Source organism: Vulpes lagopus, chromosome 2 (assembly GCF_018345385.1).
Source record: "Vulpes lagopus strain Blue_001 chromosome 2, ASM1834538v1, whole genome shotgun sequence".
Taxonomy (NCBI): domain Eukaryota; kingdom Metazoa; phylum Chordata; class Mammalia; order Carnivora; family Canidae; genus Vulpes; species Vulpes lagopus.
This window is the reverse complement of record NC_054825.1, coordinates 119,754,577-119,814,416: the sequence shown is the minus strand read 5'-3', so window position 1 is coordinate 119,814,416 and position 59,840 is coordinate 119,754,577. Positions and strand designations below refer to the sequence as shown.

At 34.5% G+C, this 59,840-nt stretch overlaps 1 long non-coding RNA gene across 1 annotated transcript; it reads left to right on the top strand.

Annotated features, from left to right (window-relative positions):
- The first annotated feature begins 243 nt into the window (after nucleotides 1-243).
- On the top strand, nucleotides 244-24,692 carry LOC121484761. Its single transcript, XR_005986105.1, has 4 exons — nucleotides 244-270; nucleotides 2,350-2,376; nucleotides 10,632-10,679; nucleotides 20,096-24,692. It is a non-coding gene; the product is annotated as an uncharacterized LOC121484761 (long non-coding RNA).
- Nucleotides 24,693-59,840: the final 35,148 nt, after the last annotated feature.

Here is a 59,840-nt window from a genome sequence, read left to right as displayed (position 1 = left end):
TGTTTCTCTGTGTTAAAGCAATTGAATTGTGACATATAAAATTGGAATAATAATAATAATAATAATAATAATAATAATAATACTATGTTTCAGAACAGGAAAAGAAAGAAAAGTACCTGGAACCAGGTAACTGTTTTTAAATTCCTCTATCTTACTTTCATTTTACTAATTTGCAATTGAATACTGAATTGTGATAGAATGGCTTAGAATGTTGAGTTTTTCCTTTTCTTTTGTTTGATGCAGCAAAGTCGTCAAAGAAGGAACATTCAGGTGAGTTAGATTCATGTTCCTGGATTCTTCCTACCTGATGTCCCATGTTTATTAATATTGCAGCCTCAGACAGGTGGTAAGGACCATGCCAAGAAAAGACAGAAAATCCTTCATCCCATGGTCTTTACTTAAAATTCATGACAAAGAGTTAATATCGATGTAGTTTCAGAAAACAGAAGCCAAATAATATGTTAGACTCTTGCTGTCCAGTGAGTGTTCTGTGAACCAGCAGCATCAGGTTGTTAGAAATACAGGGTCTTTGGCTTCATCAGGGACTGACTGAATCAGAATCCCTAACTTCCTAACACCTCCCGTGAATTTGTCAGAGCAGTGTGCTAGAAGCACACTTGAGTGTAAAATAACAAAAACAAAACAAAACAAGAAAAACACCCCCACTTTCTGTAAATGTATCCAATATTGCTTTACTTGTAAAATATGGAATATTCAATTCCAGCCAATATTCTCGCCCTATTCAAAACATTACTTAATGACATTCCTTGAGTACTCAAGGGAGCTGCAGCGAAAGTAGAGGCAGATTTTGCCCTCAATATATTTATATTCTAATGGAAGAAAATTGAATTGAGAATCAGACCATCAGTAAAACACACATACAAACAAATATATCTAAGAATGCTGTTGGTGTGGATTCCAAATGGCTTTCTTAAAGGTTTCTAGCATTTAGCTTGCCCTATCAGCTATTTCAAATGAAAATAAATGCAACTTTCTAAACCTATTTTACTGACTTCATTTTAAAATACTACGTGTCGATTTTGCCTTCAAATTTTACTCAACAAACAACGTCACCAAGTTATCGTTTGTGGGTATGTATGTCATAGATCAGTTTAATGTCCATTGGTTGTCTTCCCATTTTATTGTATTTAAATGGAAATTGCATTTACCCAGTGTTATGTAAATAACCAACCACACAAATTTAACTCAACTATTTCCTACCCACCCCCACGCCTGCCACAGACTACAGCAAACCACAGGTTCAAAGCTCCATTTCTTATTCTTCTAAGTTTCTGAAACTTCCCCAGACAGACAACGCAAATCCATTTAGTTTTTTTCTCCAACTAGTTCCCATAGCATCATCCTTTTTTCTTTATAATAGGCACTTACAATACTGTTATAATCACATTACCTTTTCTTGTTTCCATTTTAAAGAGTCAGAAATTAGAGTGCCTAGTATAATGCCAGGCATACATACTGTAGGCACTTGGTAATGGTTTATTAAATGAAAGGAAAAATACCAAATAGAAAAACCACATTAAAAAAAATAAAAGGGAATGACTTTTAAATATTTTCCAAGATGAAATAAATAATCACATTTCATCATTTCACATTAACATTGATATTATTTATCCTTTGGGAAGGAATGCTCTTGTCTACCTTACAGAGAACAGAGATTTGTTCATTTGTGAGTAACATTCTCACAGGTGGGCCAAACACATATTCTCATTTATGCACATATGCAGAAAACTAAAATTGAGTATATATCATAGAAACACATAAACATGGAGAAACATTCAGAATGACTATGGGTATAATCAGTTTCAAGAATATTAATAAATAGCTAACTATTATTGTCTAATATTAAACATGACAAAATACAATAACTTAAATTGCTTGAAATCATTATCTGTTTATTTCAGGGTATGATTACAGGGTAGCAGTGTGGCAGTAATTAGCTCCATTTTAACAATTGAAACCATCGGATAATTTATCAATTCATGTCGTTCTTTTCCTATGACTTTAAGGAAAATGCACTGGCTTGTATATAAAAACAATCAAATCCTTAGCTAATTGAAAAGACAAAACAAAATGAATAAGTTGTGAATGAGCATTCTGTGTTGGGAGAAGATATATAAGTATAAAAAATCTGTGGTTCATGGCATGTATTTATAGTATATCAAAGAAAATGTCACAGTGTTGTATTTTCTCCTTCTGAGACCAGTGTTTTTCCTTAGTTTCCAAGGTTATAATACAATCTTTAAAAAAAAAAATAACCTTAAAACTATTTGAGAAAGAGACTGTGGACTTGTAAATAATTTAGATCTTCTTGTTTCTTGTCTTTAACAGCTCCAAGTGAAAAACAAGTAAAAGCAAGTATGTTGAATAAAATTAAAAAAAAAAAAAAAGAGCATATTTCAGCAGCTTACTAATTTAAGTTTTTTGCTATAGACAAGGCTAATGCTATTTTTCGAGGCTGGCTTACCAAATGTTTCTTGCTATTAATATTTGTTGAACTAATATACATAATTATTCAACCTTTTTTTTAATCAATTTATTCTTCTTAAAATTTATTTTCATTTGGAAATGTTAATTTGTCCATATCATAACTCCTTTCTGAGTAGTTTGTATTTTTATTTTTTATTTTGATGAATAAATGATCTCTTCAGTTTCTTAAGCACATCAGACTTAATTTTCCTAATGATTAATCACTTGACCACACCAGTAGGCAACACAATTTGAATACCAGTGAAATCCATTGTGTCTTGAATGAAATGAAATCCCTAATAATTTTAACTACTGTTCATGTAATGTCATAATTTCCTTCTAAGGTTTATATCTTCAGATTATGAATACTGATGGAGAATTGATACCATGGCATTTGCATCCATATTAAGTTTGACAATATGCTCAGGAAAAAATGCTGGTTTCTTTGATGGTTTTTCTGAATTAGGTGAAGTACCTAACAGATTGTCACTAATGAAAATTATTTTAGGTGTAATGACTTCTAAGCTTTTCTAAGATTATGGTCAAATCTCAGTTTTATGCATGATGTAAGTACAATAATATTTTTCATTTGGTTTGGAGCTGCATAGGTATTAATGATGGTACTAATACATAAAACAAATGTGTGTTTTATTTAGTGCCAGGATTTGAGATAGAGGATATCATTGGTGGATATATCAGATAAAAATTAGAAAATATAATTTTGAGTAACTGGGTAGGTACTTTTAAAAAATTAGAGTTGGAGGTATTTACATAGACATTCTAGACTTTGAGAGGTGTAACATGAATCTAAAATTTCATTTGTATTTTCATGAAAAATTTTAGTTGAATGTAAAGCTGATTGGAACTTTATATTATGGAATCCTCAGTATGCTAATACTTTGTAGAAATGCATCATCAAGAAAATATATAAAACAAAACTGATAATTTTGCAGCACTGGTAGAGAACTTAAGATTGAAGATTATGCTAAAAATGAACACTTTCTTCCTAGAAAAATATGACTTACAGATAAAAATGTTGATTTGCAGTAAAACAACCCTGTAAGTTCTGCTGTCTATGAAACACACCATCCAATCAAGTTTTGAAGAGATCAGCATCTTTTGCAGAAAATTAGCAAATTTAGTTGCTAAATCATCTTAGGCCCATTATAAAAGTTTCAAAAGAATTAATACTCAACTCTTCACAGGGTTGAGAGATTTAGACTTAACAGAAGCATTATCCCTCAATAAAAAAATTTAGAGATAATACATAAATTGTTTAAATTCTCTATTAACAACATGAACATCTATTTCTTCAAGTAAAAGTTGCCTTTTAGTCTTGAAACTATAGAACAGAAGAATTTTTTCACATCTGCTATGTACAGTGGGCCTTTTGTAAAGTTATTGCCAATGTAAAGGTTGCATATCATTAAAAATACTCTTGAAAATTCCTAAAATCACCATATATGAGCACATAGTTTTGTGTATATAACCTAAACATTTGGGATATGATTTTACAGTATCTTAAACTACGAGAACAAATGAGAGTGAGATGTATAGCTAAATTAAGGTAAATTAAGTATTTATATGATGCAATTGCAAGGTAATTTGGCATTAGCACTTCATTCAAGGAAATAACTAGAATGTCAATTAGGTTGGAACCATTTCTTCTGGGTTCTGAGGAAATCAAAATTACTGTAGGAAAAATACTGGAGGACACAGACAAACCCAGGAGCTGTATCAGTTCAGGGTGTCAGTTGTCATGGTACCATGAGCTTCAGGGAAAGGGAAATCTTTCAGGTTCAATGATGTAGTGCTGTGGAGCAGCACTTAATACCTCCACATACAGAGTTATGTGTTAGTAATTCTGTGAATGGACGAGACTGGCTGGGACCAAGCAGACATGCCAAACCTAGATTTACAATTTCTGCAAGTTAACACAAATCCATCTATCATAGGACATACAAAAATGTCTCAACACACCCAATTCCCTTCTCTGCAGCCCACTGTCCCTGCTCTCCCACACACTGGATAGCAACACAGAAGCTGACACTATGACATTTCCATTTCCAAGCAGGAAGAGGATGAAACAAGCAGATTTTGTAAGCCCTAGGTCATTTCAGATCTTTATCATTCTCCTTGGTGAATCTTCAGGAAGGAATGCAGTAGTCAAGGATTAGCAAATGTGTTTGACTACATCGTATCCTTTTTCCCCCAAGGACAATTCAGTGACCAGTGTGCCTCAAGACCTTGAGAAACACTGCTATTCATTACTTCCTTCTTTATATCAAGGACCACAGGGCTCTGATCATGTATTCCATGTGCATATTCTCTCAGTCTCTGGTCAGTTTGAATTTTGAGCAAAAAAGTTTCCAAAGACCAGATCAGGACCAAAGGTTAGCCATTTTAAATTGTGGGTTTAAATTTACATGAAATGGCAATAATCAAGCATTTTTCTTCCCTTGGATATTAGTACCGCATTAGATATACTCGGCCACCAAGCCTATGTCTATCATTTAACTACATTTCAGTACCTAAACATGTGAGTCTATTAGTTAATCTACTAATGCATGTCAAGATTCTTCAGGAGAAGCAGTATAGAGAATTTTAAAATAAAGTCCCTTTGGGGCACCTGGCTGGTTCAGTCAGTGGAGCATGTGACTCTTGATCTTGGGTTGGTGAGTTTGAACCCCATATTGGATGCAGAGATTACTTTTTATAAAAAGGGGATAAAAAGTCCTTTGAATTTCATTAGTTATATGATATTAGAAGAGTACTTGGGGACAATTTATATTAGTCAAAAAGGTGCCATGGCTTTTGGGATTCAGTTACATATTCTGTCATGGAAGTTCCTGGGGGAAATATCTATGGGCCTAAACAATAAGTCTGATGTTAATAAAGTGTGTCTAGAACACAGATTTTAGGAGCACTTGAGTGGTTCAGTGGTTGAGCTTCTGCCTTTGGCTCAGGTCATGATCTTGGGGTCCTGGGATTGAGTCCTACATCAGGCTCCCCACGGGCAGCTTGCTTATCCCTCTTATGTGTCTCTGCCTCTCTCTGTGTTTCTCTTGCATAAATAGATAAAATCCTTAAAAAAATAGAACACAGATTGCATCACATGTATGACCATGAATCTCAGTTGGTTAAAACAATCTTCATATTCATATTCATATCATTTCAGAATAATTATTACTAGCACTTCCTTTCACTTGTTCAGTTTGGGTAGTAAATTATAAGATCACGCCCCAAATCACAGATAATTTGACTAAATGAATTCAAAATATTATTGATATAATTCTAATAAAAGACAAACTACACACTTGGAAAAGATATCTGTAGCACATATAAGTAGCAAGAGATGAGTAGCAAAAAATAAATAAAAATGAAAGACAAGATGACTTGATAGACAGTGGGTAGAAAAAGTGGATAAAAAGATTTAAGTAAGCATTAAAAACAACTCCACAAATCATTTATAAACATATCAAAAATATTTGGTCTCTTAGTATATTGGAATTTTAATTAAAGCTCTACAATAAGATACTGTTGTACACATGCCAGATTGACCAAAAAAGAGGAAAATGATTATTCTGGTAATGGTAATGACATGAAGCAATAGAAACTCTCACATATACTGTTGGTATGAATGTAAAATTTGGGGAACATTCTGGCATTTATCTGGAAAAATTAAACATGAGCAAATGCTATGACCCAGTAATTTCACTTGTAAGAAAATTCTTGCACATGTGTACCAGGAGACATGCGTGGAAATGTTCATAGCAGGATTATGTATAACGGCACAAAATCAGATGTAACCTAATGTTTATTGGCAGGAGAATAGATGTGTAGGCATTAGAATACACACACACACACACACACACACACACACACACATAGTGGAATACTATACAACAGTTAAAAATGATAACTACAGCTCCTCATGTCAACATGGCTTCTGTAAAAGGTTAAACTGAATTTATTTAAGCAAACGATGATTTGAATCAAGCAGTGCCAAAAACGAAAAATAGTTAGGGGTACTCTGTAGTCAAGGGCTAGGGCAGAGGTTTAAGAAGATACAGAAGCAAAGCAAAGCAATTATTTAATTGACTAGAATTTAAATGTTCATTTGATTGAGAAAACTTATTTGGCCGTCTTGATAGTTGTTCTTAAGTTTTAGTTTTCTCAGAAAAATCTAGATAATTCTGACTTCAGTTTATTTACATAAGCTAGCAAAGTCACTAGACTACCCCGGCCTAAGAGCCTCTTTCACTATTTTAACACTGCATCTCAACATGATATTTTGAAAAAAGCAAATCACAATAGTTAAATAATATAAATCAATTTTATAGCTATCTCACTAAAGAATATAATATGGTCTATATAAAAATTATCTTCATTTAAAAATAAGTATATATAATAAAAAACTGTACTGAAAAATAAGGAAATGATTCATACAAAATTTAGGACAATGATGATTCTGAGATGAAAGGAAAGGCATGAGGTAGTGGAATGAGTTAAGAGATTTCAACAGTTTTGACAATATTTTATTTCTTAAGCATTTTTTTCCTTACCATTTGTTAAAATGTGTGCATATGCTATGTGTCTTTCTGCCTCTCATTTCTATAATATTTATCATAATTAATTAGGCTTTAAAAACCCAGAGAATGAGAAGATAGAAGTGGTGACATTGTGTTGCAGCTCCCTCTGGCCATGATGGACCACAGAGAGATAAGCAGCTGGGGTAGGGGGCAGATATAAGTGAAGGATGTGGTTGTCTGTGGTTAGAGTGACATATTATGTGTCTGCAAGTATCACTGAAGTGGAAAACTGATGAGGTAGCAGACAACAGTAATATTTGCAAGAAATAAATGCCTTGACTTGGCAGAAGGAGATGGGATGCAGGCTGGACTGGTATTAAATAGAGGCAGGGACTGAGCATCCTGTGGGATGCGCAGGAAAACAAATGGCACAGGCGTGTGCTGGTGAGGTAGGGAAAATATGAGGTAGTGTAGTCTGCTTTTACTTTGTCTATGAATTTGTCCTAGCAGCTTGCCTCTGCACTGCAGGATACTGGTAGCTTGAGGAGGGGAGGAGATGCACGGGCTTGTTGTCTAGAATGAGAAAACAAACTCCCTACATCTGTGCTAGTATTGCTGGTCAGGGCTGAACACTCTCTTAAATATTGAACTGAGACCTTTCAAGTGAGATCTGCAGCAGGGTGAGTTTGGATGGCTGTTTGGGTGGCAGGCATAAGGTGTTTTTGGTGTTTGGGGCGCATAATGGGTTGAGTTGTGTCTGCCCCCACCAAAGGATATGTTAAGAGTCTTAAGTCAGTACCATTGAAATGTGACCTTATTTCAAAATCAAGTTAGGAAGAGGTCATACTGGATTAGAATGGGCCCTGAATCCAGTGACAGGTACCTTTATAAGGAGAGGGAGATTTGGAGACACGCAGAGACACACAAATGAAAGATAACTATGAGAACATAAAAGGAGGGACTGGGGTGATGCAGCTATAAACCAGTAAATGTCAAGGTCACCAGGAACCACCAGGAGCTAGGAAGAGACAAGGAAAAATTCTTTCCAGGAGAATTCAGAAATGACTTCAGAGGATGGCCCAACAATACCTTCATTTTGGACTTCTTGCCTCTCGAATGGTGAAAGAATAAATTTCTGATGTCTTTAGCCACCCAACAGTTGAAAAGCAGCCTGGGATACCACTGCAGCTAATGATTAAAAAAGCAAATACTAAGTGAGTGATGTCACCATGGCTCATTTAAATATAAGCTTGGTAAGTGAGAAAAAATATATACAAATATAAGCTTGGTAAGAATTAAAGTGAGGATATGAAGAAGATCTGGAGAGTGAGAAAGGGGTAAGATCAAAAGAATGAAAGTATTGATGGAGTCAGATTCTATTTGGAAAAGGTTCTTGAGTCAGTGAAATATGAGGGAAGAATGGTGCAGTGGTGCCAGAGAATAGGATTTGGGGGATCAAAGTTTTGGCAGCAAAAGAAAAGTCCAAGAGTATGTTGGTTGGTGGGTGGTAGCAATCAGATAATTGGAGTCCAGTTTTTAGAAGTGAGGAGGCTAAGGAAATGAGAGATCAAGAGGGCATATGAACTTTGTGTGTAAGTGACTCCCAATCCTGGTTAAATGTCTTGGGAAACTTCCAGTATATGTATAGTCCAGCCTTATCCCAGACATAGAATCTCAAAGCTTTCCAAGCTCTATAGCCCATCTTAGGCCTACTACATCTGAAAGTCATGGACTCGTAATAGCCCCCTCGCTTATTCTAATGGGAAACTGTGATGGAGAGTTGTTTTGAATCAAGTCTCACAGCAGTAATGGAGAAGATGACAACTATGCACAAAAATACTCAATGAGAAATGGGGCAAGGGTATAAGGCTGGTTAAAGACAATGAAAAAGAGGGATAGGTCCAGGTGCAACCTAATAGTGTATATTTCAAAGGAACTGGAATTTAGAGGAAGCAAGGTGATCACAACCTTTGAGAAGTAATGAGACAAAGAGGATATATACATCACTTCTGGAAGCTTTGGTCCATAGGGGATGGGAAAACCAACATTCTCCATTTTAGAAAACTGCTGCAGGGACGCAGTGTCCTTAGGGGGCAAGGGTGTGGTTAAAAGAAGAAAACAATGCACATGTTCTGAATAGAGGCTGAGGGTACAGGCGTGTGTACTGTGGTGGAGTTGACTTGGAAAGGACTTTGGAAAGAGTCTGTTTTTAAAAGAAATGTAAACTCTGTTTTCCCCCGGAAGCCTAGACTCATGGTAGTAACTGAGGTAAAGGGAGGGAGATCCCTGAAGAATTAGTCTTGACTGTGTCTTAGAAGGACGTTTAGTTATCAGTGTCAAACTATGGTCCAGACCAGCAGCATAAGCATCACCTGGGAATTGATTAGAAATGTGAATTCTCAGGACATGCCCCAAACTCACTGACTTAAACCCTCTGGGATCAGCATCTGTGTTTTAACAGCCCATGGGTGACTCTGATGCATGCTGAGAACCACTGGTGTGAAGTCTTTACCTGGAAGGTATATAACAGCCAGGAGTCTGGATAGTCCTGAACTCAGGGTCTTAAGGCAGCCTGGATACTCATATGACTTCTTGCCTAGACTCAACTTGGAAAGCTTGTGGCATCTAACACTCTGGAATTAAAACCTGAACATAATGTGAAGGCCTTCTTTGACATCTGATCCTTTTCACGATTCAAGGTCTATGGCATAGGGAGGGCAAGAGGGCATGAAGAGTCCTATTGTTTGGTTGTTCCCAGAGGCTGCACTGCTGAATGTATATGAGTGAGGGGGATATATTCAGATACTAATAAGAATAAAAATAAACTTAGGTGACTAAGGAGAATAACATAAAATAACATTAAAAAGTCAAAAAGTTATTAAAATAAGTAAATCAAGATTTATAAATATTTAAAAAAAGATTTATAAATATTGAAAAGTTCATTAGTATTTTTCTTTATTTTCTTCTGAACTAGAGAAAACTTTAATTAACACTGATTTGAGGTCCAAAATTTTGTACTAGGACCAGCATTTCAAATTATGTCTTGAAAGCAGCTCTCTTATATTCCACACTAGATATTCAGAGAAACTGCAAGAAGACACTTGGGCCTTTTGTTTTCCACCACCTCCCTCTCTCTGTCTCTCTAAGAAATATTAAAATGGAATTTTATATAATATTAGGGTGAATCTTTTATAATATAAAGCTAATTGATTGAGGTCAAATACTGCTTGCCATCCCCATAATTAAGGCTAAATGAAGAAGTCTTTTGAAGTCCTCTTCCCTACAACTCATGCATCATTTTAGATTTAAGCATAAGCCAATTAGTATTCCAGTGTATTTTGTGAAATAAGCCACCTTGTTTTATGGCCACTACTTACATAAGCACTAAGATTTAATGCCATGGAGTTGTATCTTGGAGAGATAAGAGAGTTCATTACCTAAAAAAATATGTAAGTACTTGATAGAGTGGTTTTTCTCTGCTGCTTGCTTTGCTCTCAGGTGCCGTGTTTTATCTTTTGGGCACTTTTAGTCTCGTCTGATTTACAATATCATAATATATTGACCTGGCATTTCTGATATCCATTTCTCATTCCTTAATATCTGAATTTGCAGAAACTGAACGAGCCAAAGAAGAGACTAGTGCTGCCTCAACTAAAAAAGGTAAATGCAGAGTAAAGAAAAAGATGCTATGGCTATAGCTTATTTCTGCTAAGGTTTCTAACTTAATGTCTTGTTCAATACTTATAGAAGAGCTCTATTTATTGATTATACTATTTCATTGATACAGAAACAGACCCACTTTGCACAAGATTTATGGTATCCGTGCTAACAAGGTTTTGTCTTCAGTGTTCTAGTTCCAAAGGTTTCATTCTTTTAGGGTGATAAACTAAAACCAGTAATTATAGTACAGTTGCAAGTTAGTTTTTTAAAAATGGAAAAATGCTGCTATTTAAGCTTAACAGGATCCCAATCATCTGAAGAGCATTCAAATTCAATATACTCCCTTAGGAAGACAGGGCTTGAACAAATGAAACTTGGAGTAGGAGATCTTGCATGAACAATGCTCACTTTGTGCTTGCATAATATTAGATTAGAAAACGTGCTTCTTGAAATGCTCACTTGGGGACATTTTGCTTTAAGAAATATTAGAAAGTTTGGAATTTAATTTTTCAGTTATTTCTCTTAACCATGTTGAATGAGAGGCAACTGCTTACATGAATATTGACTCCCTTTAGGAGACATTAAAAATAATATTTTTGAGAAGATTACTATACATTAAAATTAATCATCATGATTAGAAGTTTTACATATTCCCAATTCAAAATACACTGTATTGGGACTCCTGGGTGGTTCAGTGATTGAGCGTTGGCCTTTGGCTCAGGGTGTGAATCTGAAGTTCCAGGATCAAGTCCTACATCAGGCTCCCTCCCTGCATGGAGCCTGCCTCTCCCTCTGCCTATGTCTCTGCCTCTCTCTGTGTCTCTCATGAATAAAGAAATCAATTCTTTAAAAAATAAAAAAAAAAATGAAAAATTAAATAAAATATGTGATTCTGTTTTGCAGATAGAAATGAAATCAGTAATATATCCAATGTTGTTAGAAGCATCTCAAGAGACCATTTAACAATCTCACATACATGCACACACACATACCTACACAGATACCTTTTCACACATACCCCACTAAAACAGCATACCATTTTTCTCCTAAAACACTCTCTTATTGCATGTACTTTATAGGGAGAATACATATCAGAACTCTAGGGAGATATAAATTGTACATAGCATACATCCACATTCTCAATGCCAAGCAATTTATATACATATATGAATATGAATGTATACATGGATATAAATTAGCACAATATAGATTTATGTATTAGTTGATAAATTATAATATAAACTAAGATATTCCATTAACACATAAATTAATGCATAAGGTAGTATACATATATATACCTAAGATAAGACAAAAATTAAATTAGATAAAGAATATTTAAAGAAAAAAATATAAATTTTTTGTAAGGTAATTATTAGAAGCTAGAGTTATTAAAATTAAATCCTAACTATATCTTTTCTAATAACCTAATATTTGTGGTGCCATTTTTCATAAGTGATTACAGTACATGTTGTATTGATATCTTCTGCTAGATATCAATGTGTCCTAAGTGGTAGAGTCATAAATTCATCAAAGTCCACATTAATGTACACATTCTTTCATGGTGTCTTATTTTCAAATCAATTTTCCTTGTTGGTGTTAAGTGGAATGTGAGCTAATGCCTTCATACCATGAAATGGCTAAAGGTGTAAATATAAATTCAGAGAAAGTCATTTAACTAGGCTCAGTTAAGTGAATATGAGGCCAGGAAATTGATATGTGTTAAAAGCAAGAACAAAAGTGAGGCAAAGTTGTGTTTTGAAATTAGTAGCCATTCATCAGGCCAGTGGGGTGTCCAAATAGCAGTTATTTGGGTTTCATATGGAATTAGATTTCAGATACTGAAACTTAGGGAATTCTTGATTATGAAAGACAATCTGGAGACAGAGTTAAGTAAGAAGGAAAGATTTAAATACTAGTAACTGAGCCCTGCACAGACTCTGAATCACTTGGAGCCTGGATATTTAGGGTAGAAATACAAGCACACATAGTTTGGAGTCCAATCAGATCAAATGGAAGTGAGCAAAGATGCTGAATTGAGATTGAACTATCACTTAGTGAACTCATTGGGATCTTCAGCCAAGAATGGCCCCTGAGTTTAGAGTAAAGCCAACATTTTGGTTGGGGTTAAGTAGACCTGACTGGTAGATTTACAGTAGAATGAAAGAGAACTAAACTTTTAATGAAAATAAACTGCTGGCTCCAACTACTCTGCTTCTAGTTAGTCTTAGATATCACACTTCAATTCTTAACTTAAATATGATTCTGCAGGGATGCCTGGGTGACTCAGCAGTTGAGCATCTGCCTTTGGCTCAGGGCGTGATCCTGGGGTCCTGGGATCCCCGCAGGGAGCCTGATTCTCCCTCTGCCTATGTCTCTGCCTCTTTCTGTGTCTCTCATGAGTAAATAAAGAAAATCTTATAAATAAATAAATAATAACTGATTGACTGACTGCACATTAAATCTGCCTGCAACTACAGTATGAACAGAAACAAGTGTTCTTTCCAAAGCTGTCATAAATATTTTGAAATTCAGGTACCGCTTTACCACTTTAACATGTTACAAGCAAAAAAAAAAAAAAAAGAAAGACTTCTCTCATTTGTCAAGTAGTTTTCCTGTCCTCTACCCTCTCACTGACAACCGATCATACATGAAAATACATGTGATTTCACATTGCATTTAGTAGCCAGACTCTAATCTCCACAATACTTAGCATATTTTGCAAGATTCAACTTCTAGTCTTTCAAAACTAAGTAGAATAAGAAAGTTATTTAAGAATTATTTTTGGTTTCAAAACATTGTAAATTGTTCTTCTACATTGAGGTTTGAACTAGGAATTATATAGCAACGTTAAGTGGAAATTACTGATTTTGTGCTTGCTTTAAAATTTTCACAGTTAAAAGAACTTAATATTTTAAATTAATTTCAGTGTGCTAACTTATATATCTAGTATGAATTGTTTGATCTTAAGCCTACTATTAAGTCATATTTTCAGGGGATATATAGTATTTAATTTTCAATATATCATCCTACTAATTTAAATTTGTTTTTGCAGCATTCAAATCATGTCCACTTTCATTTAACATCTATTTATGGTTCACATACTAGAAACATAATTAAGGGAAAATGTAAATGTTAATATTGTTTTTGAGCAATTAAAAATACCAAAAAATAGGAATCTAAGTTGTTTGGGCCTCAATTTTTGGTATCACCTAAAAGTTTTCTATGTAATTATAGTACATGGTTCAAAGCCAAGAGGGTGAAGAGATAAATACAGATAAATTTCCATAGGAGTTTAAAATTTTTTCTTACCTGGGGAAAAGTAAAGTCACATTACTATATAAGGTGACTTTGGAGCTAAGTCTTAAATAACAGAATTTTGTTATGTAATCATTAGTTGGAAGGGTATCTTGAGAACAAGGCAAAGTGGTGGGAAATGGTAGGATGTATATGAGGAACAGCAAGGGTCTCAGGAACATGGTATGAATTAATACAACCAGGGCTAATAATGTTGTAAAATGCCCTGATTTAAGAATTGGACACTACTCCATGGGCATTAGGGAATTAATGAAAAATTTAAGTATAGGAATAACACTCATTTACTTTAGGAAGAGACAGTGTAGTTATGATGTAATAATGTAGATGACATGTAGTAGGACCTGGCATTAATTATGAGGTTGCAAAAGAGGGATATTAATAGAATTTGACAACTTACCAGCTTTGGGAGGGGAAAAAAAGAAATGACTTAATGACAATAGTAAGTTTTCAGACTGGGTGCTACAATAACATTGTTGATATTATTATAAAAATTAAGAAGGAAGATGAGAAGTAGTTTAGGGAGGGAAGAAAATATTTATTTTAGATATATTTAAATTAAAGTGCTAGTAGCATATGCAAGTGACATCACATAGGTGGCTCTAAATGTAAAACTAGAGCTCCAGACAATGGCAAGACTGCAGATATATAGGTGGGTTAATGGTGGAAATAGAAAACGTCTGTGAGCTTGTCATGAAGAGATGGCCTAAAGAACAGAGCTGGAGTGGAATGCTAGGGAACATGTACATTTGGAGGAAAGAGGGCAAGGAAAGTCAAAGAAAAAAAAAAAGGAAAAAGTGAATAGAAAGATTAAAAGAAAAATAGATGTAATTATTTATAATGTGATAGTAACCATAGAAAAGAAACCATTCCAGTGACAAGGTAGAGGTCATCACGTCATTTGGCAAGTGGATAATTATTCATGATTTTTAAAAGAGAATTCTCAGGGTGGCTCAGGTCATGATCCTAGGATCCTGGGATCAAGTCCCACATTAGGCTCCCTGCTCAATGGGGAGCCTACTTCTCCCTCTCTGCTGCTCCCCTTGCTTGTTCTCTCTCTCTCTCTTCTCTCTCTGTCAAAGAAATCAATAAAAAAATATTTTTAAAAAATCAAAAAATAAAAGAATTTTCAGGGAATAGCACACTTGAAAGCCTTTATGCCAAATTGATTGAAGGAAGAGGAAGTGAAAGATAACAGGCAATTAAGATGAAGAAAATGGCTCGAAATAAAAGGAGTAAAAGGTTAGTAGCTCGATTTTGTTGTTTAATCTAAAGCCATCTCCCTTTTGATCTCACAGGTAAAGTGTTTATCCTTCTTTTCAAGACCAACTTCTCCAGTTGTATCCTTCTTAACCAAGCATCCATGCTTTTTTGTAGTATCATCCTCTTTCTTGTTATCGATTTTGTTCCTCATTTTGGAAATATTCTCAACTTCAAAACTCCTTTTTCTTGATTATTATTTCTCTCTCTACCATTTTCTCCCCACATTTTATCAGTTTTCTGGATACTGACGCACTAGTACTGCTTCTCATCTCCCCCAAGGATGAGCCTTCTGTCTCTACTGTGCTATTGACGCTCTGGATAATGCTGATGATGTTATCAGTGCTAAACCAAAGGAACCATTTCAGTACTCATATTAATAGGTTTCTCAGTTGTTTTTTTACCACTTTGTTTCTTCTCTAAGCTTCTCTTTTGTTGGCCTATCATGATGACATAGTCTCCTGGTTCTGCCCAATATCATTTGACCTTTTATTTCTGGCTTGTGTTTGTGTTTTTTTTTTTTTCTTTACTGACTCTTAAATTATTGATGTTCCCAGATTCCATTATTAATACTCTAAACTTTTCATTTTATATTGTCTCTTTGTGAAATACATCAACTTGAAAGCAGGAGGATGGTCTTATGAATACATTGATTACTTAGCATCATCTAAGAATTGGTGAGAGGCCTCTCTTTCCTGTCTCTCTACCATAATACATATCCAAGGACCCTTATATCCAAGATGTAAGACTGTTTCTTCTACGATTAATGATTTATCCCGTTGTTTTAGTCATTGACATCCCCAGGCTGTACCTTTAAAATCTGAGTAACCCTTGGGCAGATATCATTACATTCTTATTTTCTTGGAAATAATAGTGTATCATACTAAGGCTGTAGGTCTACATCCCAGAAATAATGTATAAATATCATGTGGGGGACATTTCAAACTGTAAATACTTTCCTAACACTCTTCATTTCTTTACCAGGATTCTAACATACCCCCATCTCCAAGTAAGCCTCATGGCTTAAGTAAAAGCCTACTGCTAATGGGAACACATCAGGGCCTTCAAGAGTGATGAGGGTCAAGAAAAGAGATTACATTGTATTGGAGAATTAAGTCCCTAAAGAAAATTGAGGAGAAGAATAATGAAATAAAAGCCTGAAACTACAGAAATCAACTTCTCTTTCACAGTTTAGCTCAAGACTATCTCTAATCCAAGCATTACTTTCAAAGAGTGTTAGTTACTTTGTTTCCTTTATATTAGTCGGAATCTCTGAAGAAGTGCAATATAAATTTACTTTCCCTTTCTAAAGTAAACCCTTCCAAATGTAGAGAAAAGAGAATTTCTCTTAGCACCAAAGGAGATTTCAAGTACTCTGTAGCATAGAAAGAGAAATTGACTGAGGTCTTCTTTTGTCCAGGTAGTTAGAAAATCCACTTAATTACATGAGCTATTTATTTCTAAACTTTACTCCCTATAGAATTAGGCTTGATGAATTTTACATCAGAAGTAGAAATGAAAGGATCTATCATTTCATGCAAAATGTGTTCTTTTCTGTAATAATCAGTATTTTCAGTGACCTTTTCTGAGTAACAGCAACAAAAAACAGTGCTTTAGGGGATTATCCTTCTCTATTTAATATGAATGCAGAACCCATTGTTGAAAAGAAAACTTGGTCTTTGTGTGTAAGTCACATTCAAATTATTTATTGTGAGGTATTTACCTTTCAGAAGATCAAGATAAAATAAACTGAAAAGTACATATTTGCTATACCATATGTATAATGAGTCTTCTGGTTGAAATAATTATGAATAAGACTTTATACCCATGAGTTTTATTATAATTACAAATTATCAGTGTTTTCATTTCCATTAATGTACCACACATCTTACTTGCTCCTTTATGTAAAGTATGTGTAGTAAAGTTTGACTCTAGTTTGGAATTCAAGTCCTTCTGTAATTGGCCTCATTCTATTTTAAATTATTCCATCTCCTCTATGAGAATACTCTCCTTCAGCTAAACTTATTCACTTTTCTCTAGGCATACTTAAGGCTTTCTTGTTCCTTTGTCTTTCTTCACATCTTATTGACTACACCTAAAATTAATCCATTTCTGGAAAAATCACTAACACCAAAGCTTACTCATTTTCCTTCTTAACTAATATTGACACATATTATTTGTCAACTAATACACTTAATTACTAAGCAAAAATATATTAATCATATACTATGTTAGAAACAATGTCAGATACTGAGATACTGTAATAAATGTAAGCAATACATGTTTAAATATCCCATGTAGCAAAGAAAAAAAATGACAGTAAAATTTGGAAATATGTTGATCTATATATGATGAAAACATTACATTGAATCTTGGGGTGCAACTAAACAATGCTTGCATAAAGTTTATGCTCTTTAAAATTATTCATTAGAGGGGATCCCTGAGTGGCCCAGTGGTTTAGCGCCTCCTTCGGCCCAGGGCGTGATCCTGGGGTCCCGGGATCGGGTCCCACGTCGGGCTCCCTACATGGAACCTGCTTCTCCCTCTGCCTGTGTCTCTGCCTCTCTCTCTCTCCCCTCTCCCCATGTCTATCATGAATAAATAAATAAAATCTTTAAAAAAATAAAATTATTCATTAGAGAAGAAGAAAGGCTGAAAATTGAATATCTATAAAGCCAATATTTTTTAACACAGATAATTAAACCCAAAGAAAGTAGAAGGAAGAGAAATAAAAATGTAATAATATAAGCTAATGAAGTAATAAATTAAATTGTACAATAGGGAAAGAAAAGAAGTCAAAATTAGATTCTCCAGAAAACCTAATAAAATTGATAGGCTCTTATGAAAACTTATTAAGAAAAAAGAGAGAAGTCACAAAACATCAGTATCAGAAAATTAAAGGGAGGCATCATTACAGATCCTACAGACAATTAAAAATAGAAACATTTTCCAATAAATCTGAAAATTTTAATGAAATTCATATTTTGAATCTATAACTATAATAGAAAATTCTAGCCATATGGCTTTACTGGTGAATTCTTTCAAACACTTCAGGAAAAATTAGTACTAATCTTTCCCTCAACCTTCCAGAAATAGAAAAAGAGGAAGCATTCACTTATTTTACGGAGCTAGAATAACCTTGCTGGAAAACCTAATAGAACTAAACAAGAAAGGAAACATACAAGCTAACTTCTTTTGTGAAGATAGAGGCATAGACCAAACATAATATTAGCAGATCATGTCTGGTAATATGCATGAAAGATAAAATGTAATAAGGTTGGTTTTATTTGAGGAATGTAATTTGACAAAAAGACATTGTAATCAACCAGAATAATAGAATAAAGGGAAATTACATTCATCATAGTAGATCCGTTTGATATAATTCATCACTAGAGTAGAAAGAAATTTCCTTAATCTGGTAAGATATATAAAAACCATTAGCAAATATCATACTCAACAGAGAAAAATGGGGAGATTTCCATCTGAGAATTAGAATGACACAAGAATGTCTGTTATTACCACTTCTGTTATGCATTGTACTAGAAATTTTAGCCAGTGCAATAAGGTGAGAGAAAGAAATAATATGTATAAAAATAGAAAAGAAATAAAGCATTAGTTACAGATGAAATTATTAATTACTTGAAACATTCCAAAGGATTTACAGATGAACTATTATAACTAATGAGTAAATTTAGCAAGTTTTCTGTAAAAAAGTTGTGCTACCCTCTCCTCCTTTCTCTGGTTCATGAAATTGTTTTGTTTTGTTTTTTAATAGATCATGGCCGATTACAATGTAGATAAATTTGATTGCTTTGATGATTTCTTCAGAATATTATTCAATATGTTTTATATCTTGTTTTTGATTAAACTGAAAGCTGAATCTTTGGCTCAACTGGATTCCAGTTGGATGCTTTGACAAGAATACTTCAGAAGGCAATTTTATATATATATATATATATATATATATATAAATTATATATTATATATTATATATTATATATATAAATATATAAACACACATATAGTCTGAATGAATGGTTCTAGGTTTCATCTGTGATTAAATTGGTAACAATCACATTGCTCCATTTCAAAGTTGCATTTTTCCCCTTGCAACTCTGTGGGAAGATACTTGGGTGTGATGGCAATATTCAGTTCCCCATCCATCCTGCTAGTGTCCTCTGAAGATCCTTGCTTGAGTCGGTTATTTCAGTGGGGTATATTGATTTTGTATGAATAATTTTTAGTTTTGATGTATAAAACTAACAGTGAATGCTCCACTGAGAGCAATAAATCTTAGAGAAAGCATAGTTCATATTAAACAGCACCTAAATGGTAATCTTATTCTTTTTTTTTTTTTTTTTTTGGTTACTTGTTATGTGGGATGACTTTAATATTTAGATAAATCTCAAGCATGACCACACTGTTCTTTCAGTTGATTAAGCTAAGTTAAGCATGAATTTAAAAGAATATGTAGTTGACGTTTTCAAGACACTGAATGTAACTCCAGCAATAACCGGAATTGCAAGTCAATTAATCATAATCTACTGTCAAGTAGAATTCTTAGTAGAGCTTGTTTATCAAAGCAGAATATAAAAGAAGGTAGAAAAGAGTATGGAAAACTAGTCAGAAGAAGGCAAGGAAATATTTATTTTTTCTCTAATTCTCTAACATTAGATTTAAAATATGTTTCAGTTGGTTTATAGAGAAATGAGAAATGTTGAAAAGCTTAAAAATAGCTTGTTTAGAAGAAAGAGCTGGCAATGAATGAGTTACAAAATGCTTTTTTGAGCAGAAGCAGCATTTCCACCTGGAACTTTTATTTAAACCTTATCTCTGCTTTGCAGCTGCACCTGGAAAGAAGGAAGAGAAAACAACCAAGACAGTGGAGCAAGGTAAAAAAAAATGAAGGAGGTTGACATTATCTTCTTTAGAAAGACAACAACATGAGGAGGAAAGCACTGGATTCAGACAGGAGGAAGACAATAACTGTTAAATCTATTGCTCTCTATCACTGTCCTTGCATGTTTTTCTGTGCCAGGGAGAATGTGAGGCAGCAATCTTGGTTTTTATTCTTTTGTATAACTAAGCTTTGAGTATAAGTTCAGAACAGGAAAACTCCACAGACTTCTTAATTAAATCAGGGAAAATGCTGAAGATTATTGGGAATGAGGAAATGATCTGAGGCAAATGGTAGACATTTTTGTTTGATTTGTGGTTTTTATCACCACTTGACTGATCAAAATTTAAATAGAGGTGACATAAATCTACTTATGCAAAACCAACTTCTAATGCTTAAAAAATAATATGTAAAACTTAAAGGAGAAAAACACCAAAAGTAAATTGAGATTAAGTTATGACTTCAGCAACTGATTCTCCCAAGAGGTCTGGAATCTCAGTATTAAAAATCAGAATGTTAAAAAAATAAATAAATAAATAAAAAATAAAAATAAATAAAAATAAAAATCAGAATAAGTAATGCATTTTATTTTATTTTATACAGCTATATCATAAATACATCACTCTAGAGTATGCTTGAGAAAAATGCAAGAATACAATAAAATTAAAACATTTAAAGTGATGTTGGACTTCCTGTTAGAGCTCAGAGTGCTAATAATTGTAATTATGGTTCCCCCACTCTTTGGCTATTCATCTATTATAATGCTTTTTACTTATTGTAATAAAATCAGAACTAGTAATAAATTTGTCAAGAATGAAGTCAAAATAGTTTTTCCTTTTAAATTTGGAAGCAATTAAACTCCTAATATCAAAAATCAAGAAAATCCTTTAATTTATCACATTTCAGATAAGTAAATTAAGATTAAGGATTCAATTAAGTTAAATGATTGGTTAAAGATTATTTCTTTGGGCTTTTCAAAATAAAATCAGATTGCAATTACAGTGAAAAACTTTTCAAATTAATTTTGGCTTCTGAGGGCTATGTGAGGTTTTATGATTCAATAGAATGTTTCTATCAACTTTAGATGTGGATATTTCCATCTCGGAAATATAAAGTAGAGGAATAGGAGTACTACATCCCAATTTTAACTTGTTCACTTAGGCAAGGCTCTGAGCCTAAGTTTCTTCAGAAAAAAAAATAATAAAAAGGTGTTAATTTTATCTGACCTGCCTATTCAACAAGATGTAGAGCTCAAATCAGAAAACATGGGAAAGGATATGAAAAATGATAAATTTCTAGATAATTGCATAGTCCTTACTTAAGCATATTTCCTTATCAAATCAACTTTATTATAGGTGAGATAAACTATCAAATCACTTTGATTTCACTAAGCTTCACAGTTTTTCCCTTCTATATAAAGGTGTGGATGGCTCATCTTTGGCATTTGTAGATTTGCTTTTATAGCCACAACATATTAAGAGAAGATTGACTAGAATGCAAAAAGCCAAATAAGAGATAAGTAAGAGAGAAGTAATTTAAACAGAGCTTGTTTATTTCTTCTTACCTGCATGTTGGCGTCATTTTCATTAATTCTAGAACGTTTACTCAAGTGGGTGGGAGACTAGAAATGGTTCTTAGAGATATGAACTTACTTCTTCAGATAATTTTATAATTCATATTTTTTTAAATATCTTTTATCATATACAAGCTTAAGCTCTTAGCTTATGTTTAATGAGGTTCTTTGAATGGGTCTTTTTATATTGACTTAGTAAATAATTTCACTTTTAAATATTGTAAAGCAAAGTATTTTTTCAACTATAAATATCATAAGAAATAGAGTATTTGGATAAATTGCATATTTTGAGATGATATATGTATGATTAATAATTGATATGAAAAATATATTTTGTGATAAAAAATCAGACGTTAGTGTGAAAATAATGACATTTTACATATTTCATCAGAGTATTCTAAAATTTATTCATAAGATGAGGTTTTAAATCTATTATGTACCTCTCTTCTTCACGCAGTTTAATTATCTTCAGAAGTATAAATAATCTAAAGCTAGTTTATGATGCATCAAAGTACAATTAAATAGTTTTTAAGGAGTCATTTTCATTCATTTAAATTTGCACTCATGAACTTGTACTAGGGACAGAATATGATTTTCAAAATTCCTACTAGATTTTAAAATGTGCTTGATGACCTATATAAAATAGTGTATATTGAACCTCTGGACTTAATCTGAATTATAATTGTACTTAGGAAACATTGATTAAACTATACACTGTAGGAAATTCATATAGTGAAAGGTGGAATGGATTATATGTTAATGTAATTTAGTAAACTAGGCCTCATATCATGTAGGAAGTAGAAATTTAGTTAATCTAACTTCTGCAAAAGTCCAAAAATGTAACCCTATTTTATCTCTAACTCATGATGAGTCATGTGTTTTTCAGTTATTCTTTTTGTGAAGGTCTTAAATCGGCTGGACTAGAATTTTGAGTATTAAATACTTTATAAATAATTTCTCCACTTTAGAGGTGCACACAAGAGTGTGTACACACACACACACACGCACACCATTAACTATCCCTCCTTGTTTAGAAAGCAAGCAAGAGATACAAATGCTTAACACAATAGGTTTTGCTATCCTATTGCTGAGGTAAGCCAAAGATAAAACATGACAACACTTACTAGGTGCTGTGTTCTTCCACCGGAGGAGTCATCTTTAGATGTTTGTATATGACATCTAGAAAGAGTGCATGATGTTTCATCAAGCTTAATTTATTCATTTATTGATATTTAATTTCTCATAGGTAGTGTACATTTTCCTCCTTGTTACTCACTTTTGAAATTGACCTGCCTCCTAAACCCCATGTACTTCTCTGTTTTTCAATATCACTTTCTTTCAGAAGAAAACATTTGGTAATATTTCATTGTTAGCCAGATGAGCGAAAGAGTCACTCTAAAGAAGCAACCAGTGGCTTGCTATTTACTTGGGCAGGGAAGGACACCAGTCAAGACAATTAACTTTAAAAGGTCTGAATTGTATATTGGAGCCCCAGCATCTCCCTGTTTTTAATTTTCTTCCTTCAAAGTGACTTAAAATCCAACAGTGAAAAGGTAAAGAAAATAGTTACAAATTAAATCACTTGCAAATTATCTTTTCCTTTTCTTTCAGTTATACCTATGCATGAGTTTGCTTAAGATCTTAACAGTCTGGTCTAGAAACTTATAACAGGGCTGGCATACAGTATGTGTTCAACAACTATCTGTGGGTTGAATGAAAACAGAGGAGTTAGTGAAGAAAGGACTATTAGATGACCCAGATTTCAATGAACTTTGTCTCTAAATACTGTGCAATTAAGAGAATATTTTAGTTAATCAAAATATGATTTCCAGTAGTAAAGATTGCCATATTTCAGAAACCAAGATATATGTGATTAAATTCTTCAGTTTTAAAGTGGAACTAGTAGAGAAAAAAATAATTAAAATATGCATTATTCGTTAATGGTACCATATTGTTAGGATCTTTGAAGATGGTGTTCTTACATAAACAAAATTGCGTGTGGTGAACAGTCATCACATGGATAAACATATTGAAAAATTAAATTTCAGTCGTTGCAATTCTAGTGAATTTTTTAAAAAACTTAAAATGGAAGAGAAAGTTAAACAATTACCCAGTTAAGCCAATATATGAGTCTAAATATAGAAACATTAGGTCCATCCTTGCTTTTCTTATTTTTACAGCTGTGAAGCAGAATTAGATGATCTCTTACTCCTTCCAAAGGCAAAAATTGTGTATTTCACAAAGTTTTTAAGCAGTGTGTTCCTTCCATCAGGATATAGAGGCTCTTCTTAAATCAGATGTACTAGAATACATCTGAGCACAGTTAGTAATCATTTTATTCAGGATAAAACGAGCATGTGGATCATAAATGTCTCAAATATAGTTCATTTCCTGTAATAAAAAAATTCTATCTTGCTTTAAATTATGAAATGTTTCTAAATTCAGAAGCATGCTAATTTGTGTTCTCCCTGAAGAGTTTTCTGTCTCTCTTTGCCTTTGATTCTATTTTGTAAACAACAGTACCCTACCTGATTGTATTAGTGTTTTAAGTTGTCCTGCCAGCAGGGAAACCCAAATGCTATTTATTACAAGCTTTGTATTTGTCATTGTCCTCCCTCACCTTTTCAGATTCTTCTATTCTTTGTACATGCACGGGCCTATTCAGAATATGTAATGTGTACGTATTATAGATTGATCTCATACTTTCAAGTGAATGTTAATACCTAAGAGTAATGATTTCCCTGAGAGAAACTTATTTATTTAAATAATTAATGTTTATATTTCGTGGTATGTCAACATTATTTGAAAAAGAAACAATTTTACATCTCAGATCACTGGAGTAAAATTGGAAGTTTAGTTAAAACAAATTGTGTTTAACTATTTGCTTAATATGTGATTATAAAATAACCTATTTGCACATGTGGACTAAGTCATGCTGTTGACCCTCAATAAATGTTAAATGATAACAATACTATTGATTCCTGTGAATTCCAAACTTTCTGACAACGGTTTGTGCTTTGATTGTTTAATATTTATTGAGCGCCCACAACAGGCTAGGCGCTGGGGAGTGGGTGTGAGGAGCATGAAGTGGGCTTCAGAGAGAAGATGGTTTACATGCGGAGCTTATACAAAATGTGAAAATGAGTGTACTCTGCATATTCATGTATTTTATAGATTTTTCAAGAGAACTTTTAGCAATTCACTGTCTCACTTGCTCCCATAGCACATCTCACTTCTTACTTTTACTTAATACTTTTAGAATGTTCTCACAATGATTTTATCTTATGTATAGGAAATTCCTTTCTAGTTTCCTTCTCACTATGTTCTTCGCCACACCCCTCATCTTTTAATAACCAGACAGATCTAAATCCCACCTACACAGCAGAGCAAAACTTAGAAGAAATTTGTATTGTTACATTGATCTGCAGGGTGCCACAATCTGCCATGCAACATTTGGTTCATGTAATTCACATTTATTGATAGGGACGCCATTCAATGCTAATGAGAGTTTTAGCCCAATAAAAGAGCTGTATGTGCCAATGCTGTCAACGAGATCTGGAGGTGATGTCATGAGACCCATTCATGCAGTACCTTGCTCTCGAAAGTTAAAGGTTCTTTGTTATTAAGGACCCATTTTCTCTAATAAGCTAATGTGTGAGTTGATCACTCTTATTTTATGCAGGATATACTAGAATCAAGTACAGGTCACACAGTACATAATTGTGTTGCCCCAAATTTTGCTTCCATGCAAATATTCTGCTTTCTGTTATCATGAAAATGAATAATTCCTCTGCGTATCTGGCCTCTGTGACCAATATTCCCCCTTCCTTTTCTTAGACATCTGGGGCATTTTATGGAGAAGCACACTAAAACTACAAGATTGCCCCAGGAATCTCCCCTTATACTTCATACTGGATCACTACTTTTTTTTTTTTTTTGGATCACCACTCTTAACACCAAGCAACCTTATTAACCATAGATCAGAGAAACTGATAGGTAGATGGGTTGAATTACCTGAAAAGACACCATACCCAGGAGCTATGTGTCACTCCTCTGCCTGCATTCTGACCCCTTCATGATCTATCAAAGTTGTTTTTTAATGGGAACGTTATGTCTTTTAGGTTCTTAAAAGTAACACACTGTTCACATCAAGTATGTGCTCTTGCTTCACTTATACTTTATTTCTCAAACTTTATCTTGATTCAGAGTCCAAAAATCTCCATGTCAAAATAATACAATGTAGTTATGAACAATTTCTTAAAGCCCAGTCAAATCTAATTGTAAATATAAAGAAAGTTGTCATACCATCTCTGAATTTAAGGGCAATGGACTTCACATTTCTTTTGCCAATACTTAATATAAATTCATAATTTTAATGAAAGTACATATTCTTGATATCATCTATGTCTTAACCTTAGGTTGATAGTTTTTTTTTAAATATCCTTAAATATGAGGGCAGCTATGCAGCTCAGTTGGTCAAGACTCTAACTCTTGATCTCCTCAGCTCCGGTCTTGATCTCAGGGTAATGAGCTCAAGTCCCATGGTGGGCTCCACTTGAAAAAAAAAAAAAAAAAAATCACATCCCTAAATCTGGAACAGACTGTTGCCATTCTCTTCATAGTGAAATTCTCTTACAAATCCTATTTTTTCTCATATAGAATTTCAATCACCATCATCAGGACTTGGCATCTAGAAAGAACTTTTAATTATTTGACAGAAATTCTTGAAGATTACAATTTTGCTCACCACTGAGAAAAATCAACTTTGTTTGTTCCTTTGACATTCTAACCTTGATTATATAATGGATTGTGGAAATGCATCATTGTGTTTAGCATACAACACACCAAAGAAACGCCTCTTTATGAGCTTAAGAACATTAATTTGCTAATTATGTCTCTCTTTTTTTCTATCAATATTTTCTTCTGCTTCTGCTATTATCCTGAAACCACATATGGATTGGATCTTTTTTCCCTTAGAGATCATTTATAGAAAATTATAAGCTGCTATGTTACAAAACAGGGTTGTTTCCTGAGATTTTTTTTTTCCTTTTATTGACTTTTTCCTTTCATTTATAAATCATTTCTTTCATTTACAAGACTCGTTTCAGAAAAAAAAAATTGGCATACACTACCTGGAATAAAATTGTATGAAAACAAATTGTTATGCTATATCTTATCACAAATTGATGGAGGTTAGCTCATTCTCTAAAAATCAAATGGCAAAAAATCATATGATATCATTAACCCCACATAAAAATGCATTGTTACTTTCTTCTTGTACATAAAATTATACATTTTAGGTCAAATAATTTCAGGAATGAACATGAAAATCTTATCAACAGTCTACATAAAATATACCTGTATCTTATTGACTATTACTGCCCCAATTTTTCATAGAATGGTGATGTAATAGAAACCGATTGAAAAAAAAAAAAAGAAACCGATTGAAAAAGCATTTCTTTAAAAAAATTAAAATTCAGATCTTCTTTGGAATTGTAAAATGGCATAATTAAGAAATTTTTTCATTATTATAACTTGCAAAGTTTGGGTTTTATTTCACTTCATTCATATAATAGAATAAAGATACTAGTCAGCTAAGCCATACAAAGCATCCATATTGTCCTTAAAAACCTTGGGAATAAAAATCATTGTGAACAATTCTTAACTTGGAGTTGTTGGTCTTTGAAAAAAAAAAACTGATGAAAGCCAATAGTAATTAAAATATTAACCTACTTGAACAGTAGAGAACTCTCTCTAAATAACACAAAAAGCTTAGTCCACCTTCCCCATAATTTATTCTGTGACATTACACTAGCTACCTGCCTTAACTAGCCTCTTTTACAAGCCAAAATTATTTCACTAAGCAATCTCTAGAGGATCTTCCAATCATAATATTGCCTAATTCTCATTTGTAAAATTACCTCCAATACCTGAAGGCATTTCCACTTTGTCCCAAATTTTGAAGATATACTTATTTTTCTGATTGTAAGTACAATTCATACAAAAGTATATACAGGAAAATCGGATTCAGATTCTAAAATTAAAATGTTTAAAAATGTTGTTATATAAAACTATTAAATAGAATTGTATTATTTGAAGTATTTAATTTGTTTACATTTCAAAATAACTGACACTTAAGAATCAAAAAGTTCATCTCTAGAGCAAAGCATACTATTGAATACTTAATTAAATGACATGAATTTCCATAAATATGATTTAATCATAAGTATCAGTAACAATGGCACACAAGATGTAGAAATTATACCCTTGACACATATGCGCAAAAGAAACTATAAAAGATGAAACAGATTTTGTCTTTGGAGACAGGAGAATGTGGATAAACTCTGGGTAGTTTCAGTTTGAGACTATATCCAAACAAAATGACAGCAACTTTCTATGTATTGTTAGTCAGTTAGTATGTATAATATTCTTTTATGAACAAAAACTTTTTAATAACATTGACGTAGTACCAGAAAGATTATTTAGATTTAGCATATTCAAAGACTCATCATTCCTGGAAGGATATAAATTTAGATTCTGTAGTAGATCTCTATATGTCCCTTTACCACCAATTCTCAGAATGACTTTCAAGTTTTTGCTTCCTACTTCTTCCCTACTTTGTATATCCAGCAATCCAGCCACATGAACTTCACATTCCATGGTTTGCTTATATTGTTCCTTACATTGGAGATGGCTTCTGAATTCTTTTTTGATGGCAAGCCTTTTAACCAGTTTCTGAATCCACACTACAAATGCCAGTGCTTCTGTGAAATCTTTTCTCATTCCATCAGCTAGAGTTTGTCAGTCCATATGCTACGGACTTGGATCCCTGTGTATGTGTCTCTATCATACATGTAGATGCTTTCTGGCATTAACTGAACTCAATACAACCATTTGTGTTTTTCCAGCTCCCAGCACAAAGGAGAAAGTGAATAAAGGTTTACTGAATAGATTAGGTTTATCTTTTAAAATACAAAAATGAATACTCCTTTTAAAATATTGTTTCCAATGGAAGGAACATAAATAGATGAGGGTCCTTGTTTTGTTGTGGGATCACTTTGTCACACCAATAAGCACCATAGGAAGTAGAGTTTCTAGTTTTTTGAAATTACATTAGTTCTTGTTTTACCTCAACCAAATCTTTTTTGAGAGTCTTGGACTTCAATGTTCTTTTACATGTACATACATATCACAAAGTTTAAAGTACTGTTAGACTAGAACTTTCTAAAAAAAAATGGAAATCTAAAATATAATCAAATCAAATCAAACAATAAAATAACAAAATTACATCATGAATAAGTGGGATTTATTCCAGTATGCAAAGCTAGTTCAACATTTGAAAAATCAACTAATATAATCCATCACATTGACAAGATAAAGAAAAAACACATTATTCTATGAATAGGTACAGAAAACCATTTGAGAAAATCTAGCATTCATTCACAATTTAAACTCTTAACAAACTAGAAATAGAGAAGAACTTCCTTAACTTGATAAGGAATATCTACAGAAAACCTACAGCTAACATCAGACTTAATGACAGAAGTGTCCCTTCCCCAAGATAAGAAAAATGGCAAGGATATCCCATCTCACCTCATTCTATTCAACATTGCACTAGAAGTACTTGTTAATGCAATAAGACAAGAAAAAGAAATAAAACATTTACCAACTAGGAAGGAGGAAATAAAACTTTGTTCACATATGATATGTGTCTGTGTAGAAAATTCCAAAGAATAAAGAAAAACTTCCTGGAACTAGTAAGTAATTATAGCAAGACTTCAGGATACAAGGTTAGTAACAAAAATAAATAAAAATAGCAACAAAAAAGTAAATTGTTCTTTTATGTGTCAATAATAAATATTGGAATGAACAAAATTAAAATGTAATACCATTTACATTAGCAATTACAAAACAAACATTTAGGTATGAATATAAGAATATACTTGTGAAATTTCCATGAGGAGAACTTCAAAACTCAAATGAAAAAAATTTAGAAAACCAAATAATTGAGAACTATTCCATGTTCATGAGTAGGCAGACTCAAAATTGTTAAGATGTCAGTTTTTCATCTATAGATTCAATATAATCATAATAAAAATCACAGTGGATATTGACAAACTGCTATTGTGGCTACCAACAAACTGATTACACAATTTATACAGAAACAGAAAAGACCCAAAGTAGCTAAGACAATACAAGAACAAAGTTGGGGAACTGACACTACTACTTCAACTGTATATAAGGCTATGACAACACAACATGGTGTTGCTGAAATAACAAATAGATCAATGGAACAGAATAGAGAGCCCACCAATGGACCCACAAAATATAGTCAACTGATCTTTGACAAAAAAAAGCAAAAACAGTTCAATAGATAGTATTCTCAACAAGTTCTTAAGCAGTAGTGCTGGAACAATTGGACATCCACAAGAAAAAAAAAATATATATATATATATAGAGAGAGAGAGAGAAAGGAGGAAGGAAGGAAGGAAGGAAGGAAGGAAGGAAGGAAGGAAGGAAGGAAGGAAGGAAGGAAGAAGGAAAGAAAGAAGAAAGAAAGAAAGAAAGAAAGAAAGAAAGAAAGAAAGAAGAAAGAAAGAAAGAAAGAAAGAAAGAAAGAAAGAAAGAAAGAAAGAAAGAAAGAAAGAAAGAAAGAAAGAAAGAAAGAAAGAAAGAAGAAGAAAGAAGCAGCTAGATACAGACTCTATACCCTTCTCAAAAAGTAAACTCAAAGTGGATCATAGCTCTAAATGTAAAACCATAAAACCCCTAGAGGATAACATAAGAAAATCCAGGTGGCCTTGGCTTTTGGCAATGGCCTTTTAGGTACAACACCAAAGACACAATCCATGCATAAAAAAATCATAAGTTGGATTTCATCAAAATTAAACACTTTAGTTCTTCAGAAGATGCTGTCATGAAAATTTGAAAATGACACAGAATGAGAGAAAATGTTTGTAAAGTACATATCTGATAAAGGACTATTATCCAAAAAACACAAAAAAATTCTTAAAACTCAATAATAGGAAGAGGAACAACTCCCTTAAAAAATTGACGCAACATCTGAACAAATACTTTACCAAAGAAGATATCCAGATGACAAAGTATATGAAAAGATGTTCAACATCATCCATCACTAGTAAATTGCAATTAAAACAATGAAATGTCACTATATACTTATTAAAAGGGCTAAAATCCAAAACACTAATAACATCAAATGTTGGGGAATATGTGAAACAACAGGAACTCTCAATCGTTGTTGGAGGGAATACAAAATACATAGTCACCTTGGAAAACAGTTTGGTGTTTTTTTTTTTTATAAAACTAAATATACTTCTACCATACAATCCAGCAATCTTAATATATACTCAAATGACTAAAAAACATACGTCCACACAAAACCTGCAAACACTTATACCTGCTTTATTCGTAGCTGCTGAAATTTGGAACCAAATACACTCTTCTATCTCAAGCTATCAAGTCACAGAAAGACATAGAGGAAACTTAAGTTCTATTTCTAGTGTAAAAAGCCCATCTTGAAAGTCTTCTTATTGTAGAACCCCAACTACATGATATTCTAGAAAAAGAGATGGTAGAAAGTTCAGTGGTTGTCAGGTGTTTTGGAAGAGGAAGGACTGACACTGTGGAGGACAGAGGATTTTTAGGTCACTGAAACTATTCTGTATCACACTATAATAGTAGATGTACATCATTTAATTTGTCAAAATCAATAGAATGACCAAAATGAACAGTGAATCTTAATGTAAACTGTGGACTTTGGTAGGTAATGATGTATCAATATTGGTTTATTGATTGTAACAAATGTATCTTGCTAGTGAGAGATGATGATGGGGTAGGCCAGGTATGGGAACCCTGTGGGATTTCCATTCAATTTTGCTACAAACCTTAATCTGCTCTAGAACTCATTGAAGTTCATTAATTTTAAAAAAGTGTATAAATCTTAAAGAATTAGTCCACTAGGTAAATTTCAAAGTACTATATATTTTGAGATTCTCTACCATGAATAATAGGAGGATTCATAAAAGACCCTATTTACTTTTTATTTTATTAACTTTTAAGCTAACATTTTTCTTACATTCAATTCTATTTCTTCAAAATTTCTTTGTATCATTTTACAACATAAGTTTCATGTTGGAATGCTTAAACTATAATGAGACTAATTCCCAAGATCTCACATAAATGTGTTTGTAGAAAAAGAGTTCAGATTATGAAAAGTTCAACAGACAATATAGACTATGGATAATGAATATTATTGTAGTTAAACTATATTATACTTAAAATGAATAGATGATTAGAGATTATTACAAACATTGAAATAAGTATATACATACAGGTGTGTGAGGTTATTCATTATTGGAAATTCACTATCCAAAATTTCTTAGAAAACAAAAAGTGAAATGCTAGATTTAAACTTCCAGAAAAAGGGAACCCTGGGTGGTGCAGCGGTTTAGCGCCTGCCTTTGGCCCAGGGCGCGATCCTGGGGACCCGGGATTGAATCCCACGTCGGGCTCCCGGTGCATGGAGCCTGCTTCTCCCTCTGCCTATGTCTCTGCCTCTCTCTCTCTCTGTGTGTGTGTGTGACTATCATAAATAAATAAAAATTTAAAAAATAAAAATAAAAAATAAACTTCCAGAAAAAGAAAATGCTAGGTAAATATTAGCTTGAAATAGATGCTTTATTTTGACCACTAAAACTGTTAAATAACAGCAATTTCATTTTATTTTGACAACTCAGCTACTAGGTTAGGATTGCAAAGTTGGGCATAAGTAACTACAAAAGGTGATTATAATGATTAGTAGGCTTTTATGTAGGTATTAAAGAGCAATTTTCCTAATAAAATGTGGTAGGCACCAAACTGGAAAATTTATTACTTTATTCAACAAATAGTTATTGAATTCTTGGTATGTATCAGATGACACGGTCTGACTTCAGAAGTGTTTGGAAGGCTGTGACAGACTGGTAGTTCTGGAGGGCAATTGATGGGATATGGTGATGCAAACATGCTCACTATTCATTCTGAAGGGGCGTCTGAGATGCTATGTGGTTTATAATCCACTGTTCTCTTAATGCAGGTTAGCTCTACCTCTGTAGTCTGATGGTCTGGGTTCAAGTTTCCCACTACTGTTTAGTAGCTGTGACCTTGGGCAAGTTTTTACCTCTTAGCGTCTGCTGTTAATCTATGAAATGCAGATAACACCCAACTCTCTGGAATGAGTACAAAATTAAAGAGATTTGTCTAAATCAGCTCGAGGTTCCTAAAACTAAAATAGCCTAGATGGGGTGGCTTAAGCAGAAATTTATTTCTCACAGTTCTGGAGCCTTAAAGTGCCAGTCAATTTGGTTCCTGCAAGAGTCCTCCTCCTGGTTTGCAGATGCCTCTTACTATATACCCAATTGAGTAGAGAAAGAGAGAACAGAGACAGAGATCTCATTCAGGAAAGCTCCACCCTCATGACCTAATCACTTTCCAAAGCCCCGCCTGCAAATACCATAGCATTGGGCTTCAGGCTTCAACATAATCAATTTTGGAGGGACACAAACATTCAGTTCATAGCAAGATCATATGAAAAATGCCTAAGATTATAAAATAACATTTCCTCATTGTAAGTAAGGGCAGGAATGACCAAGACCTAGCTTTGCCTGCCGCCAAGCAAATTATAATCCTATAATTATAGATATACACATATATATTTGAAACAAACATGGGTACTTTGGCATCCTGGCTTGATCATAATTACATGAGAAAAATTTCATGGCTAATAAAGTTTTCTTTTGAAAATAAAATCTTTTATACTAGATTTAGGGCTCGGTAGCTAATTCTGTGCCTACGATGTCCTAGTTTATCTCGTCTCCCAAATATATGAAGAAGTGCTTATTTTCCTTTTTTAAAATCATTGCATATTGCTGATCTTTCTGAAAAAGCTGGGCAGAGTTGAACTAAAATGACTAAAATGCACCACACTGAGGTACTCTCCGGAATTCCAATGAGTATTCTGATAATTTTTTTAAGGATTTTATTTATTCATTTATTTGAGAGAGGGTGAGAGAGAAACAGAGGGGATGAGCCAGGGGAGAGGCAGAAGGAGAAGCAGACTCCCCACTGAGAAGGGAGCCCAACGCAGGACTGGATCCTAGGACCCCGGGATCATGACTTGAGCTCAAGGCAGACGCTTAAGCAACTGAGCCACCCAGGCGTCCCAGTCTTCTGGTTATTAATGTTTAATGAGGACCAGAATATAAAGGCATGTGCAAAGAGTCCACTCTCTGCAGTCAAGCTACATAGTCTAAAATCATCAAAACTGTAAGTTGAGCCAGAATTTAAAAGAAAGGGATATTTAGATGATTTCAGGAAAGTCCCTGAACTATGATAATTTGAAAACTATACTATTATGGGGAAGAACTTTTCAGAAGGATTAGAATACTGAATCCATTGGACAAGACTTTCTCCCCCATGGGGATTGCAAGATGCGTACTTAACAAGTTCTGTATCTGTTAGCTCTTTTGAATTCTTATGTGCTCTATTTCAAAGTTTTAATATGCCAAAGATCCCAGCTTGCCTAGATCTCCACAGTGCTTAAGCAATGCAAGGAAGCTCTTCACAGGTGTATTTATAGTCTAGATAGTTGATGCTTTCTGAGCTCACCCACTAACTCTTCCCACTTTGTATTGATTACATAACTTAACTTTCAAAGAACAGTCTAATTGTCCTTATCTACAATATCTTGAGGAATACCTCACCATAGTCTCCAAGCCCCAACAGCATTGTCCAGATGTCATTCAAGCAAATTTTATATTATGCTTTTTAATTATGCTTTTTAATTAAAGCATGTCCGGGGCAATGATAATTAGGGGTAGGTGATAATATGGGTAAAAAAGTATATTCTTTTTGAATAATATGTAAAGGCTAAGACAAAAAAAAATGCAATGAAGCTTCTAAGGTTAAAACAAAAGAGACACCAACATGTAAATATAATTGAACTGGAAACATTTTTAATTAAGGATATTTAAACAGATATTTGAAGAAAAACAGTTTAAAATGTTACAATTATGTGTGTGAAGTGCTTTACCCCATAGAGTAGGGAATGTAGGGAATGATTAAATGTATCATTAGGACAAAGAGAAAGTAAAAGATAGCTTCCAACCAAGTCATACTTAATTACAAAGTTAATGGACAGTGTCCCAGTAAAATGAAACTCTGACAACATCTTTTAAGGAACATTCAAAATTATTATTAAATAAACATCAATATATTATATTTTCCTTCATGGGAATTATAAGCACAGTATTTTAAACCATATAGAGGACTTGAGAAGGCTTTTCTCTGTATTGATTTATAAAATTTATATTTTGGAGTTTGGAAAAGATACAAATTATATAAAATGCCTTTTCTCAAATATCTCTGATTGTCAAAAATTATATCTGAATGAACAAAAAATGACAGGTGCGTGTAGAGCATTCATATGTTAAATATTTTAAAAAATCTATGCAATTAATCACAATTAAATCATTTTAGGAAGTAATAGAAATGTTATGGAACAAGATTAATATTTTTGATGCTATGTGATGTCCATTAATAGTCATATCCAGGAAATTATCCAGTATTATTAAACTTATACATAGAGCTCTCCATATGGTTCTTTATTATTTTTTTTAAATTTTTATTTATGATAGTCACACAGAGAGAGAGAGAGAGAGAGGCAGAGACACAGGCAGAGGGAGAAGCAGGCTCCATGCACTGGGAGCCCGACGTGGGATTCGATCCTGGGTCTCCAGGATCGCGCCCTGGGCCAAAGGCAGGCGCTAAACCGCTGCGCCACCCAGGGATCCCCCATATGGTTCTTTAAAATTATTCTTTCTATCATAAGAAAAATCCAGAAAGTTTGATACATTGATCTTATTCATTATGCTTATGAAAAAATATCTCTAATCAGCAGACATCTTGTATCTACAAAAGAGATAAAAAGAAAGTTTTTAAAATGACATTTCTAAACACTTTATTAAAGCTAGCTGGTTAAGAAAGGTTAAAAATATTGAGTTTGGTTCTTTTCACAGCCAGGAGGCGTAAATTGCCTGATAATGTGAGGCTCTTTTTAGACCTTGCAGTTTTAGTTTCTTCTTAAAATTTAGCTAATACTTCATATTACATCAAACCATGGTGCTCCAACAGAAACATCCTTAATATTCTAATGTCACTGATAATAAACTGATATTGAACTTGATCATTCAGAGCAATGAAATATAAACAGTAGTCAGATCAAAGATTTTTTAAAAATATATTTTATTTATTTATTTATGAGAGACACACAGAGAGAGGCAGTGACACAGGCAGAGGGAGAAGCAGGCTCCATTCAGGGAGCCTAAAGCAAGACTCAATCCCATGACTCTAGGACCATGGCCTGAGCCAAAGGTAGACATGCTCAACCACTGAGCCTCCCAGGCATCCCAAAGATATTAATTGTACTATTTACTTTAAACATAATGCTTGGGGTTCAAAACATTTGTTTGTGCTAGGGAAAAACTCTAGTGCTGATTTCCTCCATTACAGGATAGTCCATTATTTCAGTCTTTTGTTTTGCCTGTTTCATCGGGAAAAAAAAAAAAAAATCTTCTAGAAGAAAACACTGTTCTTACAGATACATTTTATCTTCTATAGGACCATGTAAGAAGCAAAAGCAAATGCTATTTTCTATTTGTTTACCTTAATTAGATATATTCAGGCCCTTAACTTATAAAAATTCCAGGCCTAGGGTGCCTGGGTTGCTCAGTCAGTTAAGGATCTAACAAAATCTTATTTTCTGCTCAGGTCATGATCTCAGGGTTGTGAGATCAAGCTCTGTGCTTGGCATGGAGTCTGGTTGACAATCTCTCTCCCTCGCCCTCTGCTCCCCCCACTTGTGCTCTCTCTCTCTTATAAATAAATAAATCTTAAAAAAAAATCCTGGCCTTATTGAAATCAAATGTTTCTCTTAAAACGAATATTTTTTATCTAGTAAATTATTTAAAACTTGACTTGTATTGCCATTTTGATCACTGTGTGATTTTAAAACATCTGGCAATAACTAATAAACATTTAAAAGGTTAAGTTTATTACTACCAACATGTGAATGATATTTCAATATAGACAAATTATATAAGACTGGATTGGAAATATACAAATAACACCTATCAGTCTTTTAACATTTTTAAAAATTTGCATGTATTATTAAGAGCATAATTTTTTATATTCTGGTTTATTTTGCCTTTGTATACTTAGTTTATTCACTAAGTTAAGTCAGTATGTGTGAACAAAGTAAATAAAATTTGAGGCATTCAAAATTCATGTTACTCGTTGCATTGTTAGTTTCCATTTATAAATGAGACTGCAGGTTGCTTTGCTTCTGCAGCACTTTCATATAATCTGCATTTCACCTGTATTTCCAACTATTTGCTAGACCTTTCCTTTTGGGGTATCTTGATGACACATGAAACGTAATGCATTCAAAACAAAGATGATACCTTTCTCCAAAGACTCCTATTTCTTACACTTCATATCTCAGTAGATGGCAGATCGGCCCTCTGTAAAACATGTACAAACCTCAGAAGCTTTCCTCAGCATTTTTAAAATCTGTTTTACCTACTACATGCAGTTATGCTGTTAAATTGATGTTTACTGACCAATGAGATTCTACTCAACTTAGGAGCCTAAACCCAAGTGGCGTCTTCTCAGTGAAAACTTTCCCAATTATAAAATGGAGCTATTAATCATTTCTCTATTGTCTATAGAACTCCACTGGAGATCTTATCACATGCTGCAATATCCTGTTGTTTATTTTAGCTGATGGATTCAAATGCTGTTTCTGTGTGCAGACCACTCCAAAACACAATGGTATATTTTACACAGCCAATTTTACTGTGCTCAGGATTTAGAGGGTCAGGAATTTAGGAGGGATCAACTAGGCAGTTCTTACTTGGGCACCTCATGTGACTGCAGTCAAATATCGGCTTAGGCTGTAGTCATCTAATGCAGTCATCTCCTGGATGTCTGAGATGTCTCGCTCAGTTAGATGGCGGGCAGCTGTTGGCTGGAGGCTCAGCTGGAGCTATTGACTGAGCTGCCCCCATGTAGCTTTTCTAGCATGGTGGTATTAGCTGGAGTCCTTCAGGGAGGGCCGTCAGCTTCTTCAGAGCTGTTGTCCCTGGAGAAGCAGGTAGGAATTGTATGGCTCTGATTAGTGCAGGAAGTCACACAGCATAGCTTCCATTGCATTCTGTTGGTTACAGGGGACTCACATAGCCATATTCACAGATGACCTGCTCAAGCCTCCCCATTCTCTCTTCTCTCCTTCTTAAATGTGTCTTTCTCTCTATTTCATCTACGTCTCTCTGAATCCTTTCCATTTTCAAGGTCTGCCTCAGTACCACCTGCCAAAGCCTTTCCTGATTCCACCATTCAGCCAGAGCCTTTGTGGTTGGGTTCAGGGAGATATCAGTTCAAATCTCAGGTCTCCTGTCTGAGCCACATGACCTTGGAAAAGTTATTTAATCTCTTTCTGTGAGAAGCAGAAATAATAACAGGATCTACGTACCTTACAAGGTTGTCATGCACGTTGAATGGCCAAACAGTAGAGAACATTCCCTATGGCATATAGTGCATAGACAATGTTAGCTACCATTGTTGTATCTTCTTTCCTCAAAGCCCATAGCAATTTATTTGTACCTTTTGTGTATCTATCATAGTCTTTCAATTGTGATAATGGTTTTTGGGCTTATTTTGTATCTTTTGCATAGTTAGTTAACGTTTTATAGGCAACTTATACGCACGCATAGACATGTCTGTTTTAAATATCAATGCAGAGCCCTTCTGGGTCTTTAAGCCTCAGGAAAAAAAAGAAGAACATGAAGAAACTTGAAGGGTTTTTTTTTTGGGGGGGGGGGGTTGCTTTTTTTTTCTCTGTGTTTCCTTGTAACCTTTTCTCCCCATGATTCCTCTTGCAGAAATTAGAAAAGAAAAGTCCGGGAAGACTTCTACAGCTTTGAAGGACAAAGGTAATAGAGTCAACTTCACATAACACTAGAAATTTATTAGCAAAACTATCTGAAAGAGTCCGTGGTACTTCGGATCCTCTCCCTTGCACATGTGTGAGCCCAGGCTGCACAGGCCACACTCATATATTTGACAACTTGTAGTTATTGACTTGTCCCTCAAACACTGTCTTCCAGTTCACTGTGACTTAAAAAGTGCTCTGAATACAATTTCCAAAAGAACGAGAATGGATTTTCCTTAAAGAATGAAAAGAGTAAAAAACAAGCAAACAGAAGGGAAGTAAAGACTGTGGAAAGAACTTGGCTCCATGCGCTCTGATTCTTTCTTTTCTATCCATTCATAAAATATATATTTAGTGCAGAATCCTTCTAAGCACTTGCTAATCTCTGGAGAAATAAAGATGGCCAAGCCAGTAATAGGGAGGAAGACTCCGGAACTGGAGGGCTGAACTGTTGTTTTCAAAGACTTGGTGGAGTTTGGTCTGCTTGAGGCTTGTCAGGATTTTTGTTGCGGTGAAAGAACATGACATTTATTTAAGTTTTGTGAACTCAGTCTTTGGAATGAACTGACTCTCCTTTCTGTCCATCTAAATCCCCAGCTTCTTTCTAAGACTAATGTGCATGTAAATCATCAAGCCTTTTCAATCTACTTCAACTTTCACTGAACCCTCTTGCCTGAATTCACAAACTTATGTATTTATAATTTAATATATATATATATTATAAACACACACATACATGTTTTGAATTAATTAGTGGAAATGCCACCCATTTAAGCATCAAGAGCTAATGCTATTCACTTTAATTTTTCATGTGGACTGATAAGTACCATATCCGGTAATTACTTTTTGTGCATCTAATGTACAGTAACCAGAACATGTACTCACCAGACACTGGGAGCCAAAGAAAGGCACGGTCTATGCCCTCATGGAATTTACAGTGCCAATTACATAATTAATTAAAATGATAAGAATTATAGAAGAGATATACAGGTGCTGCAAGGAGACTGTAATCGGGGATTCTAATCGAGTCTGGGAAATCAAAGGAGGCTTTCCTGAAGAAATGATCTTTAAAGTCAAGTAAGAAGGATGAGGAATTAGTCAGGCGCAAACGTACAAATTGTTTGAGAGAAGTACTGAAGCAGGGCATCTGTACTTTGCCAGGCACGTTGATACCTACTTTATACGTTTTGCTTCAGCAAGTTGTGCTTGAGATCTCAATTGTTTTATAAATGAGGACTCTGAAGCATAGACAGATAATGTCAGCTGCTCAGTCTCCCATTGTGGCTAAGAGGTGAAGGCAAGAATCAAAGTCAAGTCTTTTAGACACTGAAGTTCATCTTTTCATTTTAGCACAGATACTGCTTGCTCCTTAAAATAGGGTTCTTGTATTTGTATTCCTCAAAGCGACTTTGCTTTGAGTCTAGAGCTCATTACCTGGGCTTGAAAAATCTATTTGACACAGATACATGGGCACTACAATATGGAAAAATAGTCTTAGCCCTTTTGCTATTGGTTGGGTCTCCCCTTAATTTCCACAGAGGAATTTAGTCTATTCTTTCCCCAGTTGATTATCTGTACTTTGAGAGAGACTCCTCATTCTCCCCTCTTGTTTTATCTGACAGTTAACAAGAACATTGTCCTTGATTGTGTGAGAACTAAAGATGTCATTGAAAGATACTACTGGGAAAATCCAAGTACATGAATGGCTATTTATATACACACATATATGATTTGCAAACCATAATTTGCACAAGGTAGACCTCCCATCCTTCTTCTAAAGTATGAGATAACATTTATTTTGGTCCATAATTATGCCATAGGAATATTTGGACCATATGTTACTGTTCACAATAAAAGCAGCTCAAAAGAACGATTGGAGCTTATCTCCAAAGCTACCTTTGATGAATTGATGATTATCAAAAATAAGCTACAACTTAAAGTTTCACTTGTGCCAAAGCTTAAACTAGTTGGAAATGGTAGTTGTAAAAATCTGTTTTGGAAAATATTATCTGGGAGATTTAAATCCACACCATCCACTGAGTAGACTCCTGTAATTCCTATTTTTTTGTTGTTATTGTTATTAATGCACAATTGCAGGCAATTCTCTAGTGAACACTTTTTCCTCAATGTTAAATGCTGCACTATTTGCAAGATGTTTCTACAGTCACTAGAAACTCACGTATATAAAGGTTCATTGCATATGATTATTGCTTTAGAACTATTTCAAACGCACCTGCTTTCTTGTTCAACTGAGTTAATGCCCTCAAACTTCTTTGTTATACATAAGTTGGATATTATTTTAGAAGAATTTTATTGCCATCTTTCCTTTTTTTCTCTGAATATAATTTATCATTCCAAAAAGAATCACAGAAAAAATTGGCAGTTACCTGTGAGGTGTCAGGGACATTAAAAATCTCTGCAATATTACTATTTTTGGAGAGGTTCCTTGAAACCTGCTGCCGACCTGTGGCAGAATCAGAATGAAGTAATTCCACTTGCTAAAAGCCACTTGTCACATCGGAGTCACTGTATTTCGCGAGTTATTTCTATTAAGCAGCTAGAAGGTTACCTGCCTTTGCCATCCTCTCACCAATTCCACTTGCACGTACACGTTAAAACCCACCACTGAAGCAGTGCTGCAACTCATAAACCCAGGATTATCACGCAGAAACCATCTGGGGCTACGTTTTTTGGGAATGTGACAACCATGAGTAAATTAGGCATTTAGAGAAACATCATCAGGCTGTGTCTTTATTTAAGAAGATATAGAGAGGTCTAGAGATGATTGTTCCAAAGGCAAAGAGCCGAGGAAAGACACGTCTTGCTGGCTTTGGCTACTGCTTCAGCTATTGACTTCCCTCTGCCAGTGGACTCACCTAAGTCCTCCCACCCCCCACCCCCACAAGAGCACAGCCCTGCTTGTGTGGCCCGGGTCACCCAGGAATACTCAATCCCATTAGCCACCCCTGTTATTGGTTGTACCCCTTGCAGCAGCTACCCTATCTTATTGCCACTTGTTCTAACAGCTGGTCTGATTTATCTGAGGATATGAGATTCACCGGTGGACTGAGGTCCTATAGACTGAACCCAAACAAGGCAACAAAGAGATTAATTAATTTCTCTTCTTCTGAGAATGTGACAGTAGCACCCTTAGGTTCCTCTGGTATTGGAGTAATATGATGGACATTAGAAGTATCTTCTAGTTTTGTGACCCAGGCCTGTGAATGTTTGGATCTAATGCCAGAGGATTCTCAGCAGTTTGTCTTTTCTTATATCCTGATGCTCAGGACCATGCATCTGATGATCTCCCCAATTTTTGTCTTCAACATGCTTTTTCTTGGCCATTCCCATCTGGTCAAACAAAAGCTAGAGCTAAGGATGAGGTAAGTTGTCTGAGGACTTGGAAACGGACCCCCAGTGATTTATACTTCATCGTGGATGCTCACCCTAACTTTTACTGCCTTTGTATAAGGACCAGGGTAGGGGGATTAAAATCCTGGAACCATCTTCCTATTCCTTTGTGACTCTTTTCTCCATCATAACCTCCTTGCTCAGATTATTTTGAGAGTTCTAATTTCTATCTGAGCACCTTTAAATACATTCTAGATCCTGGTAATCAGGATTCATAAGCCTTCCTGTAGACTTTTGCACAAACTCACCGAAACCACGATATTTGTAAAAACACAAAGAGAAGTGTTTGCCGATGCTTTATTCTTGACAACACAGATGAGTTAAAAATACCTTAATAGCTGACTGAAGCCAGCAATAGGCCTATCCTTCCTAATATAGAAGTACAGAATTTCCATATAACATTCTCCACAGATTTAGTCAGAGTTGATACCCCGCTGGTCCAGCCTGTGCACTTCCTAAATCCGATCAGAACCCCTTGAAGTCAAAAAAGACATTGAGAGAAAGTGAGCTCCAGGAAAGTCAGGGCAGGAGATGATCCAGCCTGGGAGCCAAAGAAAACTTCCCATTATCGAGCTTGGAAATAAAAATCATTTCTATTTTCTGAGAGCTTTCTTCATGTCTAAGGTCATGAGTTTATGATTTTCAAATACATTATAAAATTACATCTGTTACTCTGCCTCTCCCTTCTTTCTCCACCAGTCTCAAAGCCATCTTGTAGGGTCCTCTCCTTCGGCCTTACATTTCATAGCTACTTTAATCTCACGCAAACATATATAATCACCCAGTGAAACCAACGTGCTGTAATCTTGAATTCTCAAGTTCTAGACACGCACTCTCCCACCCCACTAGGACTCTGTCCCCACCATCACTTCTCATTTCACAATACATTATTTTTTTTGGTTTAGCCAGGAAATGCAAAAGCAGTAAATTATCCCCATTAGCTTGGAAAAAGTTAATGAAGCTTCTCTGTTTATTCAATCCATGGCTCTTGATTTCAGATGCTGAAATATAGAAAAAAAAAAAAAAAAAGACCCTACTTATACTTAGCACGTTAAATGGCAACACAGACTTTTCCTTACCACCAAAGCCATTTAAAAATATTCTGCACGCATAAGGATATTTAGGGCCGTAGCTTATCTACCAAGAAAATCTTGCTCTGAGGGACACAGCCTTTTCACTAGAACTCCTCTCTCCATTCTTGACACTATCCAAAGTCACCTGGACTCAATTCTGAGTGGTTGCTCAAGTGGGATAGCCATTTATGAGTGCTACCATCATTTTCTTCATTCCCACCCCAAACCAGAGGTGGGAATGGAACAGAGGGCTGGAAGGATAGATTTTTTTTTCTTGTTTCTTTCCTTTCTCACTGCATTAAAAGCTGTTTTTGCCAGCAAAATGAATACTGAGAAATAATGTCACAGGGGAGGCAAAAAACTGGTTTATCTTTTATACAGGCTGTTGAGGAAGCACGATGCTCTTCAAGACATCATGCATATATATATGTCTAGAATCCATGATATAATTAGGATCATTTTGTATTTGAACCTGGTGGAATGAATGAAGTTTAATTTTGTTTTAACTAAGGGCGACATTTTTAAGATGTTGGAAGTTTATAGATAAAATTGTCTCTTCTATTTTATTTCAGGCTTATTCTTGAAATTTGTTTGACTCGAGACTAAAGCACCATTTTACCATGATGCAGGGATTTCCATTTGTCTATTAAAAAAAAAATCACATAGCCTGAAAGAAATAAACTAAGCTAATGCTGATTATACCATTTGGGGAGACTTCTAGAAGCTACGTGTTTTAAATAATTACAGCTAAAATAAGTTCGTATCGCTCCAAAAGCCCATTCTCTTAAATGAACAAATAGATTGTAATTCATTCAATGATTTACATTTATTTTAAATAAAAATGATCAGAGGAAGGCTTGTTGTACTCTATACTGTTGTTTCCTTGTCTCTGTATGATTAAAATTATTTTTGAAAGAAAATATCATATAATTTCCACCCAGGTTCAACTTACTGATAGCTCACCGACTCCATTATATATGTGTTCTCAAATCCTTTTATCTTGGCTTCAAATAAATGCTCAATGTTTCTTTCCAGAGCCTATTAAGGGAAAAGAAGTGAAAGTTCCAGGTTCCCTAAAGGAAAAAGGTAATATTGTATAATGAAATGTGAAAACACATTGATCTGCCTATTGCATATTCAGTTATTTGCAACAAAGCAATATATTACTTATTTTTCAGGCTTTTAAAACTATGACTTTCATATGCCCTTGTATATTTTTGAGCAAAGGAAAAAGGACTATTTTCTATCATAAAATTCTATGTTGGACTATGAAACAACGAAGCCAGGAGTAGCTATGTCAGAAACACCATGAAGGCTTTTTAAAATGCATATGTTATTCTGATTCCACAAGCCTGTAGTGGAAAATCTGCATAGCTGCATTTTATAAATATCCCAAGGTGAATCTTAGAAGGAATAGCTATGGAAACCGAAGATTTAAGATAAAAATAGTTAAACTTTCTCAGTGATAGCTTGCCATTCTGTTATTCGGATATAATAAAACTCTAAACATATTTTATAGCTAGGAGGAACTTAGAGATAAACTATAGTCCAATACCCTCATCTTATAGATAAACAAGACTAGAATAGTCAAGAAGCCTCTCAGTCATCGTAATTTGCAACAGAGCCAGCATTAGATATCTGATCTCCTAAATCAAGCACTATAATAATGCATCATAGTGCACCTCCAGCCTTCTCATTATACGAGGCCCAAAGAAATGTGGATTCTGATATGCTGTATACCAAATTATGTCCCCTAAAACAAAAGTAAATATGCAAAGTCCAATGGAATATATTTAGTTTCTAGTTAATGCCAGTACATCTTATGGGCATGGTATCATACTCAGGATTATCTAATATTCCTTGTTAGGTTGTTTTTTTAAAAAAGATTTTATTTATTTAATCATGAAAGACACACACACACACACAGAGGCAGAGACACAGGCAGAGGGAGAATCAGGCTCCATGCAGGGAGCCCGATTTGGAACTCATCCCAGGTCCCCAGGATCACACTCTGAGCCAAAGGCAGATGCTCAACCGCTGAGCCACCCAGGCATCCCTAACATTCCTTGTTGTTAAGACCAACATAAGTGAACCAGTGAAACCATGAAATATGCCTACTATGTTGAATATAAGAAATAGAACCTGTTTCTTCTACATTTACCTGTGGGAACTATTGACCAATTAATGCACAGGGACTTAGTGGTAAAAAGTCCCAACTCTTATTGAAAAGAAAGAGACTTTTGGTGAACTTGTAAGACATGTGGTAGAGCCAGGAGAGTTATGGGAAAGTCAGCAAAGGGGAAAGCTGACAGAGGAATCATTCAGAGAAATGAAGGGCACATGGAGAGTCCTCATTAGTCAGTGTAGCAATGTATAAAAAACATACCCTTAAGTCATATTTTTCTAAGTTTGCAATTAATTTTAAATTAAACAAAATTGCTGTTTAATGAAACACAAGAGCACAACATGATTTTTTTTTCTCAGCCCATAGGCATACTTGATTTTTTATAAAAGTATTTTAGAGCAACATGGCTTCAAGCCTATTATGAAATTTATGTTTCACCTTAGAAATGTATTATCATATCTAAAGCTTTATCATCACTTATGGTAGTAGTTCTTTTGATGCTATATACAACTTTTATGCTATTCTGGCGTGATATGTAAATTAGAATATTTTGCACTGAAAGAGAATGCTTACATGTAATGTTAAACGTCCAGGAGATAGCAAAGGGTTCCAGCATTGTATTATTTAAAAAATGGATTAATTTTGAATGACCTTCCTGTAAATTTACCTAAACACTAACTTATATCAAAGAAACTCTAGGTTTCTTTGGCATGATCTGATTGTGATTAGAATGGATGTTTACATCACAATCTAAATTGAAATGATTTGATGCCATTGAGTAATGTAATCATTTAATAATGCTATTCTTATTCCTTTGCCAATCTAAAACAGAAATATTTTTAAAAATGAGGAACAGACAAGCATATTACAAATTTGCACATTTTTTTATTAAGGAAGTTAAATTTAAAAAAAATTTCCCCTAGACGAAATGCATGTGGAATATACACATATGAATGAAAAATAATTCAAGTTTCCACCTAAATCATTTAATGAGCATTTTAGTCTTTGACCCCTGGACATATCTACTTTAGAGTTTCCTTTCTACTTTCCCCTCATTCCAGGTATCCCTTTTTTATCATCCTGTACAATTTAGTCAGTGTAGCACTAGCCAGTTCATGTCACAGATAATGATGGTGGAAAGAAAAAATTTTAGAAAACATACCTTTTTTCAACATTTTACTTTTATGTCATGAATGCTGAATTTTTGTTATTGTATCATTTTTTTTTACTAATTTTTAATGACAAGTATGTATAATCAAGGGAGAGTTTGCATAAAAAGTCAATTAAATGCAATCACCAAAATTATTATTTCATTTTATTGAAATATAATGACACACAATATCTTATCTTAACTATTTCCACATATACATCATGGTGATTCAATATTTTTATACATTATGAAATGACCCCTGATAAGTCTATTTACTATCCATCAGTATACAAAGTTATTACAATATCATTGACCATATCCCCTATATCGTACACTACATCCCCATGACTTATCTTATAACAGGAAGTTTGTACTTCTTAATCCTCTTCACCTATTTTGCCCGGACCCTAACCCTTTTCCTCACCTCTGGTAACAATGATTTGTTTCCTATATCTACGAGACTGTTTCTGTCTTGTTTTGTTTGTTTTGTTTTTGAGATTCCATGTATAAGTGAACTTGTATGGTATTTGTCTTTCTCTGACTTATCTCACTTAGCATAATACCTTCTACGTTCATCCACATTGTTATAAATGGCAAGATTTCATTATTTTTTATGGCTGAATAACATTCCATTCTGTATATATGGTTAAAGCAGAATTTAAGACAAAAAAAGAATAAATCCGAACAGAAAAGATAAACTTCACAAAAGCATAAAGAACCACATTATACTTTTGAAATCTACAGATTAATAAAAATAGAGCAAAGATACCTGAAATGTCAAACGTGTCAACTTTTGTTTTAAAAATAGGTAATTAAACAATTAGCCATTAATTGAACAATTAAACAATTAGCCTTTAATTAAACAATTAAACAAACAACCAGAAAATAATTTTATAATCACTGAAACATATGGGTAAGATTTGTGATTTTTAATCAAGGCTGACTAATGTAATTTATTTCCATGCTATAGTAGAAGTTAAATAATTGAGAGAAAAACAATAGCTGGAATATATCTCAACTACATGAAGTTTTTTTAACAGGATATTTATATAAACTCCATTTTAGTACTAAGGTGGTATATATATATAAAATAATTTTGGGTAATCTTGGAAGATTATTGTAGTCAGAATTTAATATCATGGACTGATTATTTTATTTTTAAAGCTTTATTTATTTATTTTATTTTTATTTTTTAATTTTTTTTTAATTTTTATTTATTTATGATAGTCACAGAGAGAGAGAGAGAGAGAGAGAGAGAGAGAGAGGCAGAGACACAGGCAGAGGGAGAAGCAGGCTCCATGCACCGGAAGCCCGACGTGGGATTCGATCCGGGATCTCCAGGATCGCGCCCTGGGCCAAAGGCAGGCGCTAAACTGCTGTGCCACCCAGGGATCCCTATTTATTTATTTTAGAGAGAAAGCACGTGCATGAGGAGGGCCAAAGGGACAGAGGATGAGGGACAGTCTTAGCAGACCCTGTGCTGAGTGCAAAGCTCGATGTGGGGCTCAATCTTACGACACTGAAATCATGACCTGAGCTGAAAACAAGAGTAGGATGCCTAACCACCCACTGCACTACCAACCAGGCAGCCCAACTTGATAATATATTAAAAGGTACTAATACAATTCAAAATTACTTTGACATATTGGAAGCTAGGTTCAATAGACATGAATGTAAGGAATTCACTTTGGGATGAAATAGAATTGTATAGATTTAGCAGAAAAACACTACACAAAAGCAGCATATAAGAATTTTGCCTTAAAACCCTTAAGTGAATACAAGTAAAAAAAAATTCAGCACTAGAATTTGAAAATATGAATTATATTTCTCATAGAGACAGTAATAGCTCACATTGTCATTACTCTTTACTCTTTATTTCGAATGATTCTGACCCACATGGCCTTGTATGGTGCACAGTTGATAAAATACTGTTCCCATTTTAAAAGTGTAAAAAAATATATTTTACAAGTTTATAGACTTCACAAGCATTTTAGTAGATATTTCCTGCTAAAATAACCAAGACAAAAATCTTCACACTTTCTGTTTGCTCATCCACCCTTCTGTGTTTTTAATTTTCTGATTTTTCTCCACACTTTCAATATCACCTCTTAGGCTTTTTTCACAAAGTGTGAAGTGATGTCCTTATTTCAGAATATCATATTTGATTCCAAATATTCTTCATTGCACATAAGACTCTTTTTATGTTTTTGTTTTGTTTTGTTTTAAATATTTTTTTATTCATGAAAGACACAGAGAGAGAGGCAGAGACATAGGCAGAGGGAGAAGCAGGATCCCCATGGGGAACCCGATTCAGGACTCGATCCCAAGACCCCAGGGTCACAATCTGAGCCACCCAGGTGCTCTAGACTCTTTTTTTTTTTTTTTTTTTTTTTTGTAATATGATAGGTGCTTGGAGAGGTGACTTCATGCTTTCTTTATGGAAGCTTCATAGTTACAAAGAATGACCACCAGGATATAAGAATTCCTGTGAATCTATTTTTGGAAGAACATAAAGTATTTTGTTCAAGCACAGCCCAGTGGAAGAACTGGTACATAGCAGTTGTGTTAAATTCCCTTTAGCCCTTTAAAAGAACTATACCAGATGAAATACCTGGTCTGAGGACATCTGTGTTTGAGGCTTCCCATTTCCCATTAATCTTTCCATTAAGATTCTGATTTTGTGTCCAGCTGATTGGTTGTATATATTCGATCCAAACAAAACAAACACTAAGTACAATCTTAGTTTATATCAGGCGAAGTCAGAAAGTTTTAGCTTGTCCATCCATCCATCTCTTGCATTTCAGCTGCCATATAATATGACATAATTTAATATGACATCATAAAAATAGCTGAAAACAATTTTTTTTGCATACTTATATTTTTAGAGTAGGAATTAACCATCTTCAATTTCATATTTGCATGAAAAAATACACTTTCAGCTACTTCTGCCCTATAAAATTTGAAGAGTAGTTTCATATGACGTTAAAGATAAGTGTCAAGGGTGCCTGGGTGGCTCAGTCGGTTGAGCATCTAACTTCGGCTCAGGTCATGATCTCAGGGTCCTGGGATCGAGCCCAATGTCAGACTCCCTGCTCAGCAGGGCATCTGCTTCTCCTTCTGCCCCTCCCCCTGCTTGTACTCTCCCTCCCAATCTCTCTCTCTCTCTCTCTCTCTCTCTCAAATAAATAGTTCTTTTAAAAAAACAGGTAAGTGTCAATCATTTAATTTGATATAAAAATGTAAAAGCTTTTCTGGCCTCTAAAATTGTTTAAACATCCAATCATAGACAAAAATCAAGTGGCCAGTTACTTAAATTTTTCTAAAATCTTGCCTATAAAATTAAGCCAAACTCACAATTTTGCTGTCATAATTCTAATGATTCTTTTCTTGAAGAAGCTTATAGATCATATTAAACAAACTCATAAGTGGGATTATATACAATAATATATTTAGAATAATAAATAAAAGGTTACAGTTATAGCATTTAGAAAGCTTTACTGTAAGAAATGCATATTTTATCATTTATATTAATCAAAATAAGATTTCTTCAGCAAATAGCAAAGCAGACCAAATAAAGAGCTTTATGGTCAATCTGTAAATAATTTTATTCTCTCACAACTTTTATTGAGTCATATAAATCACTATGGAACCAAGAATGTCTTAAGAAATTTTCCAAGTCAGCATTTATGATATTCACCTTTATTGTAATTTTTAAATTGGTGTTTAATATGTGCAAGTCCTAAAGTTGGCTTAATATTTGTTGTTGTTGCTTTAGCAAACTCTCAGTAGTTGTTGCAAATTAATATTGAAAGAAAAGTGAATTTAAAGAAATGACTCCAGGATAACTTCTCACATGACTTCGAACATTTATTCTTTTGTTTTTTTTTTAATTTCTTTTTAATTTTTTTATTTATTTATGATAGTCACAGAGAGAGAGAGAGAGGCAGAGACACAGGCAGAGGGAGAAGCAGGCTCCATGCACCGGGAGCCCGATGTGGGATTCGATCCCGGGGCCTCCAGGATTGCGCCCTAGGCCAAAGGCAGGCGCCAAACCGCTGCGCCACCCAGGGATCCCCATTTATTCTTTTGTTGATAAATTTTTCATCAGTTAGAATAGAAAGTAGAAGTACTTCAGACAACTTACTTTCATTCACCCTTTTGTGTTTTTCCTCAACTAATGACTCTTCAAGATATTGCTCAAAACTTTATTGAGTCCCTACTATGTTTGGCAAACTGGTTGGTTGGTTGGTTGGTTGGTTGGTTGGTTGGTTGTTTGGTGGTTTTGTTAGACACTGTACTTGCTCCAAATCCTAAATGATACAAGTCTCCAATTGCAGAATTGACTCAGAGGCAGACATATAAATACAAAATACCATCCAGATGGGGGGAATCCTTTTACAATGTGTACGTATATTAAATCACCATGATGTACACTTTAAACATCTACTAACTTTATGTGTCACTTATCTTGTAATAATACTGAAATAAAAATAAAATAAAATAGAGTAAAATAAAATAAAAACCACTGGAGATGAGTGAAATAAGAAATAAGAATTATACCCAGTGCTATAAATCTATAGAGAAAAATCAACTTTAAGCAAAGGATGCGCATCTCATATGTAAACAGAGATACACTGTATTGTAAAATGTAAAAAAAAAAAAAAATGTGGAACATGCCTTTATGTATAGTTCATCCCTTCAGGACACTTGCCATTTTGCTTAAAAGTCAAAGAACAATATGTGTAAATGATAATGTGTGGTATGTAATGGCATAGCATTAAAAATAGAACAGTTAGCTTAATAGTTTGTAAAAACTACTCTGTGGCATAAAGACGTTCTTGAGATGTAGCCTTTAGCTATTTTAGGAAAGCCACTAGCACTAGTCTTATGAGATGCCAGTTTTCTCATTAATCAAGTTCTGCCACTATATTCTACAAACTTTATAAATTTTTAGTTACATAGGTGAATCTTATCTGTGCATGTTTCTCTCTTTGGGTAATCAAAAAATCTGATTAGAGTGATTTTTAACAAATAAGGAGTGTGGGGCACCTGGGTGTCACAGTTGGTTAAGTGTCTGCCTTTGACCCAGATCGTAATCCCAGGCTTCTGGGATCCAGCCCTGCATCAGGCTCCCTGCTCAGTAGAGAGCCTGCTTCTACCTCTCCCTATGCCTCTCCCTACTGCTCCTGCTCTCTCTCTCTCTCTCTCTCTCTCTCAAATAAATAAACAAAATCTTTAAAAAATATGAAGCTTATTTTGGGCAACAAGATGACCAAGGGGAAGTAGACTAGGGTGCAAAATTGCTCAAGGATGTCATCAAGAATCCAGGCTTCTGGCTTCTCCTTCTCTCAAGCTTTGCCACCATTGGCTTGTGTCTTTAGTCCTGAGAGTGTCAAGTTGGCTGTAGTACTTCCAGGTAACTTATGAGTATTCTTGCCAGAAACAGGACAGAGATTCAAAACCTTTTCTTCACAAAGCTCTATTTGGGAAGGAAAGCCCATTTCAAAGAGTTTTATCCACACGTTTCTGGCCATAACTGCTTCACAGTGGCCAATCCAATTCCAAGAAGATTTGGGAATTCTTATATTTCATTTTCCAGCCTCTATATTACAGGAAGGAAAGGGAAAGTGTGGGAATAGATGTCGAGTACCAGCCTACATCATCAGCCGCAACAGGCAGTATATTGAATATAATTCCTTTTTTAAAATATATAAAAACATTATGATAAAATTATAGTCCCCTGTGAGTACTACCAGGATTGTTCTGTAGTATATTTTTACTTGAGAATATATCTTGAATATTATCATATTAGTATACAGAAAATACAAGGGCAATGAACACTGGGTTTTAGCTTTCACAGAAGTCTAATGGAGGGTGATGAATGTTAAAGGGGGAATCACACTAATAAAAGAACACCTATAAAACTGAAAGAAATTCTTTGACAGAAGGAGCACAGTGCTATAAAGGTAGACATAGAAAAATCTGACTTAGGTTGAGGAATCAAGGAATGTGTCCCAATGGAACAACATTGATTTGAGGTGTGAAGGTTAAGTAGGAATTCTAACCTGTGAAGAAATCAAGAATAGGAGAGAGCAAGGAGGGAAGAGGTGTTTTGGAACAGTCAAATTTCTTGTGAAAGAGGACAGTGTTGTAGAGGCATAGAAAGTGTTAGCAAGAGAGGCATAAACAAAAATAAGAGATACACAGAATTTTGAAAACCAGGAGTAAGCAAACTATGTTTCATGGGCCCAATCTGGCACATCAGATAAGAACATATGTACATTTTTAAATGGTTGAAAAAGAATCAAAAGAAGAATAAAATTTGGGGGCACTTGAAACGTGTAAGAAATTCAAATTTTAGTATCTATAAATAACATTTTATTAGAACACACACTCATTCATTTGTGTTTTGTCTGTAGCAATGTTTGTGCCCTAAGAGTGGAGTGGAGTAGCTACAACAGAGATCAAATGGCCTGTAAAACTGAAATATTTACTACCTGGTATTTTACAGAAAAAGTTTGCCAACCCCTCTGTAAGCCATATTAAGGATTTTGGTATTTAGTCTAAGGGCAATGGACGCATATGCACAAAAGCGTTTTATACACGTTTGAGAGTATAGGGGAAGGGGGTTGCATTCTGTAATGGCCACTATGGTAGTGAATTGGAGAAGGGCAGGATGGGATTCGAGAAGACCAATGAAGATACTACTCACCTAGTATCTAGATGAGTGATTATGGTACCTTGAGCTTGGACGGTTGCAGGTGAAATGGAGAAAGAGGACATTTAATAAGATTTCTATTTTATACAACTAAACGTTTGACACCACTGGGATGGGACACCAGAAAAGGAGAAGCTTAGAATCATAAGTCTAGGTTACAACATGTTGAGTTTGGGGTGCTGAGAGGAGATCCAAGGAGAAATGTAGGGTTGAAAGCTATCTTAGTGTGAGGTTCAGAAAAGAAATTTAGGTTGAAACGTAGCTATTTGCAGGATATATTTGCCAGTGTGCAGAGTTTAAAGATGTGGGCATGAATGGATGAGTGATGGAAAGAGTCAAGGTGAGAAGAGTCAAGTTCTGAGTAGAGGTAGTAAAGAATATATTTTAAATATAATAATAAAAATAATAATAATAAAAGAATATATTTTAAAACTCAATCTCGAGGAATCCAGAACATTCTTTTTTAGCATGAGTACATCCAGACATCTTGAGGTCCAATACTAGGAATCTATCTGCCCTGCTTTTTATTTTCTAAAAGTTGGTATTCTATGCATTTTTAGTTGTCACTAGTTTTTAAGTCTTATTCTGAAGGTTCCAATGTTGATTTTATAAACATTATTTAAATACTGATTTATCCACATACAGACCTGCAGGGAAAAGCTTGACAGTTTGTTGAAGAGTAGATATTATATAATCTACTTTTACAAGAAAGAATCAATAGCAGTTGGTCTCAGAGATTTATCCCGCAGAGCACCTTTTAGAATATGTTAACTGAACATAAGTCTGTCAGAACATAACCAATGTTCTTGTACTAATGACCACAAATATCCTGATGTCTAATGATTGACATTAAGCAAATGAAATTTTCTTCTGAAAAGTTCTAGTTTTAATATTATCTATTTTTCTAAGTCTCTAAACTGACATTACAGGGATTTATTTTGTCTTTTGTAACTGATCATTCTGATAAGTAAATGCGACTAACCTAGTTGATTCAACTTTCTGAATTTTAAGTTTTTCTAATAATATTGCAATTCACAAATACCATCTTTGCTTATGACGTTGGCATCCTATCAGATGTATTAGAACTTGCTGTGATGTTGTTTTTATTTTATTTTATTTTTTTTTTTAATTTTTTTTATTTATTTATGATAGTCACAGAGAGAGAGAGAGAGAGAGGCAGAGACACAGACAGAGGGAGAAGCAGGCTCCATGCACCGGGAGCCTGACGTGGGATTCGATCCCGGGTCTCCAGGATCGCGCCCTGGGCCAAAGGCAGGCGCCAAACCGCTGCGCCACCCAGGGATCCCTATTTTATTTTTTAAAGATTTTATTTATTTATTCATGAGAGACACTCAGAGAGAGAGAGAGAGAGAGAGAGAGAGAGAGAGAGGCTGAGACCCAGGCAGAGGGAGAAGCAGGCTCCATGCAGGGAGCCTGATGTGGAACTCGATCCCAAGTCTCCAGGATCACGCGCCAGGCTGAAGGCTAAACCACTGAGGCACTGGGGCTGCCCTATGATATTGTTTTTAAAATCTAACTGTTGATCCAGAATACTTGATTTCATAATCAACATTAGTATTTTAATTTTTGTGTATTTTTTTCTGTTGTTTTTTTTTCCTGTGCTTTGTTTATGATTTAATTCTTGACATGATTTAATTCTGCTTTTGAGTTATTTTGGGAGAAAATATTATGACTATCATGTTAACAGTGAAGAAATTGATGCAAAAAGATTAAAGGATTATCTATGGTTTCTATGCTGGATTAGTTACTTAGTATCAGATTTAAATGCATCTGAAAATAATCGTACTTTCTTTTGTTCTTCAATATTGGAATATATTAGCAAGACTTATCCTAACGTGGTATCAAAGTTCTTTTTTCCGCATAACAATTTTTCCTATTTTGTAGGAATAGGGGAAAGTTATAGAGAATTTGTTGATTAAAAAAAAGACCAGTCAGATTCAAAAGCATAAGATGTCCATAGGTGCCTTTACAAATCCATGATTGCTCGTTTCCTGAAGAACTCTTTAAGTGAAGATTGAACCAATAATGGTAGCTCTATCACTCTAAGAAGCAACACTTTTCCTTTTGTGCCCATCTGGCCAAAATGCCAAGTTGATAGAATGGAAAGGAGTTATGTGTTGGTAAGAAAAGCGTTGAGGTTGCCAGAATTTTCTCTATTGTAATCATTGGCTTTGCAAATTAATGTATCCAAACACTGAGAATTTTTATTTTCTCCCTCCAAGAAATTAATGCACAATAATAACATATATATACAATGATATGTATGTGAAATATATAAACAATTACAAAGATAAAGCACCAAGATGTCTTCCTTGGTATTCTTTCCATTTAAGTTCTCATTAAAAGGGGCAAAGTAGCATGAGAAGACGAGTCATTGTCCCTTTGCATACCCACTTTTGTTGTCACTCCAAGCTAACTAATGCAAATGTTCTAATGTGCTTCTCTCCTTGAGGGGATTTTTTTTTTTTCATTTTTCCTGTTCACTTTAAAGATTTAAATATTTTCTTTTCACATATAAGGTCATGCATTATTTTTACATATTTGAATGAGATATAGGATGACCCACACTTAAACCCATGACCTGTTATTAACGCCATTGTTTATTCTCACTTCAAGTTAAAGATGAAGGTCAGTGCCCAAGAAACAGGAAGAGTCTAGTTAAAGACAAACTCTCCCTTTGATAAGGAGAAACCAAAGAATGTCCACTTATTTACCATGGCAAGTGCTTGTTCCACAACTTTCTGAACCCACTGAATGGTTTAAAGTCAACTGGCTCATTACCTAAAAAATATTCAACCAGCTATGCTGCCATCTTCAAATAACATCACGGGATGTTGTTCTGACGGACTGACTATTCTTTGTGCAACCGATATGTGCAGCCTCTTCCAATTATCTCTTACTTATTTCAGTGTGTACTCTTCACACTAGGAAACTCCAGGAAGGAAAGAATAATGAGGCGCACATGGAGAGGCATGAAAGAAAGAGAAGATAAAGGCAGAATGACGCTATCAGAACCATGGTACATCATATTTAGCATACATGAAAGACAAAGTATCACGGAAATGAAATGATGACAGAGTGAGGCAGGAAAAATGTATGCATTTATTCTGTGCTGCGAAGAGAGAATGCCCTTTGGCTCATTTTGTGGCACTGTTAGTGTCCACTCAGCAAACTTTCCTTGTGAGCATCAAACTCCTTGGGAATCTTGCCAGGGAAGGATTGCAGAATCAGGATTTAGACATAAACCATTGAGTCCTCCATTAAGTGCTTGCATTATGAACTGGAACCACTTGAGAACTATACCTACAGAAGTTTATAAAGCATACTTGTTTTTTTTCTTGTTGTTCTAATGAGAATGAGAGTGGGGGGGGCGGTGCTTTGTGTGTATGCATACTTGTTACGGAAAAAGCCCTGCCTAGTAGCTGGAGTTTTTTTTTTTTTTTGAGATTTTATTTGTTAGTCTATCTATCTATCTATCTATCTATCTATCTATCTATCTATCATCTATCATCATCATCATCATCATCATCTATCACACAAAGAGAGATAGAGAGAGTGTGCACAAGCAGGGGAAGTAGCAGAGGGAGAGGGAGAAGCAGGCACCCCATGGAGCAGGGGACCCAATAGGGGGCTCTATTCTAAGAGTCTGGGATCATGACTTGAGCTGAAGCCAGACGCTTAACCAACTGAGCCACTCAGGCACCCCTGTAGCTTAGCTTTAAAATAACCAGCTACAAACTAGTTAACTCACTCTGAATAATTATATCTGATTGGGGCAAGTTAAATATAAAAATCTGAAGATTTATGTGCAGCAGTGTTGAATGTGAGTGAGTCAGTTCTAATGGGCTTTTCCACCTAGGGAAGGCTGTCTTTAGTTAATGCGACAGGGATACCACTTCATATTTTGGTCTGAACCACCTAAAAGTGAACCTTATGAATTGATTTCCCTGGTGTCTTGAAGCCACGTTTTTACATTGTTTTGTATCAGTAACAGTTTTTGAGTGTTGGTATAATAGTCGGGTATTTTTTTGGGTGCTCTGTTTCCAAAGATGAACAAGATAAAATCCCCATCCAAGAAAAATCTCACAATACTTGAAAAAGAGGGCTGTTAAAAGGAAGAGTGAAGTGGTCTCCAGAGGTGCCTGAGATCAGACATACTAGATTATTTTTAATTCAATCTATGGACATCTTCTATTTAGATCTTAGTACATGAGTGCCCAGGAAAGATTTGTTAAATTATTTGATCTAATCTTAACCACAACTACATCAGCTAATTATCATTTTCCATTTCATAAGGTGAGAAAACCGAAATTTAGTTTCAGATGCCTTACATTAGATCATTGGGTTAGTAAATGAAGGGAATAAATTTCAAACTGAGGGCTTTTTTCGTTCACTCGGTTTATGTCTATTTGTCTGTTTTTGTCCAACCACAGTACAAAATGATCTGTGAAAGCCCTTAATTTGGATGAAGTTGCATAATTATTTGAGAATGCCATCACTTTGCCCCCTTGATTATGCATGGAGGATTCCTCAATTTATAAACAAAGATGATACTGATTTAGAAACTCAAGCAGGAAAAACGGAAGCATAGAGAATGCATAATGATTCAAAACCATATGGACATGGTTAAAAAAAGAGGAAGGAAAATAATAAATAGCTCATAGCATATTGAAGTAAAGAAACATAGGCACAGATAAGATGAAAAATCATGGAGCTGATGCCAAGGGGTTGCTTCTCTGTGTGACATCACCCAAGCTTGGAACGGTATTTTTCTTTTGGAGGTCTATGAACAGAAGAGGATCCAAGTCAACCTGAGTGTAGCCAGATTTCTTCTTTCTCACAATTGTATTTACCTGAACCACAAAGTAATGTGTCCACAGCAGATGAAATCAAATGCTACCTATAAAACAGTATCTGTTGGGTCGCCTGGGTGGCTCAGCGGTCGAGAGTCTGCCTTTGGCCCAGGGCGTGATCCTGCAGTCCTGAGATCGAGTCCCACATCGGGCTCCCTGCATGGAGCCTGCTTCTCCCTCTGCCTGTGTCTCTGCCTCTCTCTCTCTGTGTCTCTCATGATTAATAAAATCTTTAAAAACAAAAACAAACAAACAAAACAGCATGTGCAAAACAATTCCTCTTAAGACATGAAAAAACATGAGTTCAGTGAGAGTTGTCCCAAATCCCTAATTTTGAAGCCCAGCTACTTGGAATGATAGTTTGTCCCATAGCATAAAGCCTCATCTAAAAAAAAACAAAATGTGAAAGTGTGTGAGTGTGTGTGTGGGGTGTGTTTTGTATATACATTGTTCTTAAGAAATATAATGAGAACCATAAGAAAGTTATCTGTGTATGTGTGTGCATTAGTAGTGGGTTTTCATTTAAAAAATGCAATGATTACTCAAATGATATGACAACAGTGGGTTTAGAATAAATTTATGGATGCTACTTTTTAATTAAATATTTAATAAAATCTTAATTGTTTTATTTACAAATATTTTTATTTAAAAGATACTGTATTTAACAGTATGGTAGAAAAATATAGGAAGCATAATTTAAAATATCAATAAAGAGACCAATGTGCACTATTTGCTTTGTATCTGATGCTGTTCTAAATGCTTCACCTGTAGGTTCACTTTCATTTTTACAGCATCTTTTTTTTTTTTTAATCTATGTGAATATTGACATTGAAGCACTAAAAGAGACTTGCCCAGGTTACACAGGCACCTGAGGCAAATTTGGGCTGCATGCCCTGCCGTATGACTTGTGTCCTTAGCCACCATGCTTTCCAGACTCTTTCAGGCTAAAACTCAAAAACAATTGACAGCTGAAGTTCTTTTGTATTTTACCTGAAAAAGATTTGGTGACTACTTTGAAATGTAAAAGTTTCTCATGCCATTAAATATGGACTACTATTCCAGGAGTGAATGAGACAGTAATTTCCTATCAATGACCAATCCATTTATTTAGTTTAAACAGCTTAGTTTAGGAAATTCATTTTTACAATATGATTTTTTTTTTACAATATGATATAAGGGCTAAAAAAATAGAAACTTCAGTGGTTATCTTATTTATGCCAAATTCAGTATTAATAACTCCATTAGTAATTTGTCTACATAATATAACCTAGGTAAATACAACCTACCTATAAAATGTAGAAGGTAGCTTACTGTATAGTTTTTATACATGAAATGTTTAAAAGCTTTCATTCTATCTGTAGCAATAATGATAGCTGTTGGCTTATAAATGTTTAAGGCTCTCAAGTCAGGAAAAAAATCAGTAAGCAAAGACCAATTTTTCCCCTTAGTAGGGAAAATGTTCTTAGACAAATTATGAAGCCTCAGTATCGTTATCTCTAAAGTGGGTGTAATAATGGTATTTACCTCATAGGAGAGGTATGTGAAGATTGTATAAGATAATTTCTTCATTTGTGCAATAAATATTTACTGATCCTCTACAAAAGCACTGATCTAGACATGATGATTCAGCAGAGAAAATAGAAATTCATCTCAAGACTCATGAAGCTTATATTCTCCTGGGATTAGAGAGCAAATAAACACAGGAACCTTTAATATCACAT